The 72,089-nt window shown below is 34.2% G+C and overlaps 1 pseudogene; it reads left to right on the top strand.

Moving 5' to 3' along the window:
- The first annotated feature begins 47,565 nt into the window (after positions 1–47,565).
- LOC149571118 (eukaryotic translation initiation factor 3 subunit B-like) lies at positions 47,566–58,826 on the top strand (annotated as a pseudogene).
- Positions 58,827–72,089: the final 13,263 nt, after the last annotated feature.

Here is a 72,089-nt window from a genome sequence, read left to right as displayed (position 1 = left end):
GGTTTAGGTTTTTTTAAAGCAATTTCTTCCCTTTTCCCTAAAGTTTAAGTTGGGATCTTGAAAATATCACTGAATATCCAATAGGAGCTGGCCTAGAATCTGGAGGTCTCATTTCATTTGCATGTCCCATGAAGTGAAGTGATTCCCATGTTAAGTAAGGATTGCTGAATTTTTTTGAGTTTAGTATTGGGTGCAAATCCTGAAACTTAACAGTTGGAAGAGAAGAAAAAAAAAAAATGTCAATAATGGTTACTTCATTTTGTGAATTCATATCCACCAAATTTTCCTACCATGGGTGTCTGATGTAGGAGCATCTTGCATCATGAAAACGTGGTGTGATCAAAATTATAATTTAAAAAAAACTAAAAAAACTTGGAGGAGAGGGAAAAGTGAGAAAAATTAGAGGAATTTTTTTAAAAAAAAGGGAAAAAGAGGAGAGAAAGAGGAATTTCTATTTTCATGGTGCATAGGTGGTGTAAATGAAAAAATAAGAAAAATAGTTCTCATTCCATTTATCGAGGTCTATAGGTGGCATCTTAGAAATTTGTGGAAAGTTCCTTAAATTATGCATTTAATATTCATTGTGATCCACAAAGGAAATGCAATTTTCTAATTGGGCCACATGGTGGTGCTTAGTTGTATTTGGGTGGGAATTTAATATTTTTTTTAAGGTAGTTGTATTTACTTGTTATCCTACATTAGTTATGTTTGTAATATCTTGAGTGGTAAGTGCCTTATGAGTATTTGTAACTAAGCTCTTGAAGTATAAGCTCTTCATGTGTAAGCTCTTCAAGTAGAAGCTCTTCAAGTGTAAGCTCTTGTAGTGAAGCTCTCATGGTGTAAAATATTGTAAGAAAGCTTGGAGGTGAAATATCTTAGTGTGTGAGATCTTGAGAGGAAGTTTCTTCTTGGTGAAGCTCTTCTTTGTGGAAGGTCTTGGTGAAGCTCTTGGTTTAGAAGATTTATTTTTGGAATCTCTCTCATATTGTAAGAATTTGGAGTTCTCTAATTTGGAGAATATTGTAATGAATTTCAAGTATTAATGGATGCTTTATGAAGCATTTTATCTTCTCTTTGTCTCTATATTGTTGTGATTTTGGTTGTGAGTTGGTAAGGGTGGTGTGGCCCTTTGTCAATGGTATCAGAATGTACATTTGGAATAGGTAGTGAGGCTACATCATCTCCCAAAAAGTATTGTTTCTAACAGAGATACTAAATTTGTTGGGTATTTCTGGAGGACTTTGTGGAAGAAGTTGAAGACATAATTAAAGTTCAGTTCTACACATCATCTGTAGACTAATGGATAAAAAAAAAGTTTGGGCAATTTGTTGAGATATTTAGTATGAGATAAGCCCAAGGGATGGGATTTGATTCTACTACAAGTAGAATTTGCTTACAATAATTCTGTGAATAGGAGTACTGGTAGGTCACCATTCCAAATTTTGTATGGGAGTAGTCCAAGGACTACACTAGAGCTGAGGAAGATGGAGCAAGGGGAAAGGACACGTGCTGATGTGGAAGACTTTGTTGAACATGTCAAGAACCTACATGAGGAGGTACATGCACATATTACAAAGACAAACCTATAGTATAAGGCTAGAGTAGATCAAAAGAGGAGACATAAGGAGTTCCAAGTTAGGGATCTAGTTATGGTATAGTTGACAAAGGAACGATTTCTAGTGGATACCTACAACAAGCTGAAGATGAAGAAATTTGGCCCTACAAAATTTCGAAGAAACATGATTAAAGAAATGCATATGAGGTGGAGTTTCCATATGGGATTCATATTTCTCTTATTTTCAATATTATAGACTTAATAGAATATCATGATGATGGTGTAGAGGAGGAGTTGATGGTGGAGCCATGTCTAATTCCTACTTTTGAGAAGGAAGAGATTGAAGAAATTCTGGATAGTTGTGTGGGCTAGAGTACTAGAAACATGCAGTATGAAGAATACCTAGTGAAGTGGAAAGGATGACCAGTGGAAGATTCAACTTGAGTATCTACAACAGAGGTTGCCCATTTGGGTTTTCCTTTACTAGCTATAAAGTGATAGGGACACTTTTCAATCTACCCTGGGTGTCTGATGTAGGAGCATCCAATGGTGTAAGGGAAATCCTATATTACCCAAAAATATGCTTAGTGTTAGTTTCTTTTTTAATGTGTCTTTATTTTTGGATACCCATTTGGGTCAAATAGAGATTCCAACTCTCATAGTTCCACTATTAGTTTTCTGTGTTAGACTTTTTTAGCATCTTGGGATACTTGCCAATGAAGAAAATAAGTTATTTTGTAAAAAAATTGCATTGACAATTGCTTCATTTTGTGAATTCATTTTCACAAAATTATTCCTACCATGGGTGTCTGATGCAGGAGCATCTTGAATAATGAAAAAGTGGGTGTGATCAAAATTTAAAAAAAAACTAGAGGAGAGAGAAAGTAGTGAAAATTGAAAGAAAAATAAATAAAAAATAAAAAAGAGGAAAAAGGGAGAAAAAGAGGAATTTCTATTTTCAAGGTGCATAGGTGGTGTAAATAGAAAAATAAGGCATTTGTAATCAAGCTCTTGAAGTGTAAGCTCTTGAAGTATAAGCTCTTGAAGTAGAAACTCTTCAAGTATAAGCTCTTCAAGTGTAAGCTCTTGTAGTGAAGTTCTCATGGTGTAATCTCTTCTTAGCAAGCTTGGAGGTGAAATTTCTCTTGGCGTGCAAGCTAGTTGGAAGGTCTTGGTTTGGAAGCTTTCTTTTTGGAAGCTCTCTCATATTGTAAGAATTGGAGTTCTCTCATTTGGAGAATATTGTAATGAATCTCAAGTATTAATGGATGCTTTATGAAGCATTTTGTCATCTCTTTGTCTCCAAATTGTTTTAATTCTAGTTGTGAGTTGGTAAGGGTAGAGTGACCCTTTTCCAATATTAGACTGGTATTCAAGAAGCCAAGTCTTTCTTTATGAGTTATAGCTTCTTGGAAGCCATGAAGTTTGTCAAATATCTTTCTAAATATTGGAAGTCATGAGAGACCAAGGGGATATATAAGACCATTGAGTCTCATTCCTCACGATATACCTCTGTAGTATTTCTTATTGTGGATTCCTCTAATTTTTTTCTTTCATTCTTTCCTTGCATAACATTTTTGCCATGATAACTTCTCTTTCATTTATGTTTCCTTGCTGAAGTACATGATTAGTAATCACACTGAGACTACATCCACAATTCTTTCTATGAAGGAGTTGAATGATAGAGTCCAAACAAGACTCAATTATTTTCCAAGTTTTACTAGGTTATGTGGTTGCCCCATATTCCAATGATTATATTATGTGTTTATCAGATACTATTGCATTTTAAAATTACAATAGTAAGATATAGTTCTAGAATATGCCATAAATCATCTCTATTTAATATCATCGGTTATTTCCTCTTTAGGATAGAACTTCTTATGATGAGTCAAGAACAAGTATCCATGATATGAAATCATATCTTTATTCTACCGTTGAATGTCAGAATCAATGGTATTTATTCTACAAGTCTTAAAGTTATTTTTTTCAGATCACATAAATGTGATATGTTGGAAACATATAATATTCTTATATTAGTTGAGGATCAAAAAAAGTGTTTGTTTCTCTAAGATTTAAACACTTGGGACTCACCTAGTTGTATAGCTAAGGATTAGGTAAGAGGTGAGATAGAAATCTGCATTAACAAGGAATAAAAATTAGACATGACATAACAATTCTAAATTATTTGAAAAAGAAAAATCATTTAATAACTCATGCATGTCCATCCTTATTGTTCCCTTGTTTTCAAGTCAAGTGGTGGTGATCGAGTAATTGAAACTGTTGGTGTTTTGAAACAACATAGGTTTCAAATTACCCCGGTGAGAACAAGACATATCTAGGGGCAACTAACTCCCATCTTTAACATATCCTTTCAGACACCAGGCTAGCTATAAGGCTAGACCCGTCATCTACTTCAGGGTTTACAAAACCTACATAGGTGGACCTCAAATTCAATTAATATGGTACCAGTGCTAAAACATATTCCTGAATCTAACAAAGTAGATAAAACCCTTAATCTCCTATACTTATGTAATACAAAAAATATGCAGTAGCAAGTTGCAACTCTATGGAATTCACAAGCTGAGTGAGGGCATCCTTTTTAGCTCTTCAACATGAAATGGAAAGACATTTGATTAATGATGTTGAATATCAACACAACCCCAAATATGCAATAATATGAACAAGTGATCCTGCAACTAATCAATGCCTTATCTATTAGGCAATTTCATGAATTCAATATATACATTTGTGATAGCCAGGACATATTTTATACACCCAAACATAAGATCTATCCTATCACTTTGTGAATTACATATCGGTGTTCATAAAAACCTCATTCTTATGAAGTATCCTTCTCAAAATAACCATTAATTCTGCCAAACACATCAAGCATTTACTTGGCCCTTTGTTCTAAAAACAAAATATATGTGACATATAACCTTAAATGGATGCAAATGAGTCTCAGCTCTTTGTTCCTAGACTACATAAGACTATAGATTAATAAGATAGGAGATGAGAATCATAATGAAACTGAAGAAATGCTTGCTCATTCATATTCATTTCTTTGAAACAGTACATTGAAATGCATGAAATCAAAACATAAGAACACCTAACAGATTTGAACTATCTATATTATCTTCACTACTGCTATTCATACAAGAGAAATAATGCTAAAAGAAATTGGTGTCACAGTGATGAGAACACATCAAGACTGGAACCCTAGTTTTAGAAATCTAAGAAAAATCTAGATTGGAACACACATGGTATCACAACAATGAGTCATTTTTTCTCCAAAACTAGAACCTCTACAAAGAATGAGAAAGAGAATGATAGAGAAGAGAGTGAATTCCCAAATCTATTGTGAATATGACATGTGTCCACTTGAAAAATATCTCCTAGCAATGAAAAGAATCTCTCTAATCTCTCTTTGCAACTAGTAAATCAAATCTTCAATCATTTTGGCTCTCAAAGGCACAAAATATCTCAGATATTTGATGGAAATCATAACTAATTTTGATGCCAAATTTGAACTCAAGGAAAAAGTGAAAAATTAGTTCAATGGTCTCTAGAGGCACAATAAACTTATTAGAATCAATTTTTTTCATAATCAAGCTTCAATAAGCTTTTAAATCTACCTCCTAACCAATTTTGATGCTCAATGGTGAAATCTGCCCATTCTGCTGAGAATGCCCCAAAAATTATAGATTTTCTTATAACTCGAACCAATGAGAACCTGTGCAAAATATGACCTCATATTTGGAAATTTCATTTCCTCCGAGTTCCAACAATATATTGAAATGCCTATTTTGGTCAAAAATTGCCCCTGTGGTGGCCATTTGAAAATCAGGCTCCTAACCATACCCTTGCATAACATTATTGCATAAATTTGTCTTTTTATAAAGTTGACACTATATAATAATGCAAAATTTATTTTAAAGGGAACCTGCACATGAGAAGAGGAAACAAGTAAAAAATTAATTTTTGGGACCTTTTGAAATTTCCCAACATTTTTCCTCTAGGTCAAACTTGGTTGACTGCCCTTCTGACATGTGTCATCTTGTGATAGGCTCACTCCTACTTAGTCATCTGACACCTACCATTAGGATGCCATGTGGCATCATCTCATTAGCCACCTGCTTCACCACATCATCATGCCATGCCACCATGCCACATCATCACTCACTATGTCACTATCCTAGTTAGCATTTTGCCATATCATCGTGACATATCGACCATGTGACACATATCACCTAATACCACCTCAGCTCCAAGTCATTAGTCCACCTCAGCATGCCACATTGATACCATGTCTCTATCCATGTTACTGCCACCTCAACTAGTCACTATGTCACTATGCTTATCCGATGAACAACTTCACTTGGCGAGATAACAACCATTGTCAGATCCTCCATGTGTCATCATCTGGCTGCTTAGATTCCACATTGTCAGACATCATCTCTTTGACATGCATTTTCATTCAAAATTTATTACCTTCTCGCATCTCCAACTAGCTTCATCATTTGGGTTGGGCCCACCATGCAGCTGGTGCCTTTCCAAAAGGCCCATGTGTTAAGTCAATATGGTTATTGTGTATGAGAGAATTTAAACATCAAAAAATGCATCCACATTACAAATGTGGGATATTGCAGAGTAAAGAAAATCTTCAACAGGCTCAACCAAACTCTCCTTTTTATGATGCTTCTTGCCTTACTATAAGCCTTTCAATATCATCCCATCGACCTTCCTACTTTGGGATAGTCTTCTTCGATCTCATGTCTTCCCCTTGTGTGGTCAACACGGACCTACAAGCCATGAGCATATTTTTTCTACTCCTCCCCTATTCTACAGGTGTCTCCCCTATCCAAGTTCCTGCCAGCTCTTCTTGCTCTCCTTCCCTTCATAGATCTACTCTCTTCAAATGCCTCCTCCTTTCATTAGTGGCTTCTAAAGATGCAGTAGCTTCACTTTGATGCTTCTTGCTATGGTCTTCCCCTTTGCATCAAGGAAGTCCTTCATTCAGAATAAAACATAATAGAATTTGATATTGAGTCACATGTTGAGAAAAGGGATTCCTTCCTTTTCTATGCTTATTTGCTGGGACAATGGAAGATGAGAAAGCCTTTAATCTGAAAATTTTCATTTTCTCCCCATATTGTGAATTCTCCATCCTACTTTCCTTGGAGTGGAAGTTTTTTGCTATTCATGGGTTATTATTCAATATCCCTACTGTCTTTACATGTTTTCCTCTGCAAATGCCTTCCCTTCAGTTTCCTTACTCTTCTCCATGTGTGCTCATAATCTTGTGTAGTCATTGTTGCATTAATCCCCAATAAAAGAAACTAGTTATTGGATTTCTTGTACTTGTCAATGGTGATCTCAATAGGAAATTGGGGAGAAATGTGTCGAGTTCATAATTGCGCCTCAACAATTGTATCATTCAACTCATTGACAAAAGTCTTCACCCACTCCTAGGTAGTGTGGTGTGTCATGTGTTCAAAGTTATGATGGTGTCTTTCTTCTTGCTCTTTAGCTAACATATTTAAAGCATCTCTTGTTGAAGCATCAACTTCATTAATATTCCAAGGATTCAGTAGTATTGCATCGACACCAAGAGATTCAGTAGTGCCAACAAACTCACTGAGGATAAGCACCCCTTTCTTTGAATTTCGACAGGGTACAAACTCATAGCTTGCAAGATTCATTATTTTGACATTTTGGTCTTTAACTTGTTGTAGGAGAGAATGAGCCTCATGTATCCAAGAGGCATAAGCTTTCTTGCATTCTTCACATGTATGAGTCCTCCTAAAACCTTAATGGATAATGAAAATCCCTCATGATATTAGAATACCAGGATCTTGACTGGTAACCACAATATCACCTTTTATGTCATGCCACCTTCCAATAATTGCATATTTTGAAGAACAAGACTCCTAGAATTTTTTTAAATCAATTTAAATTCTCAAACAAATTTATCATGCCTTATACTCACCAATTAATACCATTTTACTCATTACATGCAAAACCTTATATATATATCCAATTGATCTCATGTGCAAGTAAGTACAACAAGAAATTATGATGATTAAAATCATTATGACATTGCTTTTAAAACCAACACCTAATAAATTTGGTGATATTGGTCAGGCCCCAAGTGGGTTCGGCTAATTGTTTTTCATTTTCAAACAATTGAACCGAAAAATTGATCTATTCACCAGTTGATACTCATTGGAATTAAATTCGAACACTAACTAATCCTTAAAACTCATTTCACTTTTTATCTACAAACTGTGTTTTCTGCTAACAGGGCCTATTGACTGGCTTTAAAAACTGACCCAAACAAATAACTAGGCTCTGAAATCAACAACACTAAATATTTGTTCTGCACACTTTTACCCTGTCAAATCTCACCTCATAATGGATTCTTGGTCAAAAGATATCAACTATTAAAGTTTCCCTCTCAAAATTACCTGCAAGAAAACATGTCAGAAAACAATAAATCATGTTTGGATTTGGCTTTAAAAATTGAGTAAATTGGGGTATTAGTTCACTGTCATAAGGACAATATGAATCTATGATTAGGACTCACGAAAAATAACATGACAATTTGGTAAGTGGTCAAAGTAGGCTACTCAAATTTGTAGATTGGAAACAATGTCATAAAAACATTTTTTGCAAATGGAATTGACCTGGGAAAGTGTGTAGACAGATTTGTCAAGACTTGAAAATTGGCACACTTAAAGTATTTTCAAAGTATAATGTAGTGGTACAATCCATTTGATCTCACCTATCATAGATTCAAAGTTATGACATCACAAATAGGGGTTTTGACAAATCTGCATTTCTTGACACCAATTAAAAGTTAGAAATTGCATTAGAATTGCATTTGAAGACTGATCAAATAGATTAGTCATAAGCTCAAAATTGAAACATAACAAGTTTCTAACCTCTAAAATGAAACACAATAGGAAATTTATCATTTTGGTCAATTGGATCAAAGTTATAGCAATTCAAATAGGGCTTCCAAGAACTTCGAACATTTCATATCAGCATGACAACAATAAATGACCAACTTTGAGATATTCAAAACCTAGTCAAACAGATTTGAAATGCCTTAAAATATGAAACATAGGTTCTCTGATATGGACACTAAACACTCCCAAATTGGTGAGTCATGAAACATTACTGGGTGCAAGATATTCAGATGCAAACAAGGCCTCTTGTCACTATTTGACACTTAGGCAAAAAATGCAGAATTGGAAATTGCTCAAAATGGGCCTTCACAAAATGGCTTGGAATGGAAATTTATCATTATGGAACACATAGATGCACTAAATGCAAGGTGTTAGAAACATTAAACACCTCTTAGGCCTCGCAAGTATGGCCAGGTACATATGCATCAAAAAGTGCTTATAGGGCTTGATTTTCTTAATGGTACTCAAAGTCGAGGCTTCAATTTTGAGTCTCAACAGAACCCATCCAAAAACCTTGGCCAAGGTTTTAGAGGCATGTTTTCCATCTATGATCACTTGATGTTAGTAGTGTCAATTATTTAGACATATCCGTTCATAAGTGTATGAACATTCTAAACATCACAATGTTCAGGTGGCTAGACTAAAAGTATCCCAAGCTTGATCCTGGGGTATGGAGGGCCATTTTATTTAATATATGGTACGGGGATGAATATGGTCCAAGGATGGGAGATTAAGCCTAATTAAATGCTTCTCCTCTTACCAAAAGCCAAGGCATGCACAACTAATTAAAAACTTGCCAGTTACTTCTCGTATGTTCCTCTTTCTATTTCATGCTATGCATTTGATTTACTTGTATGCAAGGAAAGATAGTGTGTGTGAGAAATGTGGATCATGTATCTATAAAATGAACACACTTCAATAAGACATTATATCATAGTGTTAGCACATATAATGAAAAAAAATTAAGAATAAAACCCTATAAAATCATCGTATTGCTCTCTAACTAAGGAATGAATGTGTAAATGGAATTAATTGCTCTTAGAATTAAGACTAAATCAGTGATATTGACACCCCTAGAATGAGAGATTCAAGATAGCATGAATGTAAAATTCAAACTTAGAAAAAAAATATCGAGCTAGCATGGAGTACAATCAAGCTAAGAAACAAAGCAATTAAGCTAGAATTGAAAGATAGAATTAGATTTTAAATGCTAGAATGCTTAATCTAACATAGTTTCTTTGCTCTAAAATTGCCTCTTTTAGCTCTTAGAATGCCTTGTATTTATGGATTTTTCCAAGGGCTTGGGGTAGAGTTTGATCCAACCATGGTGAGGTTGGTGGTTGATTATTTTATTCATGGTGGAGATCCCACTAGAATAAATAATGCAAAGTAGAGATCCCACTCAGAATAAATAATCTAAAGTGGAGATCCCTCTTAGAATAAACAATCTGAAGTGGAGATCCCACTCAAATTTTTTAAAAGAATATCCTTATACCCCATAAAGAATAAAATATTCATTTATGGATAGGGGGTCCCTTATCAATATTAAATTGATTTCCAGAATAATGATTCATTAATGCTTATTTGAAATTAATATTCATGTGTCACAATCAAATGTGTTCAAATTGATTTGACTTGTTTGATTTATTTGAACCTATTCCATTCCAAGATGTAATTCTACATTTAAGGATGTGACCAATTTTGGGTGATTACATTTTCCCCTCTTTGAATTGATGTGCGAGCAACACATTGATTCAAAGAATAGTTTGATTTGAAGTGTAGAATGAGAATTGAGATCGGTTCCAATTTTTATTGTATGAAGATTGATTGATAAGATTTTTAGTACTATCTTAAGAACAAAGCTTAGTCTTTCAGAGTCAAGGTTAGAATGCCCCAATACTAGTCCATAAAATAAATGACAAGACCTGTCATGAGTCATAGGAATATCCCCAGAATGAGGCTTAATCCTCAAGAGTTAGGGTTAGAATACCTTGATACTTGTCCATCAAGCTATGATTTGATTTGTCATAAGCTTGATTAAGATAACTAACAAAGAGTTAGTTGGTAGATCAATTGATAGCATAGATAGAAGATGGTGTGAGATATAGAGAGCATAGATGCCCCTAATAATGAGGACCTCTACTTTAGATTAGGTTGACTTTGAAGAAGGATTTGAATTAAGAAGCAAGATTTTGAAGAAAGATATTGAAGAAAGAGTTTGAAGCAAGATTTGAAGTAAGATTCAATGATGTAATCATCCTGCCCCCTCAGGAGAAAAATCAAAAGATAATACTTCAAAAAAAAGTGATGTAGAGTAATATATGTAGATATGATGAGTGATTTAGAAGAATGTAGAACATATTAGAATAGATTGTAGAAAGTGTAGAGTCCATTTGGAGTGATGCGAGGGTCCATATGACCAAGTTTGAATTTTTTTGTCTCAAAGTCAAAGAATATCAAATTATTATTTTGACCCCCAAAATGGACTCAAGATGATCATATTAAGGAGGGGATGATGAAATGCAATTTGTGTTGAATAGTCTACCCCTTGTTTTGTCAAAGGCTAGTCAAAGAGCTATAGGAGACATTTTGTAGTTCAAAGCTGAGCTGAAATGCAAATCCAGATGAATGCAGCCCTAGGAATTAGTCATTGAATTAGTATGGTTTAATTTTCATCATTGAGAAGTAAAAATGATATAGTACAATCAAAACTGGTTCAACCATGGAAATATGAATACTTTATCATTCTGAGCCAATATGTACATGAAAAAATTATTTACAATAATTAAAAAATGTACAATAATTACAAAATTCTCGCAGTAAAACACCACAGTCAAAAAACAAAGAAAAATTTCATATTTTTCATCCTGACTTCTCTAGTCTTAGACATCATCGAGTTGCTAGAAAAATCATGATTGAAAAAAAGTAAAAATTGCATAATCTTCGTGTGCATTTTTGTTTGAAATTTTTTTATAAACAATAGTATGAAATTTTTTGCCATACAGAAAATAAGGCCAGTGATAGAACGGTGTGCATTTGTCGGCAAGTGTAAATAACAAAATTGTTGCAGCAAATAGTTATAGGTTTTTCTATTGTGATAATATTTTTGGATGCTAATAGGATTTGACCAAGTAAAGATTGGATAAATCATTGTTGTAAAGAATCTTACAATTTGCATTGCATGTGATGTGTTTGTCAAAGTGTGTCAGTTTTGGCTTGTTTGGAGGACAAGCATGAGCACACATGGGAAGCATCTTTTGGAAGAAACAAGAGTAAAATGCAATTGTAAAAAGGCATTATGTTTAAGGTGCTGGCAAGATGAGGTTGGTTGTTGTGTGATTTTTATGTGTCATGAGATGTGCAAAAATCAATTAGAGTGACATTATTGTGTGTCATTTTGAAAAAGATGGTGGAAAACTCTCCTACTCCTAAGAAGTTGGTAGTGTGTAGCAGAAGATATTGAGAGTTTGTTTCCATAAATAGATGACCGAGTCTTAATGAGTTGATTCATAGTGTGTTGAAACCATCAAAAGACTCCAAAAATCTATAAGAAGATCATTGTATCTGTTTGTGTGCAAAAATAGCCATGGCAAGATCACAAGAAAAATTGCAACAAGAGTATTAGATGGGAGAAGCAAAGCTTAGAGGATGGTTGGACAATGATAGTGATAGTGTGGCAGAAGAACATAGTGGAGAAGACATAGAAGAGAAAAGCGTAGTCGATCAGAAGCAAGTGAAGTATTTTCTCATCAAAATGTGCATCAGTGTGAATGGAAATATATAGAAGCAAGTCAAGGTGAACTGCCCTAGGATCCAACAAAAGAAAATGAGGATCCTACCTTGCTGTAGATGTTAGTTGAAAGTGCAATAAAGATCATAGGGCAAAATGAGAAAGTGGAGGAGACTGAATTTCCAGGTGATGTGACACAACTAGAAGATAACAATGTACATGTTTGCTTTACTGATAGCTAGATAGAAGATCAAATGCCTATAGAAAAGGCTACCCCAATCATTGAGCAAGGAACTGTGGTGAAGCTAGTAGCATTACCATTTTGGCATGAAAAGAACATCCTGGGGGAATGATCAACTTATTTTTAGAGAAAGTGAGTAGTTTTGTTATGTCTTCATTTCATCCTTTTAACAAAGCACAACCTGGTATTGTCTTGCAACTAGTTCATGATGTAGTTGTGGTGATGGAAGCAGAGCTAAAGAAAGCATTTTTGGTAGAGACAGAGTGGGCCAATAATGCAGAGAAAGATGTAGAGTTCTTTCAAGGTTTGATTGAGAGAGCTTGAGAAGATGGAGCACCCAAGGAAGAAAAACATGTGCAAGCAATGTTGGCAGTAGAACGAGCATGAGTAGAGACTGTAGAGGCATCTGTAGTAGTAGAGTGGGCATCAGTGGAACAAATTTGCAATGAGATGGTGTTGTTACAAGCTTAGGTGGAAGCATTTAGAGAAATTATGGCAAAGATTAATGCTATAGCATATCGATCAAAAGATCAATTCAATGCTACCAATGCAAGGATCACCCACTTCATGAATTAGATGCATGAAGTGAAGCATGAGAGGGAGTCCTAGAAAATGACTGCAAATATGTATAAGTCAGAACAAGAAATCACTTAGCAAGCAACAATTGCTACTTGGGGTAGTGAGACTGCGGTCATTTATGAATGAAGTCTAAGAGCAATTAGAGAAGCTTGCACGAGAGATGACATACTACATGGGATTGTATCATCAGGTAGTCCCTCCAGAGCATAGGAGAGGAATATCCTTCTCAAATAGAACATTTATGGCACAAATGAACACTATGTTGAGACATGGTCATATCTTGATTTCTATGGATATAATTTAGGAAGTTGCAAGATTGACACTAGGATCTTCATCATCTGGAACTACACAAATAGGAGCGGGAATGCCACCTTCTAGGAATCCAAATATCCAACCTCCATGAGGAGGAGCTCAATAAGCATTTTTTTAATGCTTTGGCTTTGTGTGTTTGTGACCAATGCTTTAGATGCTCGTTAATGAAGTGTATATTGTTTTTGTTTCTAAACATTGTCTCAAATGTGTATCACCTAATGAGATGATCTTAATTCAATATGAATGTTTAGAATTTTTGGAATTTGTGAATGTTTTTGGGATTTTTGAAAATTTTTAATTTTGTTTTTGATTTTGTTGATATATAGATGTTTTTGGTAGTTTTCAAAAGTAAAGCTTAGCATAGCTCAAATAGTTCTAGTTTTTAGTTTTCAAGTTTGGTATAAGTGGATTAATGTAATGTTTGAAAGTCATAGTGTGTGTGTGTGTGTGAAACCTCTGTAGTAAAGCAATAGTAGAAAGACATAGTTAGAACAACTGATGACTAAAGTGAGAGAGAGTTTCTAAGAACACTAAAGGAATCTCATTGTAGTAGAGCGACAATAGACAAACTCAGTCAGAACAACTAGTGACTGACACAAGAGAGACTTTAAAAAAGTATAGGACATTTCCCCCTAGAATAGGTGGGTTGCCCCCTAGACTTATGACCAATTTCAATCCATGTGGGCTTGAGCAATGTTTTGAAGTTAGCTGAGAGCTTATGCACAAGCGAAGATAGCAAAGCTAAAGCATAAAACTTGCAGAGATAAAATCACTCAAAGTAGGAAAGAAAAAAAAGATAGCTGTATAGGAATGTTGAACATTTTTTTGGATTTTTAACTTTTTTTTTTGGTATTATCGAGATGTCTGTTGCTAGATTTTCACCAGGATAATAATTTTGTCAAGGTTTTTTGCAATTTTTAGCATTTTTTTTAGAGATATCTAGCTCTCAAGCATGATCACATTGGTTTGTCCCCGATGTCTAGCAAGGTCTAGGACAAGATGTAGTAGCAAGTTGGTGGATAAGTAGAGATGGATAGGCAAGGAATATGAGGCAAGTGAAAGTGATCTTTAAGGACTGAATCCTCAAGAGTACCCAAGCTAGGTAAAAGAATATAACAATATGGTTTAATGGAAGGTAGCATGTAGGATATTGACATGATGTCATGAAATGTAAGTTTTCCAAGAGAATGGACATGTCAAGAGGTTTCTAAGAACCAATTTTATTTTTCTTTTTCTTTTGATCAAGACCAAAGGGTCAAGTGAGTAGGATAGAAAAGTTTGGTATGGAGGCTATGAGATGTGGGATATGCAAGATCATGATAGGGAAACCAATAGATAAGATAGCCAATGCTCATAGGTAGATCAACTTTGTTAAGATCAAAGGTGAAAGAGTGGATAGATGAGTGATGGAAGAATTACACATGATGCCTGTTTTCCAAGTTTTCATCATGGTACTTGTCCAAAGTGCCACATGAAGTGGTTTTAACCATAGGACATATTTATTTTTATTTTATTTTATTGCTACCAAGGTGCCACAAGAAGTGGTTTTCACCAAGGCAACTTTAATTTTTTAAAAAATATTTCTCTTTAAAAAAACAAAGAGTCCAAGCCTTTTTCAATTTTAATAGTGCTCCTATTAGAAGGATAAGTCATTATAGGCCAAGACCATATAAATGTATGCTCAAAGATGCTGATAATGTAATTGAAGGGGGATTTTAGGAAAAAGAGAGGTAGATGAATGATAAGGTTGTAGGTTTTGAATGGATAGATGGAGGATGGATAATAGGGAAGTGTAGGCTTCAAAAGATTGTAGAAGGGTAGGTGTCAAAATGGGAAAGATGAACAAAGACACACACCTTGAAGAGTAGTGGAATGATTGAGTAGATATGGATGAGATAGCTTGAGGTTTTGATGTATGAGGTAGCAAAGAAATTTTGAAGGAAGGTGGAGTGGAAGGTTTTGAAACCTTTTTAGGAAGAAGTTTGAAAGAAGATGGAGTGGAAGGCTTTGAAACCTTTTTAGGAATATGTTTGGAAGAAGATAGAGTGGAAGCCTTTGGATGCTTGAATGTCAACTGTGATTTGTTTGCAATATTCAAGTCCTTCAAAAGAGACTTGGGAATCCATGTAGCTTTATGTTTTTCTTCACTTTTGAATGCTTTAGACTGTATTTCTTTCATAATGGATTTAGGAACCCATATTTGCTTTGATTTTGCAACAGTGGACCATTGTGGTCTCTTTTGTGCATTTCCTTTCTTATCATTCACATGTCAATTAGAGGAGACATAGTGATTATGTTTATTTTTAAGTTGATCATCCAAATTGCTTCCAAAAGGCTGGGGACTTGTGGATGACGAAGGTTGATACAACTGGTTTAGATGGAAAGCTTTATATGAAGGACTCAAGGATATATATCTTTGTTGATCTTGAGGTAGGGTAGGAGAAGTAGGTAATGAGTTAAGAGTGGAATTATGAGATGGAGGAATATAAGGTCCCAAAATAGATGGAAGGTTTGAAGGCTTTAGCTTAGATGGATAAGGACCAAGAATAGATTTAGAAGATACAAATGGATAGTGGATAGGGATATTATCATCCTTAGAGTGAGTAACATGACCTAGGCTATTAATAGATTCACATGTAAATTTAATAGGAGCAACACCTTTTATAGGAGCACTTTTAGCTTGAGTGTAGATTTTAAGTGGATGTAGAGAGGTGGAACAAGAGAGTGAGTGAATACTTTTACCTTCACAAGGAATTTTAGGTAGCATAGGAAAACTATCCTTCTCTTAATCATCACTAATCTTGTTAGGGATGGTGGAAGGAATATCATAATATTTCCTAGTAGAGAGGCATGATATGGGATATGGAGGATTATGTGGCTCTTGAGATGGAGGGATGATATCTTAAGGGAGACGAGAGGGTTCTTGATCTTGATCTTTAAGTTTTTAATAATCCTCTTGACATGGATCCACTTCTAAGGACAAGGTAGAATGTGGAGTTTGCATGGTAGGCTCTTGAAGAGATAGTGAAGGACTAGCTAGAGTGGGAGTAATAGGTGTAGTTGGGCATGAAGGTTTTGGATATTTAGTTTGCGTAGTATGGGAGAGGTTTACAACTAGATCAAGATTAGCTTGGCTTTCTTTTAGAGGCAACCCTTGAGGGTACACATAGGCAATAGAGAAAGTAGTGAGTTCTTTATTCACTGGAGGTATGTTGGAAAGATTAGATGCTTTAGAAGGTGATGGCATGTTGGTAGAAGTAGAAGTTGCATTTGAACCATTACTAGACATGGTTACATGATGTTGATCAAGCTTGAGAGTAGTATCTTTAAAAGATAATTTCTTAGGTTTTGGAATTATGCCTTCATCAAATAAATCTTGGATATTATTTTTCAACTCCATGCAATGTGAAGTTTTATGTAGATTATATCTATGATAGGCAAAATAGTTACTTATAAAGTAGACTCCAACCAAATTGACTTTAGGTAAAACAATGAGTTTTTTTTCAAGAAGTTCTTCCAAAGTTGATTCATAATATTTTCCCAAAGGGGTGAAATCACGCTTTGGTTTAGGTCCCCAAGGTTTTCCTTCAAAGATACTTCTAGATTTCTTGGGTGTATATGCATTGTTCTTAGATGGTTTGGATTCAACATCTTAAGAAGTTGATGGTTTGCTATCATTGGAGGAAGGAGAATGATCTTGCCAGGAGAATTTGTTCGATGATGTGTCATCCTCTTCCTTTAGTCATTGAAGTTGAGCAATTATTGTTTGGAGTTGTTTCTTCATGTTTACAATAAGTATGGCTTCTTCCTTAGTAGGAATGTTGGATTTAGCACATTTATTGTTAGCCATTGTGATTTCTTAAGTTTATGTGAAGAAAGAAAAATCTCTTGCACCCTTAGTTGCAATAATCACAGGTAGAAAAAGTAGGTTTAAACTAAGACCACACTTAAAACATCATCTCAAAGAAACAAGATAACAATGTGATATACTAAGGTATGAGTTGTCTGAGTAATGGATAGAACAACCAAAGATTATGACTATCATGACACCAAGTATGAAAAGCACTAAAGGACAAGAACAAGATAACTAAGAAACAAGGCTAGGTTGAGTGTAGGTCACAAGTTGTTAGCTAAGAAATATGCTGTTGCTTGAAACTATTTATAGACATTAAAGTGGTGAAATGTTATAGGTTATAGACCAAACCTAGAGCATAGATAGCTCTGATAGAACAATTTGATGGTTTTGAGACAAGACCCTGAAGGGGGTCAACGCACTATAACCCAAAGTGTAAACAAGCTTCTAACATTAGGGTAAATTGCCTAATTTAAACCAGATCATCATAGGAAGACTAGAAATAACAAGATAGCAAAGAAATCTGATCATAAAGTCTCTACTCAGGAACTCAAATTTTATTCATTTTAAATATCCAACTAGGTGTGATTAATCTTGAATCATGAACTAAGCATGCAAGACAACAATCAGGGATTTCAAGCAAACACCTTCAAACAATGAGCAACGGACAAAGCAACATTGCATATAAACAAGAATAGTGTCGTAGTAACAATCTAATCCCTAGAACCACCATTGTGTATGTTCTCAAAATGTTTTCCAATTATGCGTATAGTCCTAGAAAATAAAATTTGGCAGCACTATGGTTCTTAGTAATGTTCAACTATGTAGCTTTTGCAATCTAGAATGGGAAAAATCCAATCTTGATGCACTAGGGTTTTGACATATTTTGAGAGTTTAATCAATCAAAGATACTGAGGAGATCTGACAACCCAACCAAAAACTACACCTGTGAGGATTTCTCCCACAAGGACATTTATATAGAAGTTTCTACTACCACACCAAAAATGGCTATTACTACTTGAGGTTCTATTCACATAGTTGACCCAATAAAGGGAATGTCCATTACAATTAACCCTCTCTAATCAAGAAAGACTCACAAAGTTGTACCACATAGGGACTTGGTTTGAATTCAAGGGTTCCAAGTTTTTGATGTACCCAAAAGGGAATAGAGCATAATCCTCTAGCCTCTTAACCTTATCCAAACATAGTAAACAAGATTCTTTGACACACCAATTCAAAATCACCTCACTAATTTTTTTGGAAAATCCAATAACAAACACAACCAATCTCAAAAGAGAAAGTAGTAATGGATGTTGAGGACAAACCCAAACATAATAGTGAGATAATAATAGATATCTTTCCCTACCTACATGGGGATCTATCATCGAGAAGAGCTTCCCATGTAAGGAAATAAAATGAAGCACATTCACTCAAGGACTCCACAAATAGTGTTCATAGGGCCTAATTACTATGTGAAACACATATTCATGAAAGTAAATCTAGATCCACTTTTAAAGCACCAAATGAAGTGTAAGTCTATGAAAGCATGTAAAAGAACTCAAGCCAAACACATAAGAGGGTTCATTTCCTTTCCAAATCTAAATGTTATAGAGATCCAAAAAAATATCTAGTAATCCTTGCAATGTGTCTTTTCTTTGTTGTACCTTTTGTTTAAACTTGGATGCTCTCTCACAACAAACAAAGCAACAGGCAAAACAAGCAAACACAGGATATGCAATATATATCCAACTTATGCAAAACTAGGGTTACATCTAAAAATTTGATTTTAAAGAGTGATAATAACTAGAAAATAACCCAAATAAAATCTCACATCTTACATTGATCCATGTGAAAATTAAATGCAAGCTATTCATCAAATGCCCTTTTTGTAATATTGGTTTCTGACCTAGTCAACAAGATTTGATTTATTTCTTATGATTTCAGCATCAAAAATAGAAGTAAAAAGAAGGGACCCCTACTAAAAATCAAAGAGGTTTCTAAAAATGTAAGAATTTTGGTTGTATCTGCCCATTTGCTTTTGTGGGACCCACTTTGTCAAAATAGACTAGTTTTGGTAAATCGACTATTTGAGCATTGATATGACATGTAAACTAAAAATAAAAAGAACAAACCCCCTTTATAATGTGTATAACTATCCAAAAATGTTAATTTGATTGAAAAATTCACTAATTTTCACCCAAAAACCCATTTTTATGAAAAAAAATTTGTTACAAATCATGTAAATCAATTTGAATAATTATAAATTTTGGATTGAAGACTCTCTGGACTATCGCCACCCTAAAAAAAAATTGAAATATGTATCCCAAACGGTTTGGAAGATATGAGTAAATCTTTCAAAATGTAGAGTTTAGCATTGAAACCAATTTGCATATGGGTTAGCCTTAAAACCAAAGTAAGAAACCTACAAAACCACTTGGTGAGATACAATAGGTTGCTATAAAAAAACCAAACATGAGAATACATCTAAAATACTAGCAAGAAAGGCAAGAGCCTACAACACAATGGTAAATTGTGAGCCTCTTATTTGGGAGGTCTTGGGTTCAAATCTACTCCACGATAATCAATAATAATAATTAATCACACCACTTAATAATTCTAATGAAACTTGGCTTTGGCCTCCTACTAATAGAAAAAAAAAATACGAGCAAGAAAATGGAGCTAGAAACTTGGTTCTTGCCCCACGGTGGGCACCAAAAATGTGTGTGAGAAGTGTGGATCATGTATGTACAAAACCAACACACTTCAATAAGACATTATATCATAGGGTTAGCACATATAACAAAACAAAATTAAGAATAAAACCCTATAAAATCATCATATTTCTCTCTAACTAAGGAATGAGTATGTAAATGGAATTAATTGCTCTCAGAATTAAGACCAAATCAGTGACATTAACACCTCTAGAATGAGAGATTCAAGCTAGCATGAATGTAAAATTCAAACTTAGAATTGAAATATGAAGCTAGTATGGAGTACAATCAAGCTACAAAACAAAGCAATTAAGCTAGAATTGAAAGATATAATTAGAATTGAAATGCTAGAATTCTTAATCTAATAGAGTTTCTTTGCTTTAAAATTGCCTCTTTTAGCTCTTAGAATGCCTTGTATTTATAGATTTTTCCAAGGGCTTTGGGTAGAGTTTGATCCAACTATGGTGAGGTTGGGGGTTGATTATTTTATTCATGTTGGAGATCCCACTAGAATAAACAATCTGAAGTGGAGATCCCACTCAGAATAAACAATCTAAAGTGGAGATCCCACTTAGAATAAAAAATTTGAAGTGGAGATCCCACTTAGAATTGTTTTAAGAATATCCTTGGAATCCATAATGGATAAAATATTCATTTATGGATAGGGGGTCCCTTATCAATATTAAATTGATTTCAAGAATAATGACTCATTAATGCTTATTCTAAAATTAATATTCATGTGTCACAATTGAATGTGTTCAAATTGATTTGAATTGTTTGATTCATTTGAACCTATTCCATTCCAAGATGTAATTTTGCATTTAAGGATGTGACCAATTTTGGGTGATTATAGATAGTTAATCATTATTTTAGATATTTCAATTGATCATTGTTTCAGATATTTCAGTTGATCATTATTGTAGTAATTTCAATTGGTTTTGTTATCTCTATTAATCATTAGTAGTTAAATTAGTTAATGTCTCATGAAAAGGATTCCAGATATATTGTTTCAATAGTTAGTTGAGGAAAATTCTTTCATATACTAGTTCTCCTTGACTTTGTTATGTAAATCCATTTCTTACGATCTCCCTACAATTTTCTCAAAATCGTGGGCTCATTTTCCAACACATAAAATGACAGGAAGAATAAGGACAATTCTAGATAGATATTGGTCATCGACAATGTCTCACCCATTGAAGTTGATAAGACTAAAAACCGAAATAATTTCAATGACAATTTTTTTTGATAAAACTAGAAGCCAAAATAATTTCCATGACCAAAAATGGTGAACACAACAATGGGAAATAATTGAACGCTTACCCACAATATTAAGTAATTAAAACTAAAAACCAACTAATATGTCATTGCAAGATGTTGAAATTATTAAATAACTGAACCTACATGTTAAGAATGAGGAAAAAGTAGCACTCAATAAGGTGGCATCTTTGATTTGTTAATTTTAACATGTTATAAGTAATAAAGTCATGGAGTGTTATCTTTTTTTCCCTCATGTTAACTTTTTCTCTTTTCTTTCAAATGAATTAGAGGTCAATTTTTATAATCATTTGAGTTGAAAGTTAATATAAATTTACTTTTCCTTTATAATTGTAATAATTAATTTTTGCAAGTTTTACTTAGTAAATATGAAATGTAAATGAAAGAAAAAGTGTAAATTTAGTATCTGTATTTTGTTTGTAAATGAAAATCAAAATTATTTATGAGTAGAATTCAAGATGAGCATTGAAGACAATAAGTTTTCAGGGTCATTCAATGAAAAGATAAATTGTAAGCATTATTTCCAAGAGTCAAAATTATTTAACAAAGAAGCCAGCAATAATTGTATGATTTTACACTGTGCCAACTATTCAACCACTTTAACAATTAATACTTACCTATCTTGAAGTACATAAAATTAAATAATAGTAGGTTTTGTTGACAAGAGTGGTAAAGTGACAATAAAGAACACATAATTTACAATCTGATGTAAATTTTGAAAAAACTAACAACTGATTATTGTTGATGTGAGAAAATAGGTTGGGAACCCTGTTGTAGATGTTAAGAACCAATAAAAATTAGTGAATAAATAGTTTTTATCTAGAAAAAAATATTAATAAATTTGAAACATAAGAAAAAAGAACATTAGGAAAAAAATAAAGCTCTCATATTGGCTAAAATTAATAGACAACTAAAATCAACTTGGATGCTATAGTATCAAATTATGCTCTAAAAACCTTACTATCGAAGCTAAATGCTATTGTATCTTCTTATGCTTAGCTACAATAGAGAACATCATTAACAATATGCAAAGAATTTGAGAAACTCCAAACAAGAAACATAAAGATTTTTGAAATTCCAAACAAAAAATAGAAAATTCAGAAATACACAAAGATTACGTGATACAAGATATAGATTAGTTGATAGAAGATCCAAACATTCGAACAATAAGATAAACAACAAATAATTAACGAGCCTACATTCAATGATGATCCAAAAGAAAGCAAAATGAATCATTTAAAACTCCTCATGAGCGTAGTTCACGAAGAGAATTGAAGGCTAACAACTTAACATGGTCAGTTGGTAGGTGAAAGCATTCACATAATAATTAAGTGACATAAGACCAAATGCATTTCCCCTATGATTTTCTCAAAAGTGTGTTCTCATTTTCCAACACATTAAATAACATCTAGAATTAGGATGATTCTAGTTAGATATTGGTCACTGACAATGTCTCACCCATTAAAGTTGATAAGCCTAAAAGCCAAAAGTATTTCGATGAAAAAATTGAACACAACAGGGTTCAATAATTATATGCTCAACACAATTAATATTTCTTTATGAGATGTTGAATTACTAAATAAATGCACCTAAATTTCAAGAATGAGGGAAAAGACAATGCAATAGAATTTAATTTAAATAAAGTATTCAGAAACTTTATGGTGTAAAAAAGCTTGGAAATCCTACTATACACTATAAGGTCCAATTAGAATTGAATAAGAAATATTGTTATTGCAAACAATAAATAAAAAATAAAGGCATATAGGAAGTCACCAAAAAAAAAAAAGTTTTCCTATTGAACACAATTAATAGACAAAAGAAATTAGCATGGATGCTATAGTTACCTCCATGGACATAAGCTAAGTAGGCCATAAAAATTGGCTCCCCTACTCAAAATTTCTTTTGGCTCCCCTACTAATAAAAAATGAGAAGAAAAAAATTTGAAAAAATACTTAAATAATAACACAAATAGAAACATTACAAAATAAGTTGGAGAATTTAAATACAACTTGGTCAAAACTTAATTTTTTGAAAATTATACTATGCAAGATTTAAACATGTGAAGCCATAAAGAAGCCTCTAATTAAATATTATGGTATCCTGCCATCAAGTAGGAAATAATAGATATATGTGATTATTCATTGAATTATGACATAACTACACCCTGTGCCACTTTTCAACATCCATATTATTAACACACTGTAACTATCAATAATTGTGATCTAGGCTAAATTAAAAGATGCCATAAAGTCATAACAGAGATTCAATGCTCATAGGGGAATGTAGATAATCGAATATGAACTATCTAGTGAAAGAATAGGATAGCTAAAGAAGATTCTTGAAAGGTTAATCGAAAAGTGCAAATGAAATATACAGAACAAAAAGACACATAAACATAGATGTTTATCATGGTTCACCACAAATCATGGTTATGTCCACACTGAGAGTAGAGGAATTATATTGATGAATAGAATTAGTTTATAGATAGATGCCATCAACATCTATAGATCACAAATGATTAATTGAAGAGACACAAAACAATTGGAGGGAAAACACACATGACCATTGGGCTTCAAATACTTAACAATATCCCACTTGAAGACAACTGATGCATCAAATGATCACCCATTCTCCTTCTCTACATGCTAACTTACTTTTTAACAAGGCTAAGAGAAGTCCTAGCACATTTGAACCATGTCTATTAGATTTCATCTTTGTATCAATATTGACAACCTTTAATTTTCCTTCTTCTACCACATAGTGAACATAGTGAGCATGCTTGTCACTATGTTTGGAACCTCATTGAGAGGAATGATTATGATCCATAAAATTGCATTTTGACTATCAAAATATAAAACATAGTCATCTTGTTACCAATGTAGATCATTAAATAAGAATTGCAACCAAATAATTTCTCTGGCACCTTTAGAAAGAGCCAAGTATTCAACTTTAATAGAAGAAAGTACAATAGAATGTTGCAACCTTGATGCCCAAGTAATGGCAGCCCCAACAATTATGAAAACATAACTAGTAGTAGATCTACATTTTTATCAATCTCTGGCAAGATATGAATCACTGAATCCTTATAGCTAAGCATGATTTATACCAAAACATAATGCATAATCAGAAGTTCCCTTGAGATACTGCAATATCCAGAGGCTTCCTGAGATTGCCCATAAATCTACTAACTACTCCCACTACATGAGCAATATTAGGACATGTAGAAACCATAGCATACGTTATGCTACCAACCACTAATTTATGAGGAACATTCTTCATAAAGTGTTGAGATTATGTGTGTCGCACACATTGCATAATATTGAGATATTGTATTATTTTATTTTATTATGTAATGTTGTATCTAGGAGCATCTAGATGGATGTGCAACATGTGATGATTCCCATGGGATATACTGGATGATTTGTATTGTAACATTGTGATAATATTTCATGTAATTATTTAATATTGGGGAAAAGAATTAAATTTCCAATATTAAATGTGGGGTCAATGGGTTAGGTAGCACATGGTTTATGTAATACCACTTGGTGGTTTTGTGGGCCTTTATACTATATAAGTAGCTAGAAGGGTAGTTGTTGTGAAATAGGGAGAAGAAAAAAAGAATAAGGAAAAAAAGAAAATAGTTGAGTGGGACAAGGCTTGAAAGGTTAGCCAAGGGAGCATTTGTGAAGGTTGAAAGCATGGCATGGGATGTGTGGATTCATGCTTGTTCAAATGGATTGCTTGGTTGTGGCTATGGCTTTGAAGGATTTCATGGTTGTATTTTAATAGTGTTTTTGTTGAATAATACATGGTGATGGATGCTTTTGGAGGCTGGATTTTTTTCCCTCAATGAGGGTTTCCTAGGGTATATCTTGTGTCACCATTTTTTTGGGTATGTTGTCTATTCTCTTGCATGTAGATTTTAATTGCTTATTTATTTTAGATCTATTATGGGTTATGTGGAAACAATTATATTCTTTCTTGCAAGTTTCCTTATATAAAGTTCTTCTCTTCTTGTGTTTTGGGACACAAATCATAAGTTAAGAAGAAGTGAGGAACATGAGGAATAGGAACATATTTTTCTTTAGCCATATCAAACTACTCAACAACTTTGTCAATGTATGATTTTTCTGAAAAAGTATGCAACTTCTTTTGTCTATCTCTAGTGATACTCATTTCAAGATTTTTTTTGGCAACCCCTTGATCTTTCATGGAAAACATAGAGGCTAACTCTTGCTTTAACTTGCTAACTATTCGAGGAGAAGAACCAACAATTAACATGTCATCAACACAAAGTAGAAGAATAAAAAACTCACCATTAGGAAACCTTTTATTGTAGACACACATATCTAATTTGGATAAAGTGAAGTTATATTCAGCCACAAACCAATCAAATTTAATGTGCCATTTCCTTGGAGCTTTCTTAAGCCCATACAAATTTCACTTCAATTAGCAATAGAGTTGTTCTTTCCCCTTTTGAACAAATCCTTTAGGCTATTCCTTGTACAATTGCTCATTGATGTCACCATGTAGAAAAGTTGTCTTGACATCAAGCTATCCTAGGATCCAAAATGGCTACAAATCCCTAAACTGCCAGGATTGAAGTCATCTTCACAACTGGTGAGAAAATATCTACAAAGTCTAGCATTTTTTTCTAAGCATACTCTTTGACAACTAACCAAGCATGATACCTCTTTCTGCTAACATCTTCCTTTTTTTATTTATATACCCAACAATTTTTAAGAGCTTTACAGTTGGGTGGAAGTGGTACTAAATCCCAAGTTTTATAGGCTTTAAGAGAATTCATCTCTTCTTCCATTGCAATTATCCACTAATTTTTATTAGTACTTGTACAAGCATCTTTGAAATTAACTAGTTGAATCTAATTAGAGATTAAAATCTTAGGCTTTGCTTCCTTAGAGTAAAGTAACTCATAGTCTGAATACTTGGTAGGCATCCTTCTCTTCCTTGTAGATCACCTTAAGCTTGGAATGTGTTTCTCATTCTCAGAATTGTTTCTTACCAATTCATAGTCCCTGCTCTTTGAGTATGTGCAATGTCTCTGTTGAATTTCATAGCTAGGGGTATCCATCGAATTACCTAAATTGTTCTATATGCCATGTTTTTCTCCAACATAATGAAGTCTAATGACTTAAATTAGAGTCCCTAACCCTTTGAGAAGCCCTCACATAGTCAACATTATTATTGGATGACTATAATCTACATTTGGAACTGGAAACATGTTGATTTGAGATAGGAAATAAGTGTAATGTTTGTTGGAACTAACCACACCCTTCATGTGGCATACCATCGATCTCTTCCTACATAAGTTTGGTCCCTTTTCTACCATTCAGGTCAAAGAAAAGTCTCCTATCTACTACAAACTCCATTTCATGGGAAAGATTCCTATCTTCTAACTACAGTAGCATGACTAAAATCCTATTCCAACTATGTAAATTGGTCACCATGAGTCATATTTTGTCTAGTCCAATTGTATGGAAGAGTTGATTGAGACCCAATGCACTTGTTTGGTGAACCAAAGTTTTCTTGCATTGTCTTTCTTCTTCCATCACCATTTATATGCACTTCATGGGAAGGGAACCTATAAGAGTAATTAGACAGAGTCTCTATATATGGAAAAGGATCTGTAGTAAGAGGTAGATTTTCCATGTTCTAGTATGTTGATTGAAATCTGTTGTTTCCAAGTTGCCATCCTTGTGTGGGATTTAATGTTTCTTCTATCCTAGACTCTCCATATACTATTGGATGGGTATGTGGCAAATGGAAACTATCACAAGCTTGGTTGTAATTTTGGGTGAAAGGGGTGTCCTTAGGTTGCTCAACAATGTCATGATTGATGCTTCTTGATATACAAGATGATGAAGATAAGAGATTGGGGCTAAGATAGAGGTGTTAGTATTAAAATTATGCTAGGACTATGGACTTAGAGAAGGACTATTCTTATCAAACAAAGCCATAAGAATGATTTCTTCAGTTGTTGCTTCTTATGATGCTAATTGAAGAGCTGAATACTTTTTTTCATTAAAGACATTGTCTCTACTTCACAACATTTTCTTTGCAACAGGATCCCATACTCAAAATCCAAAATAATCTTCACCATAGCCCATGAAGATGCACTACTATGATTTAGAATCTAGCTTGCTCCTTTTTTCTTTAGGAACATGAAAGAATGCTTGACACCCAAAAACTTGAAGATGTGAGTAGGAGATCCTTCCCAACCATTCCACTTCTGAAATTCAAAGTCCAAACAAGATGAAGGACTTTGATTAATCAAATACACTGCTATATTGTAGGCCTCCACCCAAAATTATTTTCCTAAACTAACATTAGATAGCATGCATCAAACTTTTTCAAGTATGGTTTGATTTGGTCTTTTCGATACCCCTTTTTTTAGGGGTGAATGATACAACTTTCACCCATCAAATACCTTAATCTACACAAAAGTTATCAAACTCCGATGAATAGAATTCACCTTCATTATTTGATTTTGTCCCTTCTCTGATTTTCAATAAGAGCTTTAAAAAATTTAAATTTTGAGAAACCTTCAAACTTTCTAGACATGACATAAACCCAAACCTTTCTAGTACATTCATCAAGAAAGGAAACAAAGTACTTTGTACCTCCATAAGAGGCTACCTCTATGGGGCTAAAGACATCTAAGTGCACTAACTCCAATGGTGTTTTCTTCTTGTCATGTCTATTCTTCAAAAAGATGACACATTTTTGTTTCTGATAAAGACTGCTCCCAAAATTAAAAATTTTCTGATTGGAGACCTGGATGTTGATCTCAATTAAGCATAACCTCTAGCCCCTTTTTTCTCACATGGCCTAATATTTGATGCCAAAGTATGACATCACTATCTACAATAGTCATTCAACTCCCACCTCATCACTAATTTCCACAACATATAGGTTGCAAACTTTGTCCCCTTTGGCAATAACCATGGAACCCTTTGTAGTTTTTCCATGTATTCATGAGAAGCGTAAGAAATCCATGAGCATATAACCAACTGATGGAAATCAAATTCATTTTTATTTTGGGAACATGCCTAACATCCTTAAGCAATAATTGAGCACCTCCTTCTATTGATAACAAAATATCACCCTTTCCTACAGTTTCACAAGCTTTGTTATCATCAAAATATACATTCCTAAATTTACCTTTCTGGTAGTTTGTAAAGGCTTTTCTACAAGAAGATGCATGAAATGAAGCCTCAGAGTCAATTACCCATGAATTTGAAGTTGTGTCACTTGTTGCAAGAACAAAAATACCATCATCCTTATCATGAATGATGTTTTCTCCATTGTCCAAAACCTTTTCTTGATCCCTTTCATATTTTCTATAGTCCTTTTTAACATGAAAAACCTTTCCACGAAACCAACAACCATTTTTTCTACACTAGGACTACAATCTTCTAGCAAATTGTGACCTTCAGTTGTTATAATTAATGTTTCTATGTGGAGTTCTTCATCTATTTTCTGTGCTAACCAATGTTAGAGAATCATTGGACGAAGAATCTTTGTTGGTTCTCTTGATGTATTCACTAAGTAAAGTAGCAACTACCTCATCATAGACCAACTTTTTTTTGTTGATAATAGAAGTGTTGATCAATGTTACCACACTATCCTAGTTATCCGATAAGGAGCATAATAAGATGAAGGCCTTATTTTTGTCATCTTGAGGCATGCCAATGGAGTTTTCTTGACATAAAAGAGTATTCAACTCATTTATGTGATTCAACATTGTTGTTTTGTACTTTTTCTTCAACTTGTAAAGCTTCTTGATGAATTTTTTTTTATTTGCAACAAACACAATTTCATACATACTTTGAAGCTTGTCCCATACCTCTTTCATTGTCATTTCATTATTCAAATTAAACAATATGTTTTGAGATAGTGAGAGAAAAATCTCTACCATTTCCTTTTCATTAGTCTTATTCCAAGTCTCATCTATCATGGAGGTTGGCTTGTTTGCTTTACCTCTGATTGCTATTGCAAGATCACACTTGACTAATAATGATTACATCTATACCTTCCATAGCCTAAAATTCTTCCCCAAGAATTTTTTTAGTCTTGATTCCTCCATGACTTCATAATTTGATCACTGAAATCAATCTCAAGTCTGATACCAATTGAAAGGTTAATCAAAAAGTGCAAATGAAATTTATAGAACAACAAGACACATAAACATAGATGTTTATCATGGTTCACCAAAAATTGTGGCTATGTCCACACTAAGAGTAGATGAATTATATTAATGAATATAATTAGTTTAGAAATAGATGCCATCATTATTTATAGATCATAAATGATTAGTTGAAAAGACACAAAAAAATTGGAGGGGAAACACCCATGACACATACAATAGAGTTGCTCAAGCATGAAGAGACTATGGAGATGCCTCTGCTTGTCCCCCCTCACTAGCTGAACATTGATTTTTCATAGGTGGATTTCAACACAATACAATTGTCTCTTGATGAATACTTTTGCATTGAGAGGTACACTTATCTATAGGAAAAAATGATGCTAGGGATTTTAATGGGATTTTCAAATCTTACCAGGGTTTCAGTATTTGTCTTTTTTTTTTGGTACGTCCTTTTTATAGGTCATTGATCTTCTTTGGAGTACAACCAATCACAACTATCCTTCATTGTTTATACATCAAATTTAATTCCATTTCAAATTAGGGATCCAAGTAATTTTTATTCTTCTATACGTTTTCTCACTACCAGCTTGAAGAAGTGGTGATGTTTTAGGTAGGCACCACTTTGTTTACTTGAATCGATTGGATGATTTCAAATCCACACAAAAATTTTCTTCATGCACTATATTCTTAATTCATTAAAAGCATGAATAAGATCGAGTTTAGATGGAAAAAGTCATAAAGCATGATAGTATTGGAAAAACTTGCCTTATTTGATGCACCATAGAATATTCGACTTACTCATCTTAATTTTAAGGGATGTACCTAGGTTTTCTACAATTTTTGTAAAAGTTTATGAGGATATGGGATATCCATGCCTTAGAACTCATGAGATGCTTGCTAAAGAAGAAGGGAACTTAGTTTTAATACAATGATGGACCTCAAGACACTTATAATTAATGAATTTAAAAATCCTTATTAACTTACGCATCTCTAATTTAACGATCATTATTTGTTTTCCTCTTCTTTCATCTAGATGTAAGGCCTTGTGCATGAAGAGGATGACTGCAAGTGTTTATTTTCCCAAGATGAAACTCCTCCTCTCTTAGGTGTTTGTTTTTCCAACTTTTGAGATGTCAAAAAATTATTTTTGATTTGACCATATGAACCATCCTGCATAAACCTCATGTACACCACAAAATACTTAGTTTCCTTTTTATTTTGACTCCATATAGAGATAAGTCATGTTAAATTCATTCAAATTTATCTTATTTTGCCTCAATTCATTTCTCATCATGCTTATGTATTTGCCAACCATTAACCTCTTCTTTTAAAAGAAACCTGGTGCTTCTTTAGTAGGCTATAACCTAAAAATTAATTGATAATAATTTACCCATTTATTCCCATTAATATTGTCTAAGATGTGCACAAGATTTTATACTCTTTTTTCTCTTTTGGGTGGGATAGTTTTGTAGGCCATAGGTGTATGGAACCTTAGTAGATAGTTGAAATGTCAATGGTCATGCCATAGAACTATTGATTTTTTGGAAATAAAGAGTGCTTTCCCTCTTTTCTAATAATTATTTTATTTCTTTTTGTTGCAGTGATGATGAAGAGGAAGAAGAAGACTCATTGGAGTTTGAGATAGGGTTCGATAATGTCATTGTTTTTGACAATCTTCTTGTTGTTCCTATTGGAAATTTGTTTAACACTCCACTCAAGATTTGTGACAATAGCTTAACTGCCACCTATGCACTATAAATTGAGTGGTTGTATTGGGCAGTGATAAATTGGTCTTTTGGTGCAATGACAACCCCATTCTAAAAAATGGTATCAGAGCTTGGTCACATCTTTGAATCCTTAGATCCTTGGGTAATGCTAAGGGGGAGATTGTTGGAAATTTGTTCAATGATCCCCTTGTGATTCATGACAAGGGCTTAACTGTCTCCTATGTACTACCTCCTAAAAGTTTTGAGAAACTTTAAGGTGTTGTTCATAAGATTTTTGGTTAGATTGGAACAATCAAGGTTAGGGTTCTGGGGTTTGTGGATGCTTATTGATCTCGAAATAGAGAATGTAATGCCCTACCCAAAGATCCTTGGCACAAGGATTCAATACAAGCCAAAATATTTTTTTAACAAGTATGAATACACATGAAATAATCATACATGGATCAAAAAGATCATAACAAAAGACTTTACCAACAATCCCATCAACCAACGAATATCCAGGCACCACAACCAAACTAACACACTCAAACCAAGAAATGAAAACCCAAAATGACAAGATAAAAAAGAATCACAGATCTATCAAAGCATGGAAAATTAAGAAAACCCAAAGGGTACTTGAAAGACCAATTTGGATTCCCCAAAAAATAGAGGAGATGCCCCTATTTTTTGTATGAGGAAACACAACTAACATATTTTCACATGAGTATGTACTCCTTTGCACAAGGATGTATGGAAAGCCACACAAGGATCTTCCCAATCGTATGAGAACTTGCTTGGCCCAATAGTCAAAACACCCAAAACTAGTTTTGGGTTTCACGTGAGGATACACCATAAGCTGCATGAGGAAACCCAACACACCACATAAGCTTTTGCATTCTTGCACAAGAAAGTCCAATTTAGTGTGAGGATACAAAAAACCAAGCCAAAAAACATAAAGATAAAAAGCTAGGAAATAAATATCCTATAGAGAATACCAAATCCACAATCAAGGTGTAGACACTCAAAAAAAATAACTAAAAGATAGAAACTACATCTAACCATCTAACATTATAGTGAAGGGAAATAATTGAAAGCAACATCACAATATACTAAAATAAAAAACCAAGTGTGCAGTTCCTCCTAGCCATAATAGCATTATGAGACCTTAAAGGCCCTTGCCATCCCACATGCATAACATCCCAAACTACCAACTAGATAGTTGGAGCTATCTTATGAGGATGTCACTACTAAAGTGTAATAACATCATAAGAATAGGAAATCTAACATGCTGAACCATAAGCAATAGACACTCCAACAAAGTAGATAACATCATAATATCACATGCTAGACATCATAATAAGGAAATACATCAATACTAACATAATATAAACATGATATATAAGCATTCCAATGAAAGCACAAATCACAAGAAAGCATACCCTGGAACCTAAAGTACCAAGTGAAAACATCCAACCATGGTCGCACTAGGAAAGTAGACCATCTTTGTACACTAGTCCCTAGTAGTGGTAAAGGTAGCTATACCTCCCAACCACATGAAACTAGTAGGTCTACTCCCATCATGCTGATGGAGGTATTGATCCAACCACAAACACACTCAAAGAAAATGTCCATGGCTTACACTCATGCTAGACAATATGATGACTGAAAGCAAGGTTAGAGACAATGCATAAGCTATAGGTCCTAGTCAGGCACTCAATGGCTATTAAGTAGGGGTTGACATCATAGAGAGTCACTTGGCATTAACAAGCCCAAGCTCGGGTCATGTAGATTCAAATCCTCAACAGAAGGCTCTAGCACAATTTTTTTTTCATTATCTTAAGTTTTATTACCACCCAATATTTTATTTAGTTATCACATGATTGAAGCTCCCTCTACCAACCTATAGTGTCATGATTGCTAGGCTGTGAGATAGAATCTGCTTCCATATGCTACCCTACCCTACCCATGCTCATTCAATGATGAGTGCCCATAGGCATGCATATTCTCAACCCAACCCCAAATGATCATAACTCCCAGAAGTACCATAGAAGATCAGATCTCACAAGTCACTCAAAAAATGCATGCACATGTGCTCGTGTGTGGCACACCACCTTCATGAAGATCATATCACAAGGATTGGATGAGAACATAAGAAAAATATCACTCAATTGATAATAGCTCAAGAGGAAAAATTCTACACGAATCCCAAGAACAATACAACCATACATCATGAACTCACTCAACGTGCCTCAATCTAGAAGTATGGATTTTACACAAATACCAATAATGCAAGAAGATCAAACATCATGAACTCACTTCACCGGCCTCAATCTAGGAGTATGGATTCCACACGAATCCTAGTGTCCACAAAATAACAAGGGTCCCAAAGAATCAATAACTCCAAGTATAAAATTAATCAACCAAACAAAAATTTGGGAGTATAGATATGGCATGCATCCCAATGAAAAAATAAAAGTACAACAATGGTCTGACTGATATCCTACAAATAATCCACGTTCATGACAAACACCATGCCAAGAAAACCCAAGAAAACTAGGTAGTATGCAAGTTGAGGTTAAAACCCCCAAAAATGGAAAACTTCAAAATTAAAACCCATTTGGTCTTAGGGCACATAAGCTAAAAAAAATCTAATAAAATATGGGTTTGGAGTTCGTATGCAAAAATGGCCGGCATAATGGTGCAAAACCCCAAACCCTCAACTTAAAAAATAGGGAAATGCTCATACCCACCCAACCGGGTAGAGCTAGCATACAAAAATGGAGAAGCACTAATTCTCAGCCTCCTAAAAAATTGTTACCAAACATAGAAGCAAAAATAGAGCCAAAAAAATAAAATGGGAGAGCCCTATCTCACAACCAAAAGGGAAAAAGAGGAATCTAAACTATAAAATAAAAATCCCACAGAAGTAGCCAAAAATCACAAAAATCCAAGGTCTCCCCGAGTTGGATCCATCAAGACTGATCTCACGATGATTCTACATCCATAGCTCCCACAACAAACAAAATAGTAAAGCCTCATGAAGGGGATTTTGGGTTTTACTCTCTTTCTAATTCAGAAGTGAGAAGTGAGGAATTAAATTCCTTTTTGGATACTTATTCACTTTTCAAGTGAATAATGGACTAGGGAAAATAACCAGGAGAACTAGTTAAATTATGAATCAACCCAAATGAAAATAAGCTATTCCAAGTAATTGGAATTCATCTATGGAAAATCTACTAGAAATTAAAATTAATTAACTAAAAACTCAAAATTAAAATAGAATTTCCTTAACAAACCCTTGTAATAATGTGAACCTCTAAATACACAGACACACTCATGGGTCTAATCACATAATGCAAATGAGTCCAAATTTATCAAATCACTAGAAGGTTTAATTTAATCATTAATAAGATACATCAACCATACATGGATGACATTGGTAAAATATGAATAGTTGAATCACTAACTCCATGTGCCATTAGCAGGGATATTAATCCTGCACACTAAAATACATGATCAAGTTCAATTGCATGTAATAACATAGCTGAATCAATAAATACATTAAATACCTAATTTAACCATTTACTCAAATATACTAAAATAATCCATTTCCATCATTCATTTTCTCATAAAGCATATCAAAGCAAGAATGAAGTAAATAACCATAGCATTAATCCATCACATAACATAATCAAAGATATGTCCAAATGCCAAATAACTAGATATCATCACAAAACACACTATCATCTCAAAATGGCATCATCATGCAATATGATCAATTGAACAACATAGTAGTCTAATATCTATGATACTAAAATCAAAGTATAACATCTGACCCTTAGGTCATCTCAAATGTAAAACATAACATGAGTAACAAGTATCTCTTAGATCAAACTATAACAAGTGAATATCCGCAACACATAACCAATGAATCCAACATGGACAATCCATTTCTAATTATTTAAGCATTTAATAATGGTTTTTTAAACAACATGAAAAGGAACTTAAAAAACATAAGTGAACATAGTCATAAATATGACTAACCATTGCTACAAGAACCTAGTCTAGGGTAGCAGAGTAATAGTACACAATACAATCTCTACACACATCTTAGGGTAACCATAGAACAACATCAAGATACCACATGAGTCTTGGTAACCACTGGCACAAACCTCAGTGAACCATAATTCACATCATAGTCTCATAAATCAGCCATAAGAATAATCAAAGAAATAGATACAAAAACATAAATCCAAATCACCTCAAGGGTGTAGACCACTCATGGTCCCAATCATGATCCCTTCTCAAGGAGAGATAAAAAAAGGGTGAATCCAATAGGATGACTTATAGAAGTCAAATGGGAGAGGAACTATATCATCCCCCCCAAGGACTAGACTTACTCCTAGAAGCCTGCAATCCAAGAATAGAAACCAAACACACTAAGAGCAAAATCAAAGTCGAATAACAGGGATGACTCATTGACTCCTTCAAAAGTCCAACCAAATCACTTCAACATTCTCAAACCATCTTGTCAACCCCCAAATAGGTCAACCATAAAATAATAGGTGTCACACTGACACAAGGTCCTCCAACGAGGAACTTCCTATGTGCTAGGAAAACCCATCTAGCCATAAAGTCAACAATACAAGGTAAGGAAAAAGCCACTCTACCTCATAAATAGGTGCCCAACTAAACATGCACCTACCATGGGACCAAAAAAAAAGGTCAAAACACTATGCACTTCCAACAAGAGTTGGAATCATGGGGAATAACCATTCCAAAATCCCAAGAATACTATCATGCCACACATGAGAATCCTTGAATCCACGTAAACTCACCCTTTGAACAAACTGGATGATGATTTACCAACAAAAAATATGCACTCTAAAGGATACTCACCACTACCAACCACCAAGTGTAGGAGCACATAGTCCTTATGATATGAAAATCTCAACTAACACTGTGAACTAGGGTTACATAACCTTACTAGACAAGGTATCACCTTTCCACAAGGTCGTAAAGAATTTCATCAGTGGAAAAAATATGTAGTATCTTCATACCAACTCATAAGATCGTAATATGCTTCCAAAAATACCATGTCCCCCTAGCACCATGTTGGGAATACCACACCCAACCTACTACTAAACTCAATCTCCATCCTTAAGTCAACTATAAATGAGCAACTCGACTAAGAAAATCCTCTTGAAGATCAAATATTAGGGAGATAGAAACTATAGAGCATTAGGACTTAGAGGGATTCTCTCTTAACCTCTACACTAAATCAACCCAAGATGTGTTAGGGACTTAACCAACACAAACTAAGCTAGTGGCATAACTACACTAGCCTACTTTCTCGAGAGAGAAAATAATACAGAGATGTGCCAAAGTCAATCTCCAAAAGGTGGATCTAGAATCATTAAAAGACTTAGTCACTCTCAAATGAAAAGGAAACATCCACCTCAAGAAAGGAATGCTTATATTCCACACTTCACCTCACAAGGTTGGGTTGGTGATATAGGAAACACACAATCCCAAGCACAAATCCCCACAAGTACCTATTAGATTATAAAGTCTTGTTAACTCCTCCTTAAGAATAACATGAAGGGTTAAAATTCTCCAATGATCATAAATGTGATACATCATGATTAATTTTTCCTCTACTCAATAAAGGGTACTCAGAATGTCAATCTGTACCTTTAGAAGTGTGGAAGAGATGCTTTTTGTTCCCTAGGAAAAAGTTTGCATTAACACAATCTCATGTGAAGTTTCTCATTAAACCAAGAGAGATAATACAATGAACTAGGTGAGAAAACACATGACCACTTCTTTCTCTCACAAAATTTCAAATCAGCACAAAAATTGCCTTCACTCCAAAGGCCATAACTTCCATGTCCAAACTCCGATTGACTCCATTTGAAAAGCATCAAAAAGATATCAACAAGGCCTATTCTTTGCAGCATTGGATGGAAAGCTTCATGTAGTGGTCACCACTTGGAACATATTTGGAAACTCTACACAAGGAGGGAGTAACTATTTAGGGAGGTGTTACCACATTTACTAGAGTAATGAATTTTGCACATACATAGGTTTTTTTACAAAGCTTACTAGAATTAGTTTATCAAATATAGGATATATTATTTTTTGTGCTACCACATTTACTAGATTGATGCATTTGGAACATACACATGAATTTTTGTACAAAGTTTACTTGGGTGGTTGTGAAGCATTATAATATTTTTTTTTGGTTTGTTGTTGAGAGTCTTTGATATCACATAATTATTAATAGAAACAATTCTTTTGTCAAATATAGGATAAAATTATTACTTATCTTTTATGTTCTTTTCTTCTTTTAGGTTAGATTGATTGATATATCACCCAAGGAAAAACTCATGGTAACTTATAGTTGTAGACACCTAAAAACCTTTAGAAAATAAAGTATTTTTATTTTCTGAAAAAGTCCTGATGACATCATCATTTATTAATTAATTAATTATTTAATTAATTAATTTATTTTTATGCCATTAAATCCCTTTATCTTAATTAAAAATATTTAATTAAGGAATCCCTCCCAAAAATGTTTAAATCTTATTTAAACATTATTTCCTTATTTATTAATTATTTAATTAATAAATTGACCAAAAATCCTAAAATAAATAATTTATTTATTTTTTTTCCAAAAGTTGGCCAATTTCCTTAAGACCACTAACCTCTTCCAAAATCTTCTAATCCTTCTTTAATTTTAATTAAAGGCTAATCCCATCATTTCTTACCCCTAATCCCAACTCACAATATTTAATTAAGATTAAATATTAATCCTCATGTTTATTAAAAAAGTTTTAATAAATATCTCCTCAACCCAAACCCTTGAAATAAATAAAACTTTATTTATTTTCTAAAAATCTAATTTATCCTCATCCTAAGAAGTTTTAGACTCTTCTAGAAAGTCTTCATCCTCATCCTAGGAAATTCTAGACTATTCTAGAAAGTCTTTATCCTCATCCAAAGTCTAGACTCTTCTAGAAGATGTCTTTAAACCTAATCCTAATCCCCTCCTAACCTTGTCACATTCCCTAAACATGGGTTAAAAATTACTAACCCAAGCCAAAGTTAACAAATATCTCCTCCTTCACCCACCCTCATTAAATGCCATCCACTTGCCTATCCCTAAGCTAATCCTAAACCATCCTAATCCATCCTCTAATCATTTGCACAAGCCTAAGCAAGATTAAAACCTTCCTAATCAAGTTCAAGTCGAAATTGTTCTCATCACCCTCAAAATATCTCAACCATAAAACTTTATGAAGTCCACTAGGTCATAAATGACTCTTACAAGCCCTTTTATTGCTCTTACAAGTCATTATGAGGGTCTTTATGAAGATTTTATCCCTTGAGCCTCCTTTGTTGACTCATCCTTCCCCTTTCCTCCATCATCTCACCATGTGACATGTGTCACTCCTTGATTGGCTATAAGGAAGCACAATCCATGTGCTCTCCTCTCATGCAATCTAAGCCCTCCATGAGCTTTTTCCCATCCTTGCATCCTAGCCCTTGATCCCTCAAGCCCTTTGCCTATTTAAAGAATCCTCTCCCAAGCCATTTTAACACAATCCATGAAGTAAAGTTATAATGCTATTTTGAGAGCCAAATCCATACTAAAGCCATCTATCCACACCAAAAATCCACAATCATCCATTGAAGCCTTTGGAAGCATATTGAGCATACATCCTATCCATTTAGATAAAGCCACTCAACAAGAGAGCTTCTTATTAAGAGAGTCCATTAATGACTCATATTCTCAATTGAGAGCTCATCTTAGTCTATCTTGAAGTTTATGAATTTTGTTTAGTTTGTAGAAGCTTTATTTAAATTTGGTTTCTATTAGCATACTAACATTGCTCATATACATTTTGGCACGCCCGGTGGGACCCCGCATGGGTCATCTTCATTAGCTTTTTTAGTCAAGTTTTGTATGTCATTTGCTGATTTTGGCTAATTTTGCTTATTTTTGTGATTGGTAGGATTGTATAAATTGGTTTTGTAGGTCCACATGAGCATGAAGAAGACAAAGAAACTCATAGTCAATCTCATAGTGTTTGCAGATTTTTCAAGCTTATAGGTGGACAAAGCACTTGGAATTCTTCTTCCTCTTCTTGTCTATATTCTTCTTATTCCATCTACTTCTTCTTCTTCTTCTTGTGGGAGATCTTGGCCATTTTTTTTTTAAGAAAGCAAAATCATACACACTTCTTTTTAGTGCTTAAAATGAACCCCCAAATCATACTTAAATCCATTAAAAATTAAAAATTTGCAAAAAAGAAAAAATCTTTTAACAAGTGAAACTAAACCAATCTAATCATTTGCATCCTTGCAACATCAAGGTTTTAGATGCATTCATGCAAAGTTAGGAACACTTCATTTTTAGGAATTTAAAAAGAACTTCAAGTTTCCATTTCAAAAGATTCAAAATCAACACTCAGTGCACACTAAAATCTAAATCAAACTCAAAGCATCAATCAAGGATAAAATGAACCTCATTTGCAAATATTTTAAAGTTCTTTTAAAAATCTCATGAAAACTAAGAGTCCTAAATGGTTGCCAAAAATTGTCCTAAAAGCTTTGTTATTTGTTCCAAACAAATGTCTTGTTGCAAAATCTTGAATGTTTCTTAGGTTTTTCAATGCATCAAAACAATCTAAGAATATCATTTTTGGGCTTAAAATATGCAAACTAGAACACAAAATATTGAATGAAAACCAAAGTCCAAAGAGTCATTTTCACTTTTGAGTCCAAAACAATCGTGAATGATCTAAGGTTTAGACAAAGCACTTCAAAGTTCTTAAAACAACACACAAAATCTCAATCTTGAATGCTCAAAGGAAAAAATTTGAATGTTTAATCACTTGTCTTTGAATGCATGTTGCTAAACACACTCTTGAATGCCATGGATTAAAATCAAATTTTTCTTGAATGCATGATTAAAATAACAAATCCAATCTTGAATGCCAAGGATCAATTAACCATTGCAATATCAAACACTTCATTTGGAGCTTTTAAAATTGAACAACTATTGATGTGGAGGGCCTCCGGGCACGTGCTTGACAAAATCGAGTCTCACACATCTTTTCTTTGGGCTTAAAACAAAATCACACCAACTCTTGAATTCTTTAAAGGAAATTAATTGATACTTGATGTGGAGGGCCTCCGGGCGCGCGAGTTTGCTTTTGTTGACCCTAACTCTTCTTATTGTTTGCATTCTTCAATCGATTTACTTTTGTTGGCGCTTCAAGTTGGAATTGAACATTGTCTCTTAAACATGAGTGCTTGCAAAGTCTAGATTAGTACACATAAGAGTTAGTTGGTAAAAGAACAAGCATTTTTTTTTGCCCAAGGTCATCCAAGTCTTCTCTCCCCTTGTCGTCTTTCGAGGCCATCTTGGGTGCATAAGATTAGAATCCAAAATCTTGTCTTAGCTTTTTAGGAGGCCTGCTTGGGGATTTCATCACCCCTTGGGATGACCTCAACTCCAGCGTTTTGGCGGAGTATAAAGATCGGGAGGTGAATCCAAAGACACCTCTCTTGGGATCAAAATTTTGTCACTCAAGCTAAGCCTCAAGGAACTTTATACCCTTGAGAAGTGAAAGAGGAGAAGTGGGTTACCACTCCTCTCGGCTGTGTGACATCTTTTTGGTTTCATCTATGGATTTGGGCCTCACGTACCTTGTGTATATCGAGGACTCCCTAGCTAAATCAAATTTCATCCTTGTAGAAAGCTTCCTAGGATGTTGGTGTGTTTGACGTGCTTGCTCCAAAATTTTGTCTGCTTGTTTGTTCATAGCTTTTGAATGAATGTTTGCCAATTTTGGTCAAAATCTCAGAAAAGCAAAAATCTCCCAGCTCAAGGCATACTTAGCATAGTCACTGCCTTATCAGAAAATCATCCAAGCTCCCCCGCTGCAACCGAATCTATCTAGTTCTTTGCCTTAGAACAATCCCAAATCCAAAGTCCATCCAAATCATCCCCCCAACTAGCTAGCAACCCAATCCAAAATCACCCAAGCCTTTAAAGAGTTGTTGTTACTCTACCAGAGTTTGCTATCCAATCAATCCTACCAATCAACCAATCTCACCAAGGTTATCCCTCTGACAGAGCATTGTCTAGGGTAATCTAGCTTTGTCACTTGCATCCCTCATCACCTTGAGCTAAAGGTTGGGATCCACAAGTGGTCAATCTCGTGTCATGCCCATAGGATCATTAGTCTATCCTCAATTTGACACAGCCACCACCAAATCCAGCACATAGGAAAGCAAAACTCTTACTTTTTGACAGCATGCCCTTGAAGTCTTCCATCCACAGGAAAGCCAAAAATCTCTAGCCAATCCTCCTTAGGTCTGTCATACAGCTTTGACTCTTCCTAGAAAATCTTTCATCAGCCAATCCAAAATCTGCGCTTAACCCAAATCCAACCATGAGCTTCCGTGTTCATCCATATGCAAGACCCCATCCCCATCAAACTCATCATCAAAGCATGAAGTACCAATCCTATCATGATGTGTTTGGTCGCATTGTCCTTGCTCCTGCCACCTCCTACTCCAATGATGATGAAAATCTTGTTGACTATGACGGGTATATTAAAAGCCTTAGAAACATTCCCCCAAGCATCCCCCAAAATCCAAGAGTTATTCCAAACTATCTAGTCACGCCATCTGATATTCCAGCTTCCCCTCCATCACCCCATCAACCAAGCTTCCAATCTTCCACCCCCATCACACTAGCTATTCCTGTCAATCCACCTCCACCTTCGACACACGAGTCTCCAAGGAATCTCCTAGAGGAAATACAAGAAAAGTCACCTCCAATAGTCAATAAGCCATGTCATCTAATCCAACCATGTGAAGTAGTCAGTGATGAAGCTTCCCCATCTATAATATCACCTCCATCTCCCATAGCTATCATCCCCATACCATCCATCAAATTGCTTAAAATCCTTCCACTTCCTACAAGCATCAAAATCCCACCACCTGTCAAATCCCTCCAAATCCTATCCACATCGCCTCCAAGCATTTCCCAAATCTCTCGTAATGACCCTTATGCATTCATCTTCTACTCACCCATCTCCACTACTGAATCTCCCATCTATCCATCCGCTGCCTTTGAAGAATCCATCCCTTCACCTCCTATCGCACCATCCACTTCAAACCAATCCTATCAAGATCCTGCCCAAAAGCTTGTTGACATCCCCCAAAGCATAAATGAAGATATCAACGTACCATGTCTTCCATCCATAGTGTAGTCACCATCTCCTCCATCTCCAGAACCTCAAGCCATATCTCCTCCACTAAAAGATATCTTGTCATCCCACCAGCTACATCAAGATCCTATCCTTCCATCTCCCCCGCTCCATGCTTCCATCTTACCACCTATCCAAGCTATTCCACCATCTATAATCTACCATCTTGGTTCACTTACATTCATCCACGGTGGCCCTCTCTCAGCAGAAGAATTAAGAACAGTATCTCCCCATTGCAATACACCTAATAAATCACTTCTACCATTTTCTGCAAGCAAAAAGTTTCCTCAGCTTGTTCAAATGCTCAATCGATGGCATTATCAAGGTCAAGGTTTAGGACCACAAGAGCAAGGAATCAGAGAGCCTATTATTGCACAAAAAAATCTAGGATTTCATGGTCTTGGACATGAGTCCAAAGGCTCACCATCTAAAGGTGTTGGTACACCACACCCCCAAACCAAGCCTATCTCCAAGCCCACCATGCCAGCCTCCCATCACTCCTTCAAGAAATCTTATGTCATCCCCCCTCCACCATCTTTGCAACCCAAAACAACCTACCATATCCCCCCTTCATCCGCTAAATCCATTTTGGGACCCTATGTCCCAAAATCTACCATCCTCCATCCTTCTATCAGCCATCATAAAAATCCTATTCCATCCATTTCTATGCAAGATCAACAAAGGCACATATCAGGGCACATCATCCATCATCATCCCCCTACATGCTCTTTCATATCCTCTCCGTCTCACAAAGCTTCTCCTAACCATCTTCCCAAAGCTTACCACAAAAATGTGAATGCCAACTTCAAAATGCATAAAGCTAAAAATCCACATCCTAGGCAATCATATGTCTATTCTAAAAGACATACTCCAAAAAGGTAAAATCCAATCAAAGAATGCAAAACAATGCAACAGCCTATGAAAAGAAAATCCAAAACCATGTGGATCCCCAAGAAAAAAGTTGAAACCCAATGCATAATGGCATCCACCATTGCTAATCCCCCATCTAGTGACTCATGTCCCCCATCTCCTAACTCCATCTTGGGTGCCTATATCCCCAAGCACGCTTCCACAAATCCTCCATCACACCCACATCTACCATCTATCCCCCATATGCTCTTTTCACACCCATCCCAACATGTGCCAATGTTGCTCTTGCAAGCATCCCCATCTCATGCTCCTTTCCAACCTTTTCATCCCTCCATCTCTTACCATCAATCCCATCTAATCCAATCTATTGCATAAATCACACATCCGGTGTACCAACAAATAGCAACAAAATTGAACATTCCAACAGCTAGTGAAAAATCCCAAAAAAGCCAAAATAGCTGAAGAAAGCCAAAATCATTCCAGCTAAGTCCAAAGTCAAAAAGTCAAAAAAAAATTAAAGAAAAATAAAGCGTCCACTGGTAAAAACTTGGCAATTCAGGCACCTTGGACAAGTACCATGATGAAAACTTGGCAAACAAGCGTCATGCGTAATCCTGCCATCCCCAGCTTAGCCTATCACCCTCATGCTTTTGGTCATCTCTTGACATCCAGCTCCATCTTCCAATCTATCCACCTATCCTCCATCCTCCAGCTTCCATCTCACACCATCCACTAATCTCCTGCAACTTCAGCCAATCATCCCAGCTATCATCCATCTCCCTAGCCCCTTCAACTTTTTCCATCCTAGCTTCAATCCTATCACATCCATCATAAGACCACCTTCTGCATGTTATCTTCTGATTGGGGGCACTATATTCCTTGGAGATCTTGTCTTGTCCATCCTCCCTTGTCATTGCTATCTAGCTCTAGGCTATCCTCATGCAAACCCAATGTCATCTCTTTATATCTATCATAATCCTAGCTATCTACCATCCTATCCATCCATCTCATCCTGCTCCTCTAGCTATCCTTGGTCACAAAATATCTCCTCATCATTGGATGCATCCTACCAAATCCATATCTTTCGCTATCACCCCACCCTTAGCTTTTGCATCTTGCACAACATCGAACCATCCCGCTATCCTCTCATCCTGAGCTTTTTATCCATCTGTATCATACCTATCATTGGTCTGTTAGCTTGTACCATATCTTGATTAGCCCGCTTGTAAATATCTTGGTCTGTCAGCTTGTACATCCTCTTTAGCTTAGTACCATTGTATCTATCCAACTTTCGTGTTCGTTCCTCCTTGATTAGCATCTTGCACACATCGCACAACCCTTGGTTAGCTATTCCAATGCATCCTTTAGCTAGATCTACTGTCACCAAAGTGCTATCCTTCTTAGTTCAGCTTGCCAGACGCATCACCCATCCAGATCCATCAGCTTAGGTGCTCTTCGATAGATCCTTGTAGGATATAGCTTTCCTCATGTCTGATCTTGGTCCGTTAGTACCTCGTCCTACCCATCTCGTTGGCAAATGGTTCTCTTTTGGATTTTCGCTTTCTTTTGATTTGGAATCTTCCCTTTTGGGTCTTGAAATATCTTTTCCAAGCAATCTTTTTTTGTTTCCTCCTCAAGGTTGCCACGATCTTCCATATCATGGTATGCTACGAATGGGGCAATCTGAGCGTAAGGTCTTGATCAAGTCTTTTGTTTATTTTTTTCTTTTCTGCTTGTGGGTTACCCAGTGTTGGTTCCACACTGCTTCCTCTTGGACTCATGTGTGATGCTGGGGCAATCCTTGCATGTTTGTTTTGAGTCAGTCCGTCAGTCCTCTGGACAGTTGGTGAAAAGGCCTTGATGTTCTTGGTAACCTTGGCAATTAACCAACAGTCCTATAGAAAATCTAGTGCTCAACTACGTGGTGGTACTTCTCTTTGAAGTATCCCCCCCGCTCAAAAAGCTTCAATAGTTTTCCTTCATCTCCATTATCCCCCATCCATATCTAGCATCTGTCTCTCCTACCCCACCTTATGCATCAGTATCTCTTTGAATCACTCATCACTCTTAGCTTTAGGGATCCATAATCCTAGTCTTAGGGATCCACCAATCCAAATCAATCCACCAAGCCTCATCTTTCGAGATCCACAATCCTAGTCCTAGGGATCTCCGAAACCCATCTTCCACCAATCTAACTCTTTGAAATCCTGTTGCATCAGCTTTATAATCCCCTCATCCATCTCCCTATCCTGGATTCCTTTTTTTATAGCGCTTTGCTCCTTCATCCTCCACCTTCCCTAAAGTCTTAAGCTTGCTTCCTCTTCTGCATCTGATTCTCCTTTATCATTCTCCCATAGTGAGAGTTTGAGCTAATTCAGCCCCTTCTCTTTGCCAATCTGAGTTTCCTTGCTCGTCCGAGATTCTTGTACTTTTCAAGAAGCCATCAAGCCTCGCTTTCTCTCCCTGCTACCTTCTTGAGGGGGCATCTCACAGTCCATTCTCTCCTCTTCTGCTCTAGCATTGGGCATCTTATTTTCTTATCTTTGATGCCATGCCACTTGCGGCATCACATCAAAGAGGGGCAAAATGTAGACACCTAAAAACCTTTAGAAAATAAAGTGTTTTTATTTTCTGAAAAAGTCTTGATGACATCATCATTTATTAATTAATTATTTATTTAATTAATTAATTTATTTTTATGCCATTAAATCCCTTTATCTTAATTAAAAATATTTAATTAAGGAATCCCTCCCAAAAATGTTTAAATCTTATTTAAACATTATTTCTTTATTTATTAATTATTTAATTAATAAATTGACCAAAAATCCTAAAATAAATAATTTATTTATTTTTTTCCCAAAAGTTGGCCAATTTCCTTAAGACCACTAACCTCTTCCAAAATCTTCTAATCCTTCTTTAATTTTAATTAAAGGCTAATCCCATCATTTCTTACCCCTAATCCCAACTCACAATATTTAATTAAGATTAAATATTAATCCTCATGTTTATTAAAAAAGTTTTAATAAATATCTCCTCAACCCAAACCCTTGAAATAAATAAAACTTTATTTATTTTCTAAAAATCTAATTTATCCTCATCCCAAGAAGTTTTAGACTCTTCTAGAAAGTCTTCATCCTCATCCTAGGAAATTCTAGACTATTCTAGAAAGTCTTTATCCTCATCCAAAGTCTAGACTCTTCTAGAAGATGTCTTTAAACCTAATCCTAATCCCCTCCTAACCTTGTCACATTCCCTAAACATGGGTTAAAACTTACTAACCCAAGCCAAAGTTAACAAATATCTCCTCCTTCACCCACCCTCATTAAATGCCATCCACTTGCCTATCCCTAAGCTAATCCTAAACCATCCTAATCCATCCTCTAATCATTTGCACAAGCCTAAGCAAGATTAAAACCTTCCTAATCAAGTTCAAGTCGAAATTTTTCTCATCACCCTCAAAATATCTCAACCATAAAACTTTATGAAGTCCACTAGGTCATAAATGACTCTTACAAGCCCTTTTATTGCTCTTACAAGTCATTATGAGGGTCTTTATGAAGATTTTATCCCTTGAGCCTCCTTTGTTGACTCATCCTTCCCCTTTTCTCCATCCTCTCACCATGTGACATGTGTCACTCCTTGATTGGCTATAAGGAAGCACAATCCATGTGTTCTCCTCTCATGCAATCTAAACCCTCCATGAGCTTTTTCCCATCCTTGCATCCTAGCCCTTGATCCCTCAAGCCCTTTGCCTATTTAAGGAATCCTCTCCCAAGCCATTTTAACACAATTCATGAAGTAAAGTTATAATGCTATTTTGAGAGCCAAATCCATACTAAAGCCATCTATCCACACCAAAAATCCACAATCATCCATTGAAGCCTTTGGAAGCATATTGAGCATACGTCCTATCCATTTAGATAAAGCCACTCAACAAGAGAGCTTCTTATTAAGAGAGTCCATTAATGGCTCATATTCTCAATTGAGAGCTCATCTTAGTCTATCTTGAAGTTTATGAATTTTGTTTAGTTTGTAGAAGCTTTATTTAAATTTGGTTTCTATTAGCATACTAACATTGCTCATATACAATAGTAGCCATGAGCCTAGCAACCTAAGAGACACACATGTATTTCAGCAAGGGAGATACTATATGATAAAGAATTCCTAAGAAATACCGTCTTCTTATTAGAAAACATGGTTGAGATTCTAAGTAGAGGTCATTTTTTAATATATTTCATTGGAAATGTCTTGTGAATTTTCTCTAACACTAGAATGCCTTTTTTTCAAGAGGGTTACTATAAAACATCTTTGATATGAGGACTGGTATCATAACCAAAGATTTTAAAGGAAGTGCTGATGATTTTGTGACTAGTGGAATTGGAAGAGTTGTTTGTGTGTCATGGCCTATATTTAGGTAATTCTTTGAAATTTTTGAAGTATAAGCATATCAAATGTATTGGTTTTTCTTGTATCTCTCATTTAGCAGTGAGTCTTTCTAATTTGATGCAAATCAAATCTAACCAGATGAGCAAGTGGTAGAGATGATAAATATTTTGCTAGGATTGGAAAAAAAAATGTGATTTGTATTTATGAAATAGATATAATGGCTCTCCTTGAGATGAAATTTCTGAAAGTTTGGAATGTAAATGATTTTAGTTGGTCTCCAATAGATCCAATACTATCACTATTTGTGCCAGAAGGAGGTGGTGGAAACCAACCTACAAGAGTGAGCTTTTAAACATTGTTACTCTAACAAATCCTGATTTATCAATTTATAATCATATTGTATGCTTTTATTTGAAAGTTTCATTAAGAACATTGAACAAGTGAACAAAATTGGTATGCTTTATTAGGCCTTGGTTTTGATAGTTGCTTTAAATAAGTGCCATTTTTCTTAGGTTAGTCTTGTGCAAATTCCTAGAAGGGAAGAACTGAGCTAGAAAAATCTCTCTAGTGTAAGAGATTTCAAGATGTATTGGCAAGTAATAAAGATTACCTTACAGTGAAAGTGGATAAATTATCGGCTTTAAGCTTTTCTGTATCAAGGAAAGAGATATTCCTATAGAAGTGTTAGAATTAGAAAAGAAGAATGACAAAATTGTTGCATTTTCTTAGGAGCCCCAAAGGCACATATTTTCTATTATTCATGGAGATGGGAATAACTCAGATGTCATTTTCTATTCAATGAAGAGCCCTAATAATGTTGGTTAGATTTCAAAACTTTCCACTAGTAAAGGAAGATAAACACACACACTTTTTTGGTCTCCCATTGGGCACTTTATTATTTTGGCAGGCTGAAAACTCACAATGGCCAGCTTGAATTTTACATTTTTCAAAACTTTCCATTATTAAAGGAAGATAAAAAAATGCACTTTTCTGGTCTCCCATTGGGCACTTTATTATTTTGGCAAGCTAAAAACTCATAATGGCCAACTATAATTTTACAATGTGGATGAGCTTGAGACAATGGCAACTGGTGAGCATTTCATGATGACCAATATTGAGTGGGATCCTACTAGAAGGTAATTTTTTCAATCCTAATATTACATAAATTATCTTTTTTATTTGTTGTTGTATGCTCTTCTAATAGTTGCTAATACACTGTCTATGTATAGATATGTGGCAACTTATGTCAAAATAGTTCATGAAATGGAAAATGGTTTCAATGTATGGTCATTCAATGCAAATCTATTATATCATGTTTTTCAAGACCATTTTTACCAGGTAAGAACCAAAAAACATGTTGAAAGCCATGCTGCACTAGTTAAAACTATAGGTTTAATTGCTCTATATTCATATACACCTTTACTACTATTCATAACTATTATGGTACCCAAGGACACCCTCACTATTAAGTCCAAAAAAAGAAGGGGAGATTGTAGAGAATTTGAAAAAGTATAGCAAGAAATATGAGGCTGAGGATTAGGATGTCTCATTATTGTTAAGTGAACAAGATAGGGAGAAACAAAAGAAGTTATAGGAGGAATGATAGGGCTAAGTCAATAAATAGAATGTCAAAAATTTAATGTAGTAGGTTGGTTGCCCCTGGAGCCAAACACCCACCTACCCACCTAATAGCATTCAACTCGGTAGGTGAGTTCAAATTTGAAATGAGAGGGAAAACATATTTTCGAAGACAAAAGAAATGAATTAGTTTCATTCAGGTGTGGAACAATTGTTAAAGAGAGTAGAGTAGAGTAGAGCACAAAGTAGAGAAGGAAGTCGATCAATAGATCAAGTCAGAGTTCAGAAGACAGAAGGAAGTTTCAGTTTCATGTTTGTAGTTGCACATGTTGGATCCTTCTATAATTTTGTAAGTTCATCTTTTTTATTTTTCCTATGAAGAAATGATTTCTCTAGGCATTGTTGTATGCAACTATTAGTGCTGTAAGTTAGAAATTTAAAGTTTTATAAATTTGAGGTTTTTAGAGTTTTTTGGTTGAAGCCAAATGCTCCTAAATTTTGTAATAGTTTTATCTTATTTGAATAGAAAGCAAGCAAGCAAGTAGACATACAAATATTTATTATTCTGTTCTTCTATTTGTCATTACATGGTATTTTGCATTTGAGAAGTTCATATTTAAAAGCTTGATCCTTTGGCTTTCTACATTTTAATGGTGGAAATATCCAGGATGTAATTCTAAAATATAGCTCACTCAGTTTGTTCCTAATTAACCAAGTTCTTTCTACTATCCTCACTAAGTTCACTTGGTATCCTTGTTGATCAAGTTCACTCAGAAACCACTACATTCTCTTTGGTGAACGAGTTCACTCAATACCCTCTTGTGCTGAGTTTCTCTTAGTTTCAAGTTACTTAGCTCCTTCATGTGCTAAGTTCACTCGGCACCTACTACCTATCACTCAGTATCCATTGTGTGCAAAGAAAACTATCACTTGACACCTTCTTGTGCTGAGCAAAATTTTAAGAGTCTATGATTTATTTTTAACATTGTATTAGAGCTTTGAGGCCCTACATCTATAGTAAGTTAGGGCATTAGCTTTTCTAGGATATTTTACATGGTAGGAGATGCAAGAAAGATATGGAAGCAACCACCATCCTTTAATGGACATAATTATGAATCATTGGCAAAGAAGATGAAAAGCATAATGGTATCTAATGACTTGTGGGAGTTTTTTATCAATGGGTTTAATGATGTTACAATCCCACTAGTGTATGCTACCCTCACAAACCCACATAAGACTCAATTGAAAGAGTCAAGGAGAAAGGATGCAAAGGCACTAAGTTTGATTGAGGTAGAAATGCCAGAGACAATTTTTTCCAAGATTGCAATAGCAAATCATGCAAAGGAAGCATGGGATATCCTTGAGATGAACTTCATGGGGATTGATAAGGTTAGAGTAGTGAAGCTAAAAATGATCAGAAGGGAGTTTGAGAACATTTAGATGAGGGATAATAAACCTATTATGCAGTTTAGCTCATGAATCTCGACTTTGATAAACTAGCTCAAATCAAATGGAGAAGATTATGAAGAGTGGAGGATTGTGGAAAATACATTGAGGAGTTTACCTTAGAAATATGAAAATCTTGTGATGACCATAGTGGAAGCAAAGGACCTCACCACATGACTTGATGGGAACTCTTCAAAACCATGAGCACTGGATAAACATATCAGCAACAACTTCCCAAGAGTAGTCTTTCAAGGCTCAAGAGAATTCAAGAGGTAGGGGAGAGGAAGAAATGGCTCCAGTAGAGGCTCAAGAAGTAGAGCTCATGGAAGGAATGGTTAAAGGGTATAAAAAGCTTAGGATGAGCAAGCAACCAAGAGGGAGAAATGATGCAGGAGCATCTTGGGGTAGTTGGCTATCCTGCATGATTAAGAGATTTTGGTGGGGTTGAGTGGACCTATTTGGCTCTTAGGTAGTTAATTTTGATGTATTTAATAATTATTATAAGCCTTTAAAGGCATTTGGTATTTAATTCCTGTTGGAGTTTGACTTGTGTCTTTGCAAGTAGTTAATGTGAGGGATATTTAATTTGTAGCATACTAGGATAACTTGTGTCTTAGATTGGTATAAGTAGGGGTGTGGTGAAGTATTTAGTCATTATTCATCCATCTTAGAGAAGAGGAGGTGGTAGAGGAGAAAATTTTGAAGAGAGCTAGTAGTTGAGGCTTTGGAAACAAGGAGATTGCTTGGTGGCTTGCGAGCACAAGTTGAGATCTTAGAGGTTTCTACTAGAGTGTGGATTTGGACTAGCTAGGGTTTGGATTGAATCTTGAGGGATCTTGTAGAACTATTACTTACTTTGTATTTGGCTATAACTAGGAAGGCCTTACAACCCAACACATTGCATGTAATTAGTTATTTTATGAATAAAGAGTTGTGACTTGGCTTCAAATCTTGCATTGTTATTGTGTTTTCACCATGTGGTTATTTGCTGGGGGCACGAACATCTCCTTTGGGAATTATCCAACCTTGCATTGCATCAAGTGGTATCAAAGTCAAGATTTTTCTTGAGTGTGTAGACTGAGTGCCAAAGTTGAGGCAATTTGCACTAGGGTTTTGTGAAGTGGATTTATTAGGGTTTGCAAAAATCTTGGAAGATGCCTCTAAGAAGATTGGACCCTAGGGCTATTGATGATCTTAGTGATGTTGTAGAAGAAAGGATATCCAAGAAGGTTAAAGTAGATTTTAGATCTAAAATAGAGGAGGTTACAACCACTTTTAGATCTGAGATGGCATTGATGAAGAGTGATATGATCATTGAGATCATAAGTGCTATAGGTGGTGTACCTCAGCATATGGGTACTGAAGATGGTTATGAAGAAGTTTTTGAAGACTTTGAATTTTTTGGATTGAGTGGTGAGGCTAGAACTGGTTGTGTGGAGAGACCTATGGGAAATAGGGTTAGTTAGTTTGCTAGGCCTAGATCTTAGTTGAAGTTGAAGCATAAGATGGAGGTTTCTAATTTCTTAGGTACTTTGAATCCTGAAGACTTGATTGATTGGATTGGTGAATTGGAAGAATAATTTGAGCTTGAGGATATTGAGGATCCACTTAGAGTGAGATTGGCACAAACTAAGCTAAAGGGACATGCTGCTCTTTGGTGGAAAGAATTGCAAAGAGACAAAGAAGAAGAAGGTGAATTTAAGATCACTAGATGGAGATTGATGGTGACTAAGTTAAAGGATAAGTTCATTCCTACTAATTATGAAATTGAGTTATTTAAGAGGTTGTAGAATTTTAAGTAGAAGGATATGACTATGAAAGATTATATCAAGGAGTTCTACAAGTTGACTATTCAGTTTGGTCATAGAGAATTTTTAAAGGAAAGGTAGTGCAGTACATTAATGGTTTGAGATTTAATATTCAAAATGACATTGGTATATTGAATATTTTTTTAGTTGAGGATACTTATTAGTATCCTTTGAGAGGAGAGGAGAAGCTAAATAGGAAGAATCAAGGTAGTTCTAGAGGGAAGGAGAAGCAAGATAGTTTGACACAAGCTAAACCAAATGCAGAAGGTGAACCAAAACCTACTAAATAGAAAAGAAGGACAAGTGGAGGTGGGTTCAGAGATACTTGTTTCAAGTGTGGTCAAGAAGGGCATAGATCTTTTGAATGTCCAATTGGAAGGATAAATAATATTTTGAATGAGGTTGCAATCTAGGATAGTTAGCCTGAGAAAGGAGAGAGTTTTTTGGCTTAGCGAGTACTGGTTGGTCAGAGGACACTAGATTGTTGTCAAAGAACTAGTTAGTTTAGGACTTATTGTAAGTCTGGTGGTAAAGTCTGCAAGGTGATTGTAGATGGTGGTAGTATAAATAACCTTATTGCTGAAGAGATGGTTTAGAAACTTGTTTTAAAGAGAATGAGACATCCTTATCCCTATAGGATTTTCTGGTTACGAGTTGAGCATGCTTTGGAAGTGAGGTAGTAGTGCCTTGTTGATTTCTAGATTGAGCAATATAAGGATCAAGTATTGTGTGATATTATGGACATGAAAAGTTGTCATGTGTTACTTGGTAGACCTTAGTAATATGATTGCAAGGCTCTGCATGATTGTGTCATTGAGAAAGGTGGTAGGAAGAATTCCTTGATTCCTTTGCACAATGAAGAGGTCAGTTGAAGGAACCTGAGTATTGGTAGCTGAGTTGAGTTGGCAGATTCTAAAATGGTTAGCAATCAGTGTGGATAGAAAAAATGTGGAACGCCAAGGATGGAAAAGTGGAAGAAGAACAAGGGAAAGAGTGTACAAGTTGAAGACTTGGAGGAAATGTATGTGAAGAACCAGTTTGGGATTTATGTGCTGAATCCTAGAAGATGTTCTTTCAACTAATGAGAACATCTTTTCACACCTAGGGAGTCTGATGTAGGAGCATCTTGGGGTAGTTTTCTATCCTACATGATTAAGGGATTTTTATGGAGTTGAGTGGACCTATTTGGGTCTTGGGTAGTTAATTTTGATGTATTTAATAATTATTTTAAGCCTTTAAAGAAATTTTTTATTTAATTCCCATTGGAGGTTGATTTGTGGCTCTTCAAGTAGTTAATGTAAGGTATATTTAATTTTTAGCGTACTAGGACAACTTGTGGCTTAGATTGGTATAGTTAGGGGTTGGGGTGAAGTCTTTAGTCATTATTCATCCATCTTGGAGAAGAGGAGGTGGTAGAGGAGCGAATTTTGAGAGAGCTAGTAGCTAAGGCTTGGGAAACAAGGAGATTGCTTGGTGGCTTGCGAGCACAAGTTGAGATCTTGGAGGTTTCTACTAGAGTGTGGATTTGGACTAGCTAGGGTTTGGATTGGATCTTAAGGGATCTTATAGAACTATTACTTTCTTTATATTTGGCCATAATCAAAAAGGCCTTACAACCCAAAAAATTGGATGTAATTAGTTATTTTATGAATAAAGAGTTGTGACTTAGCTTCAAATCTTACATTGTTATTTTGTGTCCATTGTGTGGTTATTTGTTGGGGGCTAGGATATCTCCTTTGGGGATTCTCTAGCCTTGCATTACGTTAAGCAAGCATTCCTCAAAACAACTCTAGAAGAGGTAAGAAGAATTATAACTCCAACAAGAGCAATGTTGAATGCTACTACTATCATATGTATAGGCATTATGCAAATGAATGTTGGAAGAAGTAGGGTGATCATTCATAGAAGAATGCTAATGTGGTTGATGTGAACATGGGAAATGCAAAAAATCCCATAGCCTTCATCATATGTAATATTGGTGAAGAAGGAAGCCTTGAGGTATGGTAACTGGACAATGGTTGTAGCAACCACATGAGTGGTAATGGAAGTTTATTCTCTTTCATTGATAAGACTTTTAAGAATAAAATTAAGATGGGAAATAATGGAACCATTCCCATAGAGGGAAAATGATCTATCATGGTTTGCACCAAGCAAGGTGAGAAGAAGGAGATACATAATGTGTATTTTGCCCCTAGTATGAATCACAACTTGATGAGTGTTGGACAAATCATTCAAAATGGATACAAGGTGCTGATGGAAAATGACAAGTGTGTCATTCATGAGAAGGATGGGAGTAATAGATTACTTACAATAGTCTAAATGACAAAGAACTGAATGTTCTGGTTGAAGATAGAGACATGTTTCTCTTCTCAAGTTAGTGATGCACTTCCCAAGCATGCATGTACACTAGTACATTAGCATTTAGCTCTTAGGAGTGTGATTGAAGACCCCTCCAAGCTTTGGCATCTCAAGTATTTACATCTTGGCTTTGCTGGTTTAAATTTATTATCCAAGAAAAGAATGGTAGATGATTTTTCAAGCATAGTAGATTCTTATGACAAGTGTGAGGATTGCATTTTGGGTAAGCAATGTAGGCTTCCCTTTAATTCTAGAAATTCTAGAAGGGCTAGAGCACCATTAGAATTGGTACATTTTGATTTGGTAGGCCCTATGCAAACTACTTCTATTAGGAGGAGTACTTATTTTATGACATTCATAGATGATTTCAGTCATAGGACATGGGTGTATTTTTTGAAGAACAAATCTGAAGCATTTGATAAATTTTTTGAATTTAAAGCCCTTGCTAAAAATGAATGTGGACACTATGTAAAGGTTCTTATATTAGATAGAGGAGGGGATTATACCTCCAATATGTTTGTAAAAGTTTGTAGGCATAATGGTATAGAGAAAGATCTTACAGCTAGTTATACTCCACAAAAAAATGGAGTGGTTGAGAGGAAAAACATGACCATTTTTGAAATGGCTAGAAGCATGATGAAAGAAAAAGGGCTCCCAACTAAATATTGGGAGAAAATGTAACAAAAATAGTGTATTTGATCAATAGGTCTTCCACAAAGTCAGATCATGATAAAATTCCCCTTGAGGCTTGGTCAAGGAACAGATGGATAGTTGATCACTTGAGAGTGTTCAGATGTGTAGCATATGCACATGTGCCTAAGGAACAAAGGAAAAAATTGGATGAAAAAGGTGTGAAGTGCATCTTCATAGGGTACAACTTAGAGTCAAAGGTTTATAGGCTATATGATTTAATTGACAAGAAGATCATCATTTCAAGAGACATGGAGTTTCTTGAAAATCAGTCATGGGATGGCTTGGTAGTTGAATCCTCAAGAACTTCAAGTAAAGTGCCTACTATTGAAGAAGAAGAAAATGGAATTGGTGATCAAAAAGAAGATGGAGCAACAAATATGGATTGCAGACAAAGGCAAAAAGATAAGCAACCCTTAGCATGCCGAGCAATAGCTCCAAGCACATCAAGATAGCCTCAAGTTAGTATGAAAAATAGTAGTAGTAGCAATCCTAAAAATTTAGATCCCACTCTCACCCCCCTATTGCCAAGAAAGATTAAAAATCTAAGAGAGATATACCAAGATGAAAGGTACGATGAAGATTCAATTTTGCATTATTTTCTCATAGTGATCCAATTTTTTTTGAGGAAGCTGTGAATGAATATTAATGATGTAATTCCATGGATGAGGAAATAGATGCCATTGAAAAAAATGAGTAATGGAGTTAACTACTTTGTCTCCCAAGAAGCAAGTAATTGGAGTGAAATGGGTTTACAAGACCAAGTGCAATGCTAAAGGAAAAATAGATAGGCATAAGGCATGATTAGTGGTCAAGGGGTACAAGCAGTAGTATGGAAGAGATTATAATGAGACATATGTGCTGGTTGCAAGAATGGAAACCATGTATGCTATCATAGCAATTGCAGCGTAGCAAAAATGGAATGTATATCAAATAGATGTGAAGTTCATCTTCTTGAATGGTATATTGAAGGAAGAATTTTATGTGGAGTAGCCACCTAGTTATGAAATTATAGGTGAAGAACAAAAAGTGTATAGATTGAAGAGAGCTCTATATGAGCTCAAGCAAGCTCCATAGGCATGGTACAATAGAATTGACTCATATTTGATGAGTAATGTCTTTATAAAAAGCGATGGTGAGCCCACATTGTACATCAAAGAAACAAATGGTAATGTGTTGATTGTTGTCTTATATGTAGATGACTTAACCTTCATTGAAAATTATGATTTCCTAATTGGTGAGTTCAAAGAGGCCATAAAGAATGAATTTGAAATAATAGAGCTAGGTCTCTTGAAGTATTTTCTAGGCATAGAAGTAAAGAAAATGCATTATGGAATCTTCATCTCTCAATAAAAATATGCAAGACAGATCTTGGAGAGATTCAAAATGCAGAATAGTAAGGCAGCCCCCACACCAACAATAGTAGGTCTGAAGTTGAGCAAGGAAGATTGTAGCAAAAGTTTGAATCCAAAATTATACAAGAGAATGGTTAGAAGTTTGGTGTATTTGACTACAACTAGGCCAGACATGATGCATGCAATAAGTTTGATTTCCAGATTTATGAAAACACCAAAGGATTCCCATTGGCAAGTAGGAAAGAGGATCCTAAGGTATGTGAATGGTAACAAGGGATTTGAGATTTTGTATACTATAGATAATGATTTCAAGTTGGTTGGTTACATGGATAGTGCTTGGGCTAGAAGTTTAGATGGTAGGAAGAGCACTTCTAGATACATGTTCTATATGGGATCAGGTGCAATCTCATGGGCATCCAAGAAGCAACCCATTATTGCTTAATCTATAATAGAGATTGAATAAATAGTAGCGAATGCAACAACATGTCAAGCTATTTGGTTAAGAAGGATCTTGATAGATTTAAATGAAAGGCAAGAGGATAGAACCACAATATTTTGTGACATCTCCTCAAATGTACTATTTAAGAATCTAGTCTTCCATGGGAGAAGCAAGCATATAGAGATCATATATCACTTCATCAGAGAGTTGGTGGAGAATGGGGATATCAAGATGGAATTCTACATGTCTGAGTAGTAGCTAGCAACATCTTTACTAAGCCCTTAGGCATTGAAACTTTTGTGCACCTAAGAGAGAGTCTTGGTGTAGTTAATTTGGATTACGAGTGGTCCTTTATTGTTTGGCTCAGAACAAAGGGGGAGTGTTAGAAATTTAATATAGTAGGTTGGTTTCCCCTTAAGCCAAATGCCTACCTACCTCTGTGACAATGTTCAACTCAGTAAGTGAGTTGAAATTTGAAATGAGAGGGAAAACATTTTTTCGAAGAAGACAAAAGGAATGAATCAGTTTCATTCGGGTGTGGAAAAATTGTTGAAGAGAGCAGAGCAAAGTAGAGTACAAAGTTGACAAGGAAGTCAATCAACAGATCAAGTCAAAGTTTAAAAGATAGAAGGAAATTTTAGTTTCGTGTTTGTAATTGCACATGTGAGATCTTTTTGTTATTCTTTAAGTACATCTTTTTGACCTATCCTATGAAGTAGTGATTGCTCCAGGCATTGTGTTATGTAGCCATTAGTGTTGTAATTTTGAGGTTTAAAGTTTTATTAGTTTGAATTTTTTAGGGTTTTCTAGTTGAAGTTGAATACTCCTAGATTTTTTAATTATTTTATCTTATTTGAATAGAAAGCAAGAAAGCAAGTAGACATACAAATCTTTGTTGTTCCCTTCTTCTATTCGTCATTGTATGGTATTTTGGATTTTAGAAGTTCATATTTGAAAGATTCATCCTTTGGCTCTCTGCATTTTAATGGTGGAAATATCCAGGCTATAAATCTAAAATACAACCCACTCAGTTTGTTCCTTAACCGTGTTCTTTCTCTGTTATCCTCAACAAGTTCACTTGGTATCCTTGTTGACTGAGTTCACTTGGTAACCATTGAGCCAAGCTCCACCTTCTCTTCAGTGACTGAGTTCACTTGGTAACCATTGAGCCAAGTTTCCCTTAGTGTCGAGTTACTCAGCTCCATGTGCCAAGTTACTCGGCTCCTTCATGTGTCGAGTTCACTTGGAACCTACTGCCTATCACTCGACATCCATTGCATGATGAGAAAATTGTCACTCGACAACTTCTTGTGCTGAGAAAATTTTTAAGAGTTTGTGATTTATTTTTCATATAGAATTGTTTACTTAAAAAAGAGATATTACTTCAGCAAGCATTGCGTGATGGAGAGCACAGTGATGAAGATGAAGAATATGAAGTAGAAGAAGTGGAAGCTGAAGAGGTATTAGATGTTATAGAAGAGATTGCTTCATACACTTTTGAGGACTAAAGTACTATAAAATATGTTGCTAATATTAGTCCCATTCAAGGAAGTGTACAATCATGTATTTATATAGGTAGATGCCTCGGATTGTGCGGTAATTTTTCTTATTTTATAGACACATTTTTATGATGGAAATACTTCAAAATTTTGTTTCATTGAGTTGTTAAATTATTAAATTTAATATGAAGAAACTCTAGAAAGAAATCTTTTGTTTTTGTTCAATGATTGAATAGATTCATAGATGTGGTTACATTGTTACATTTTTTCAACTTTTATTAAGAAAAACATAGGTAATGTTTTGTTATTATGGAAGGTACATTCATGAAGTATTGGGTTACTTGGATTTTTTTCAATGTAATCTTTAGTGAGTTCACATGCCATTTGCTTTGATTTTGATTCTTTTCAAGGACAACACAAATATTTGATGCTAATGTATAGGAGGCAACCAATTTTTTTCTTGTTACGAGACATTTAGAGGGTACAACTTCTTGGCTTAGAAATTTGTATTTTGATAAGACTTTAAGTGGCACTCCTTTGAATTGAAAGATTATATAAATAACATAGAACTCCTAAATCAAGATTGATGAAATTTTGATAGCATTATTTGCAAAGAAATCACTATTTATTCATCTATTTTGTGATAAATTAATTGATAGGGAATTTTCTTGGCCATTTTGATTCCCTAATAAGGTGAGTAGGTGTGGTAGATTCCATGCCTATCAAGCATAAATTTTAAGCTAGACAGGAGGAGTTTAGCTAGTCTTCTTTCTAAATGAAGATGTCAGGATTGTTGGGTGTTTGATCCTTGTTAAAAATGTTTTGGGGGGAAAGCCTTCATTATTTTTGAAAACAATGGTATCCTTAGGTTCTTATTAATATCTCTCTCACTGGGATTAAGGCCAAATCTTTCTCATTGTTACTTATCAATACCTCTGTTACTTGCACAAAACTCACTACCCATACTTGCCAAACCATCACCATCTACATCACATTATGCCTAACTGGCCCACAACTCATTCCTTGTCACCTTTTGTTGAGGGGATTAGATGATGAAATTTCCTTTATATATTCATCCTTTACATTTGAGATAGATACTATAAATTTCTCTTGGTGAATGTGGTGTGAGAGAAGGAACTAATGGTTGTATGGAATGGCTGTAAAAACTTTCAATTTTTTTGCCAATTCAAGGAGATGAGTGACCAATAGAAGAAATCACTTGGTAGAAGCAAGAGTTGAGTGATAGCTGGGAGTGCCAAGTTTATTGGTACCTATAGTGACCGAGTAACATTGATCAACACTAAGAAGCTAGGATAACAAAGGAACTAAGTGAGCTTAGAAAACTCAATCGGGTAAGGACTGAGTCAACTTAGTTAACACAACTCAATCAACATAACTAGGTGGAGGATTAAAAAGATCAAATTTCCACAATCCATTACATAATATATTTGTTTCTAGATTTGATTGTGTAGATATTTTTACCATCAACGTTTCAAATCACACTACATGATCCATCATCAGGATGAAAATAGAGCAAGAGATGTAAAACAAAATGAGTTGCAGAAGTTGACTGACCCAAAAGATAAAGGTACCAAGAGGAAGAGAGATTGCACGCTAACCAAAGGAGGAAAGAAGGTTGGACAAGGAACCAACAAGGGAACACTCCACACACAGCAAGAAATAAAGAACATAAAATCAAAAAAAAGACCAAGAAATCAATCAAATGTTGGAAAAGTAATGACATCACTAACCAATTCTTAGAACATAAGAAATATGCACAGACAAACAAATAAATAATAAAAAGAAAACCTATGAAAAAACAATAAATATAAGCAAATGAAGCAAGCGAGTAATATTACCAAGATATATAATCATATAAGGAGACTATGTAAGAAAGAGTGTGTGAAAGTGAGAGGTAAAAAATGGGCAACCAACACTAAGAAACACAAAAAAATAGTAATAAATAAGAACAAGAAAAAAACACAATAAGAAACAAATAAAAATGAAAAGAAAGTTCAAAAATACATATAACCAAATAAAAACAACAATCACTATATATATATATATATATATATATATAGCTAAATAAGACATGTGCACACATAATATAACAAGTGTATGTGTGTGCATGTATTTTATTTAACACGATTGTTAATAGATAAACATAGAAAGAAACCAAAACTAAACAACCAAAAAATAAAAAGGTAGCTAATTAATACACATTAACAAATATACAAAACAAACACTATATATATATATATATATATATATATATATATATATATATATATATATATATATATATATATATATATATATATATATATCAAACACATGTACACATAGTGTAACTACTATGTGCATGCTCCAAAAATATGTACATGCCAACGCATATATATATATATATATATATATATATAGGAAAGTATATAAAATAAAAGTAAAAACATATCTCTATATAACCTGTTGAATAAAACCTATGTACACGAGATAAGGTGTGTGTACGCATTTTATTTAACTAGTTATATATATATATATATATATATATATATATATATATATATATATATATATATATGCCACAAATATATAAAATATATAGAGAAAGAAAAATGTATCAAATATCTAATGTTATATATATAGATAGATAGATAGATAGATAGATAGAGAGAGAGAGAGAGAGAGAGAGAGAGAGAGAGAGAGAGAGAGAGAGAGAGAGAGTATGCGACAAATATCGAAAGATATATATATATATATATATATCAAGGTAATAATATATAAGTATGAAATAGAAACCTATATGACATATTGAATAAGACAAATGCACACGAGATATGGTGTGTGTATGTGTTTTATTTAACATGTGATATATATATATATATATATATATATATATATATATATATATATAATAATGCAAAAAAATTAAGAAATTTTTTTTAAAAAAAATAAAAAATAAAAAATGAAAAAATAAAATAAAGAATTATGCAATGCTTGAAAACCCTAAGAAGAAAACAAGGAAGAGAGAAAAAAAAGCAACAAGAAATTAAAAACTCAAGACAAAGAAGAAGCACTAAAGCAACACATAGACCAAAACAAGACGCAAAAAGGAGAAAATGAAGGGAAAGAGAGAAACCCACCGGTGGAGAGGGGAAGCGACCAAGCAGGATGGAGAGGGAGGGGGGGTTAGAGAGCAGGATTACCCCTCATGACAATGGTCATTGCACCTCGAGGTTAACATTGGTTGCCACAAGGGATTGAGGGTCCAACCATCATCACGATTAAAGTTGATGGGGTGGTTATAGATCTCAACGGCTTCCTTAAGCTTCCGTTTGAAATAGTTGTCCTCATTGGCTAGGATCTGCGTGTTTTCCAAACAGATGTGGTGTTTGGAAGAGAAAGAATGCTCAGCTAGGGCTGATTTGCAAACCTTATCATGTCGAATGTCTGCAATGTGCTCTTTTATCCGAGTATGGAAAGAGCGACCAGTTTCGCCAATATAAGGAGTCCCACAGGAGCAAGCAACTTTGTAGACCCCTGAGTTAGAATATGCATCTCTTAAGTCTTTTAGAGGTGGGACATGGTTTCTAATCTTGGATAGGGGTTTGAAAGGTTTGAGAGTAGCTTTCAAACCCCTATCCAAGATTAGAAACCATGTCCCACCTCTAAAAGACTTAAGAGATGCATATTCTAACTCAGGGGTCTACAAAGTTGCTTGCTCCTGTGGGACTCCTTATATTGGCGAAACTGGTCGCTCTTTCCATACTCGGATAAAAGAGCACATTGCAGACATTCGACATGATAGGGTTTGCAAATCAGCCCTAGCTGAGTATTCTTTCTCTTCCAAACACCACATCTGTTTGGAAAACACGCAGATCCTAGCCAATGAGGACAACTATTTCAAACGGAAGCTTAAGGAAGCCGTTGAGATCTATAACCACCCCATCAACTTTAATCGTGATGATGGTTGGACCCTCAATCCCTTGTGGCAACCAATGTTAACCTCGAGGTGCAATGACCATTGTCATGAGGGGTAATCCTGCTCTCTAACCCCCCCTCCCTCTCCATCCTGCTTGGTCGCTTCCCCTCTCCACCGGTGGGTTTCTCTCTTTCCCTTCATTTTCTCCTTTTTGCATCTTATTTCAGTCTATGTGTTGCTTTCATGCTTCTTCTTTGTCTTGAGTTTTTAATTTCTTGTTGCTTTGTTTTCTCTCCTCCTTGTTTTCTTCTTAGGGTTTTCAAGCATTGCATAATTCTTTATTTTATTTTTTTCATTTTTTATTTTTATTTTTTTATTTTTTTATTTTTTTTATTTCTTAATTTTTTTGCATTATTATATATATATATCACATGTTAAATAAAACACATACACATACCATATCTCATGTGCATTTGTCTTATTCAATATGTCATATAGGTTTCTGTTTCATACTTATATATTATTACCTTGATATATATATATATATATATATATATATATATATATATCTTTCGATATTTGTCGCATATACTCTCTCTCTCTCTCTCTACCCCTCTCTCTCTCTCTATATATATATATATATAACATTAGATATTTGATACATTTTTCTATCTTTCTCTATATATTTTATATATTTGTGACATATATATATATATATATATATATATATATATATATATATATATATATATATATATATATATATATATATATATATATATATATATATATATATATATATATATATATATATATATATATATATATATATATATATAACCAGTTAAATAAAATTTGCACACACACCTTATCTTGTGTACATAGGTTTTATTCAACAGGTTATATAGATATATGTTTTTACTTTTATTTTATATACTTTCCTATATATATATATATATATATACGCTTTGGTATGTACATATTTTTGGAGCGTGCACATAGTAGTTACACTATGTGTACATGTGTTTGATATATATATATATAGTGTTTGTTTTGTATATTTGTTACTGTGTATTAATTAGCTATCTTTTTATTTTTTGGTTGTTTAGTTTTGGTTTCTTTCTATGTTTATCTATTAACAATCGTGTTAAATAAAATACATGCACACACATACACTTGTTATATTATGTGTGCACATGTCTTATTTAACTATATATATAGTGATTGTTGTTTTTATTTGGTTATATGTATTTTTGAACTTTATTTTCATTTTTATTTGTTTCTTATTGTGATTATTTCTTGTTCTTATTTATTACTATTTTTTTGTGTTTCTTAGTGTTGGTTGCCCATTTTTTACCTCTCACTTTCACACACTCTTTCTTAAATAGTCTCCTTATATGATTATATATCTTGGTAATATTACTCGCTTGCTTCATTTGCTTATATTTATTGTTTTTCCATAGGTTTTTTTTTAATTATGTATTTGTTTGTCCGTGCATATTTCTTATGTTCTAAGAATTGGTTAGTGGTGTCATTACTTTTCCAACATTTGATTGATTTCTTGGTCTTTTTTTTGATTTTATGTTCTTTCTTTCTTGTTGTGTGTGGAGTGTGCCCTTGTTGGTTCCTTGTCCAACCTTCTTTCCTCCTTTGGTTAGCGTGCAATCTCTCTTCCTCTTGGTACCTTTATCTTTTGGGTTAGTCAACTTCTGCAACTCATCTTGTTTTACATCTCTTGCTCTATTTTCATCCTAATGATGGATCATGTAGTGTGATTTGAAACATTGATGGTAAAAATATCTACACAATCAAATCCAGAAACAAATATATTAGGTGGAGGATGCTTAGTCAGCAAACAAACATATCAAGGAAGGAGGAAGGACTCAGTTAACAAGGAAAGTAAGTTTGATGATAACCGACTAACGATTTGGTTTATCCACCATTAAAACATGAAGACAATAATATAGACTTGAAACTTTATTTTTCTCAACTACCAACAATACACACCAAAGTAGATATGAAAGAAGACCATGTAATGTCCACCCATAGTTTTCTTTATATTATATATGTTGAACTCTTTTAGGCCTATCTCATACATTTTTTAGTTTCAAAGAGATATAATGTGATCTTATTTTGTGACTTCGGAATATCATTTATGATTACATAGTTGATTATATTTCACATGTTGTTTAATGATTATGATAAATTATAGGTTAATGATGCTTTAATGATTCTTAGTTAGTAAATTTGTTTTCTTTTATAATGATGTAAGATGATATGTCTTTAATGATTATTATTTTACATTAATAGTAATGCATTGTTATATATGAGCATTGTTATCGATTTTACTTTTCTATCTAATGTGTTTGATGTGGTTAAGGGAGGGAGTCTTAGTCACTTGCTAGTTGGAATCTACATGATGTATCACTCCCTACCATTGCCTGTTTAATTTAGTTATATATATATATATATATATATATATATATATATAAGTACATACTCATCTTTTATGCAGGTTGTAGGTACTAGCATCAACTTTCCTGAATTACTAGGATGAGTGTGCCTTATCATAATAACTCAATGGTAAGAATGGGAAGACAATGATCAGGTCTAGTCCCAACCATAGCCTAAACACTTGTCCTATAAGGTTTGACTATGTTATTTATTTGGTAAAATGTTTAAATTGTAATATTTAGATCAATCACATTATATTGGAATTATTAAATATTATTTAAATAAAAGGAATAATTATAATATCAATATATTTAATTAATTAAAAAATTAAATTAAGACAATTAAAAAAAATAAAATTAAATTAAAAGACTTGATTTAAAAAGTCTAAATGTGAAATTTGGAAAAAGGATAAATTAAAATATTAAAGACTAAATATTGATGTATCATGAATACTTGATCAATGATAATAAGATTAGAGTTGCACATAATTAGTGATCTTTAATTATTATTACTGATTAAACTAATTATATACAATTTAATTATACATTAATTAATAAAATTAAAATGAAATATTTAATTTAAAATAAAATTTATTTATTTATTTTATTATAAAAAGATAAATCTATTTTTTGAAAAGAAAGTAAATAAATGAAGGAATACTTATTTATTTAAAATTAAAAGAAAAGAGGAAAAAATAGAAATTATGTATTTCTTTCCTTAAAAAATAAATAAAGTGATTTTTATTTATTTTTAAAAATATAAGAAACAAAGAAAAACTATTATTTTATTTTTATTGAGTTGCCTTTTTTTGTAAGTTTACTTATTTTAGAAACTTTAGTTTGATTAGTTTTATTTATTTATTTATTATTTATTAAGGGGTCATTCTATTATTTTTTAAAAAAGAAGATTTTTGGAGAACAAGAAGATAATTTAGAACAAAGATTTTAGAAGACAAGTTATAGGTTATGCATTCAAATTTTGAAGCAATTTTTTTTTTTCAAATCTTGGGAGTAAAGTCTATAATTGTGTTTTCTTCTTCTTCTTAACAATTCAACTTGGTGTTTGAAGGTAGGGTTTTAAAATCTCTTTGCAATTTTTGTTGGAAAGATTGTCTTCTCTGTGTTTTTTTGATTTTGAATAAATTTGTTTGTAGTTACTTGTGTATTAGTTTGAGGGTTTGAAACATGTGATTTTGCCATAAATTTTATTTAGAATATATTTTTATAAAAAATGTAAAGATACTTTTAGACACCCATTTGGAATTAATTTAACATATATAAAAACCATATATGATTTTTTTGCACAGACATGGTCAAATATTGGCTGTTAAGCTAAAACTAGACTTATTTGAGCTTGATTTTTCAACTAGAGACACATGAACAATCACTTATAACTTTTGTAGAATTTATGGTTAGGAAAATGTCTTCTCTGTGATTGTAAATAAGTATATTATGAATACTTTTCTTTATTTTCATGAAGATCCAATAGTTCAAACAAAAGTTATGCTCTTTCTTCTACACTGGTAACTTTCAAATCGAAATAGTGTTGCTAGGAAGATTCATATTTTATACCATTCAAATAAACTTTCTTTTAGCACTGGTAATAATGAAAGATATGTGAAATTGATTTATATTTCTATCAATATAGGTTGCAGATCTATATCATTCCATATGAGATTATAACATTTGAATTACCAGCTGATTTACATAGAAAAAATACATAAAAACTCAATATTATGAACTTTGAAAATGTTTTACCTTTATTATTAAATATTATTGATTTAACATATAATAACTAATTCTAAACTTATTAAATAATTAACATACTAAATTTATCTACACTTATATACACTTTATATAATCAAACAAAACTTTTGAAAACTATATAATCTAAATCATTTGATGAAACCTTGCATTGTTTGAAATAAGTTTATTTGATGATTTGTGGTATTTGCTTTGTTGAGATAATGGGTGTTGTACACATTGCATAATATTGTTATATTGTATTATTTTATTTATTATGTAATATTGCATCTAGATGGACGTGCAATATGTAAAGATTCCCATGGGACATAGTTGATGAGTTATATTGTAACATTGTGATAGTATTTGATGTAATTATTTAATATTAGGGAAAAGAATTAAATTTTGAATATTAAATGTGGGGTCAATGGGTTAGGTAGCACATAGTTTTAGTGCATGATTTATGTAATACCACTTGGTAGTTTTGTGGGACTTACTACCATATAAGCAACCGCAAGGGTAGTTGTAGAGATAAGGAGAATAAGAAGTCAAAAAGGGAAAGAGTCGAGTGAGACAAGGCTTGACATCTTAGCCAAGGGAGCATTTGTGAAGGTTGAAAGTATGGCATGGGATGTGTAGATTCATGCTTATTCACATGGATTACTTAGTTGTGGCTATGGCTTTGAAGGCTTCCATGGTTGTATTGCAATGGTGTTTTTGATGAATAATACATAGTGATGGATGCTTTTGGAGGCTGGGTTTTTTCCTTCAAAGAGGGTTTCCTAGGGTATATCTTGTGTCACAAGTTTTTGTGGGTATGTTGTCTACTCTTGCATGTGGATTTTAATTGCATATGTATTTCAAATTTATTATGGGTTATGTGGAAATTGTTATATTTTTTATTGCAAGTTTCCTTACAAGTGGTATCAAAGCTATGGTTATATTATTGTAATCCTAGATTGACTCTGTGGGAATGCATGAGAGGATAAAAGAAATGAAAAGATACATTAGTTGTTTATTACAAATATGAGGATTTTGGGTTTTCTATTATGATGAGATGTTGGTAGATTTTGAGCATAATAAATTGTTGGACAAATACTTTTTCAGATTTTTTATTTAAATGAGGGTTTTAGTGGGAGCTTGTAGAAATGACCTCTTGGGTAATAAAAAACTCACCATTAGACCTAGGTCGATGTTTACATAAATTTTGATATGTAATATGCCCTAGTTTGGCCATGTTCAGAGGAAATGAAAGATTTTTTTAGTTTAAGTTCATAATGGCCATCAAATTTAATCTCGTCAGATTTTTTGTCACAAAAAAAAAAATCACAGTGAAAATGGTAAAAAGACTATTTTGGTAAAATGACCATAAATTTCTCTTAGGATATCAAATTTCAGACTTCTTATATGCATTGAAAAGTTAATTCAAAGCACTACAACTTGGTATAGATTTGGCACTATGATTTTGAAATTTTGTTAGGTGTTAACAGGCCAAAATTTAGATGTTATTTATTTTGAGCATAGATTAGGGCATAACTTGGGCATAGATTTTGGACTTTGAGTAGTCAACAAAAAGTTCTTGGAGAGCTCTACACATTGATTCATATTTGGTGTAGGTTTGGCATAATTTATTTGGTGATATATTAATTTGAACAATTTATGATATATATTGAGTATGGTAACATTGTGAGTTTATGACATTATATATTTTTTGAGATTTAAGATTTGATGTCATTATATACTCAGTTCATATTTCAGATTGGTCTCATGATAATATGGTTATTAGTGTTTGGTTTGGATATGTATGATGACTTGTTGGGTCTACAAGTTGTGCAATGTTGTAAGTAGTATATACTTACAAGTTGTATTTATAGGTTGGTTATGGGTTGTCTTTGCCCATTGATCTTTCATTATTGGTGCATATTCAGATTGGTGGCATGTATTTGGGTTGTCTATTACTTAAGTTCCATGATTTGCTAATTTTTTCTCTATGTTTAAGGGATGAGATGTTGTTACTAGCTAGTACATTCATGGTGGAGGATTATGGTTGACTATTTTATGTTGATAGCTTGGAAACTTTGAGATTTTGATGCTTGATTCATGGATGTGGTCATGGTGCCATAGATTTTGGCATGAAATTATTGGATATATAGGTACATCCTTGTTGTTCATTAGTTTGGATTCATAATTTGGTTATGGTGGTATATCTTCTTGGTTGAAGATCATGGTTATTTGGTTTCTTTTGGAGAGCTCATGATGTGCACTTTGAGTTCATTGATGGTTTGATGTCTTGGTTGATTATCATGGTTAGAGGATGATTTTTCATCATGTGTTATGGATAGCTTGGATGGTTTTTGAGTTCTTTTGGAGAGCTCATGATGTGCACTTTGAGTTCTTTGATGGTTTAGTAGGAGCTTGTGGTAGTGATGGGGTGACAGTGCAGGATTAGTTCCTGGTTTGGTTTGTATCTTCTCAGTTTAGAGATCTTGGTTTCACTTGGTATTGACACTTTGGTTGTATGTATAGTCCTACAGGATATTCATGTAGGAGATGGATGTTATGATGCTATAGGTGACTTGGTACCATGGTTAAGTCGGATTTGTTGGCATTGATATAATGATTCAATGTTTGTAGATGTTAAAAATTTGTCGTAGATCCTATTGCTATAGAAGCATCTTCAATATTTGCATGGTGTATTTGTTATCTTCATGGTGTGTGAAGATGGTTAGATCTTGAGAACTCATTGGGTTCTTAGTTATTTTCATAGTATGTGGAGATGGTTTTCTTCATTGTGTGTGGAGATAGATTCATCTTGAGGACTGATGGGGTTCTTGGTATAGGTGTGGTTTATGCTTTCATTTGACATGTTATCCTTGGAGTTAGAATGGTTTCATTTTTTATGTCATGATATACTCTTGATACACATTTAGAGTGCTAACATGTTATAGTATGTTCATATGGAGCATGTTATCTCTTTTGGTTGAGATGGTTTAGATTATTGTCATGCTTATGTTCCTGAGGCCAGGGTTGGAACTTTGACATTGATATTGGTCTACTTTCTTGGTATTGAGTACATTGATCATAAGTTGGATACTACATGATATTGCTTTGTTGCATTTAAAGTTGGCACGGATTGACTGGTTACAGGAACTCATGGATACTTAGAGACAATGGTGTTGCTAACTTCTCTTGGATTAAATAAGTATTTGTTGGGATGGTTGATGATTTTACATGAAGTTTGAGGGGCATTCACTTGATACAGACTTGAGAGGAGATTTTTCTTAGATGAGTCTTGGTTGGAGACTTGGATATCTTGATGAGCATTCTCATTCCCCACTCTTGGTCTACTTGGCACTTTTGCTACTTGAGAGGTATAGCCCATTGTTTCCCTTAGGTGTATTCTGTTTATGCTTGTATTTCATGGATATGGATCTTGAACTATGGTACATGAGTTAGCTCTACAAGGTTCATTTGAGAGATGGTTTAGCATTGGTTATCTCAATATGCATATGTTGTTGTTGTCCTAGTTGAGTTTGGGAGATGGTTTTATATTGGGCATATTCCTTGGATTAGGAATGGTTAATGAGTTTGATCTTCTTGTGAGAGGATTACATCCATGATTAGTTATATGGTATGGTTTGGGTGTTTTTGTGGCTTTTTTTTGAAATTTTATGAAGAATATCATACTTGCATAGTTTACATCTGGAGGTGTGTGTAGAAGGACATGACATAGGTTATGATTTGCATGGTTTATCTTTGGTCTTGGTTATCTTCTTGGATGTTCAATTTTTCTTACATTGGATTTGAGATTGGTAAGAGATTGTGATCAATAGTTTGTGCTCATATATGTCATGTGAGAGATGACATGGTTATTCCTTAATCTCTTTCCTCTATTGGTTGTGGAGAGCTTGGGAGACTATTGGAGATTTTTTATGAGAGTTGTTCTTGCAGGTTATTGATTTATGTATTGTGGATTTCCTTGAGACTACATAGATTCCCTTCTTTGAGATGTTGTGAGTGGATTGGTTATAGATTTGACATTATCTTTTTCAGTGAGATCTTCTTGTTATATATATGGTAGGTATTTCTCTTGAGGCTTGTGATTGTAGGTTATAGATTGGATATGTTGATGATGTGAGATTCACTTGTTATATCTTTGGAGGTATGGATAGTTGGATGGGTTAGCACTTGTTGTGAGTGCTATTTTAGCTATGGATATATTACATATATGTGATTACCTTTGGATCATGTTTTTGTGCTTAAAATTTTAGTTGATACAAGATTTTATGATCTTCTAATGTGATAGTTTGGGTGGCTTCTATGTATGTTCAGTGACAGTAGCATAATAGGAGGTGGGATCATTTATGTTTGAGATACTGGATACTTTGATTTTTTTGTGAGTACCAACATGGAGTACATGGTGTACTTTTGATCCATGGTGGTGGATGTACTAGGATGGATTGTATCCTTGTTCATTTATGTGGCTACAAATTGACCCTAGGCAATGTCTACAACAAGTGGAAGATTGTTGAGATAATGGGTTTGCACACATTGCATAATATTATTATTTTATTTTATTTTATTATGTAATTTGATATTTAGATATATGTGCAACATGTAAAGATTCTCATGGGATATACTTAAAAATTTGTATTATCACATTGTGATAATATTTGATGTAATTATTTAATATTGGGGAAAAGAATTAAATTTTCAATATTAAATGTGTAGTGAATGGGTTAGGTAGCATATGGTTTATGTAATATCACTTGGTGGTTTTGTGGGACTTGCTACTATATAATCAGCCACAAGTGTAGTTGTAGAGATAAGGAGAAAAAGAAGGAAAAAAGGGAAAGAGTCGAGCGGGACAAGACTTGATAGGTTAGCCAAAGGAGCATTTGTGAAGGTTGGAAGCATGCAATGGGATGTGTCGATTCATGCTTGCTCACATGGATTGCTTAGTTGTGGCTATGTCTTTGAAGGCTTCCATGGTTGTATTGCAATGGTGTTTTTGTTGAATAATACATGGTGATGAATGCTTTTGGAGGCTGAGTTTTTTTCCCTCAATGAAGGTCTTCTAGGGTATATCTTTTGTCACATTTTTTGTGTGGGTATGTTGTCTATTCTCTTGCATGTGGAGTTTAATTGCATATGTAT

This window comes from Cupressus sempervirens, chromosome 2 (genome assembly GCF_028749045.1).
Source record: "Cupressus sempervirens isolate cs-2001-9-10 chromosome 2, ASM2874904v1, whole genome shotgun sequence".
Taxonomy (NCBI): domain Eukaryota; kingdom Viridiplantae; phylum Streptophyta; class Pinopsida; order Cupressales; family Cupressaceae; genus Cupressus; species Cupressus sempervirens.
The sequence above is the reverse complement of the archived record's forward strand: the minus strand, read 5'-3'. Positions and strand labels throughout refer to the sequence as shown.